The sequence below is a fragment of the Amblyomma americanum genome, chromosome 3 (genome assembly GCF_052857255.1).
Source record: "Amblyomma americanum isolate KBUSLIRL-KWMA chromosome 3, ASM5285725v1, whole genome shotgun sequence".
In the NCBI taxonomy this organism is placed as follows: Eukaryota; Metazoa; Arthropoda; class Arachnida; order Ixodida; family Ixodidae; genus Amblyomma; species Amblyomma americanum.
In genome coordinates this window covers 79,109,715-79,181,803 of record NC_135499.1, presented here as the reverse complement: position 1 = coordinate 79,181,803, position 72,089 = coordinate 79,109,715, and positions in this window count along the sequence as shown.

Below are 72,089 nucleotides of genomic sequence, written 5' to 3'. Positions count from 1 at the left end.
ATTGCAGCCGCATTTGTTCTCTTTTCACACAACGTTGTATGAATTAACGTGGCTGCTATATAGCCCTGGGTGGATCTTGCCTAGCATGTTTAGATTCGGGAAAGTTCCCGTTTGTAGCTGTCTCCAATAGACCGCTTCCTGCTGGAGGACATCTTTGTGAGGTGGGGGATATATAATTCTGACCCCCTTTAGTAATTCAGAATTTCTGAGTATCCTAAGGGCACTAGTTCGGCGTCAGGCTGCTCGAGGCTGGTTTGGTTGGAGGATCGGTTTGTAAGCTTTCGAGCTCTCCTATCCGCCTCGGCATTCCCCGCGATGCCTGTATGTCCCGGTACCCACATTATTATGTGTTTGCAATTGTTTTTCCTTCGGCGCTAATTTGGCTGTCTTTAGGATGCGAACGCTGCACCCCCCCCCCCCCCCCCCTGCACGCTGTTTGCGAGTCTGTTAGAATTATTAGGGACCTTTGAGCACGGTAGCCCTCTAACGCAGCCAGGGCAATGGCAGCCCTTTTCGGCCTGCTCAATCGTGCCATCCTTGATAGTTGCTCTGGCTATTTTTGTTTTAGGACTTCTAGCTTTTACTGATCACGTTTCGAGGCTTAGCGGGGTCTGCTAGAACCCTGAGATCACAGCGCCATCTGTGGCGGTTACTAGAGAGCAGCATATCTCGCATGAAAACTTGTAGCGCCATCTACAATCGGATTGTAGTTACAGCCACCTGCCGCGTGCCAATGATGATGTCTCGGTGCAATATGGTGGATAGAGGTGGATGTATGTGAGAATGACGTCAGGGGACGAAATGGCGGCATAGTTTCGGTTCCTCGAATTCAAGACGGCGGCCATTAAAATTGATTGCGCCCACACTTCTCTTTCCCCTCTCACCCCCCAAAACACCCCACAACGGGAGGAAGACTGTCACGTGGGTCTGCTATATGGGTATACAATCGTTCCGTTATATACAGTCGGACAACAAGGGGCACCCATCCGGGGACAGTTGTGTACCGAATTTGTTAGGCAAATAAAACCCTCGGGGTTGTGCTATAGAAAAAAACCGCAGTTAAATAATCGGTAAACATTGTATACATGCAATTGCTAATTGAAGCGTTACCATATCGCGCCGCAAGCCGAATTCTACGCCCACCTTCACCCCCCAAACGACACAAGTTCCGTTTGGGGCGTATCTTGAGGGGGTGTAAGTAGACAAAAGACGCGTCCTTCTTCACCTTCTTCGTCCAGTAAACCGAACAGCTAACGCTCGTTCCTTCAACGTCTTCCAGACGGGGGCAGCCTTTTTTAGCTTTTTGTTTAATTTCTTCAGGAGAGAGCGAGGGGACCGGTGATGAGTTAGAAGTGAGAAACATGCGGGAAACGGACGGAAGGCGCGCCCGAGGTAGGGCTAGGGTAGTTGCGTTGCGGTGACCGAACGAGACGGTGCGGTCCGGTCGTGACTTAGAGGCTGACAGGCATCCGGCTTGGTGCTGATTCCGGCCTCTTTGAGAACGGGATTCCAATACCTCGCTTGCTGAAGGTCTCTGGAAGGATTCCGCTGTGTTAAACTTGTGGTCCGCGTGTTGGATGCTTGAATCCGTGGAGGCTAGCGGAGATCCCGCTTGGTGTGGACTCTGACGTGCTTGAAGGTTTCTAGTTTATTTTTTGTGCGCACCTCCCGATCACTTTGCATTTTGAGTGAGTGTAATGTAACTGGGCAATAAACTAATGAGAGTGTGATATGTCTAGATAAAGTCCGCTTGTTCGAGCAGTTTGGCTGTGTAAGGCTCCACTTTTACCAGACTTGTTACTGTCAATTTGTCTCTTCGTTGCTGCTAATGCTATTAAGCGAATTTGACAAAAATCTCAATCTGATCTCCCAATTTGCCTCTGGTGTGGCTGGGGCATCAATGGACGAGTTGCTATGTTTGTTTCAACACAGAATCTACTGGACTTGCCAGTTCGAGAAATCGTAAGTATTAATCCGCAAATATACCACATAACACTTCGTTTACGCGTTGCGACTTGTCTTGTTCTAAAAGCAATCTGCCTCAATGACCCTGATGTGAGCGCGTTTACCACTTTTGCTATGTGGCAGCTGCAATTGTCTCACTATTGTAATTGCCATCACATGTCCTGCAGTAGTCATGAACTTTTCTTGTGTACCAAAAACAAATTTGTTTGGTGTGACACTTTACAGAAAGGCAGTCTATTTTTCCGCTCACTTGCTCCGAAATTTCGCTTGAGCTTCAAAATGAAATTGGCAGCAACGCATAGTATTTTATTCCTTAGAAACAGCTAATATTTCAGAGGGCATAAATTTTGTGCAATATCACTTTCTGTGCACTTAACTTCCCCCAAGATATTGAAATTTTCTCGGTCGCTTTATCATAGCTGATTTCTTTATTCAATAAAAGACACTAATTCCACTTACATCTATCTTGACCACCAGTTTATCCTCTACTTTACTCAGCACACGAGTATGGAAATAAACTAATTTTCTCCTTGTCTGTAGTGCCTGTAAGTTTACTATCATGTTTGTCCCCCTTCAGCTCTTTGGCTTATGGTGCCAGTTAGTGTGTCTTTAAACACTGCGTGCTAGACCAGCCGGAATGCCTGCCCCAAAACACGTGTTCAAGCTTTGTGTGACGTGTATTAGGGAATGAGTGTGTAGATATGAACATTAAATTAACACGTTCTTGCATCACACAAATAAAGCTGCCGCGGTGGCTCAGCGGTTATAGTTCTTGGCTGCTGACACGAAAGACGCAGGTTGAATCCCGGCCGTAGCGGTGGAGGCCCGTACTAGAGGTCCGTGTAGTGTGTCAAGTCAGTTCTCGGCAAAGAACGCGAGGTCGTCGAATTTATCCTGAGCTCTCTACTACGGCATCTCGCATAGCCTCAGTCGCTTTGGAATGATAAACCCCATAGAACCAAGCAAATAAATAAAGTATGTTGCACAGTGCGAGTGTCTCACTGTAATATGGCGTCAGCACCGACCTTCTCTATCTACCTATATGTTCCTTCCCTGCTCCACAGTGGAATAACAGGCGAAGGAACATTCCTGCATCTGACCTCTCCACCCTTCCTGGCTTTAAACATTTCTCACTTACACGGAAGCTTCCTCTTCTGTACTTGATCAGGCTTTGAAAGGAGCTGCTTGATATTAAGGTAGGTACATAACTGTTATCCTACAACGAAGAAACTGCACGATGCTGCCTGACTTGTGTTGCTTGTGTGTACAGCAAGGGAGGTGAGGCTTTCTGGGAGTGCTCAAGACAATGCAACAATTTTGCTCCACCACAAAGAATGTTGTACGCACTTCCATCGCACGTACAGTGTGGCTGCCTCTGTGCGGTTGTGGTAAACGATAAGCGTTAGTTCAACAAGCCTAAATATTTTGCATTTCCACGAATGGAAAAGCAGGCAAAATTACTGCTAGCATTCTTCATTTTTGTAGTGAAAGCTACATCGGCCACGAACTCACGGTTTCGCCGTTCTCGCATTCCCTCCATGGTCGCACCGCACCACGTGACAAAGCACGTGACTGGTCACGTGACCAATCGCGTGACGAACCACGAGAAACAAACTGATCATACAACCAGACTAACCTGGACCGGGAATCAAGAGTAACCAAGGCTAACCAAGCTATGTCTTAGCTTCGCTACATATATCTTGGCGTAGCCAAGCTAATCCATGCTAATATTTGTGAAGAAATGTATATACGACGTACACCACAAATGTGCATGCAGGCCCACGAAGCAAAATATGAGTAAATCACTGGATGATGTGAGGGTAGGCTCTATTCAAATTATGTAGGTGGGGGAGTTTTCGCGCTGCTTAATATTGTATTAATGCCAGAAAAAAATATTTTTTTCTGCTTTGCATATTGAAGTTGACAATAAGATATGCGTGGTAAAGGCGTTCTCCTTGACGAGATTCACTCCGATATTCCGCGTTCTGCAGCTTCCATGCGCTGCTGTGTGCAAGCTTGATCATCAACCGTTTTGTGCAACGCGTTGCCTAAAATTTACGCACCGGATTACGTTGCTAAGCACGCATTTCTGCCCGAAACACACTTCGTGGAGGCCTTCCACGCACACACATACTATTCCACTCCCCTTCCCCCCCCCCCCCCCCACCTCTCCGATAAATGTGAAAGGTAGCGATGAAAAGCTTTCGCATTCTTGCTGACCTGACGGTAGCCGACGGGGCGCTTAGGAAAAAGGGGTTTTCCACAGAGAGTTGACATTGCTAAGAAGAATGCGGGCGTTCTCCTCGGACAGGGACTCATGCCCTGCGAGGATTTAGACTCCACTTCCGGCGCCTCTCAAGTAGTGGCGGCTCCACTCCAAAAATATAGCTGTGGCTGCTTCCTTTCCTGTCACGGAGGGAATAGTTTTCGCCAAGAAAAACACCTTAAAAGCCTCAATTCCTGCATTCAACTGTGGCTGGTGAGTGCAAAGCTGTCCTCGATCCTTGTGATGAGCAATGACACAAAGCCATCATGCAAGCCAAAGCTTTCACTTCCCGCTCCCATTCACCACTTAGGCGATTACAAATATCCTACTCCTGTTTGTGATATTCGCCAGTGTCTCTGTGCAACTTTAGGCACGTGTTGTACGTTACTCATGCTTCGCGGGTGCACCATCACTTCTCGACCTAAAAGTGTACGTTGCACCCTCGCTCGCATCAACGCATCGAGCTCAATCAATCCTTTCACAACCGCCTTGCGAGTCTTTCGCATTAAGTAACCCCACTTGGTTTGTCCAAGGGTGCTGCCGAACGTCCGACCGTATCTACGTCATGATACGCAGCAGACCGCAACATATTTCACTACCTCGCACAGCCGCTCGACGCGTATGCGCCGAAGTCTGCAACGCAGAGGCTGAGAGCAAGCTCCTGGAGCGGCATTCTTTTTTGTACCTGGCGCCAATCGCAGGAGACGACGGTATTTGTTTCTGGAACAGTTTTTTCTTCTTTTTCCATTTCACTAATCAGATTCTGTGGGTACGTAATCTGGCGCCGCCTTTATGTACCCGGCACGCCTACGTTACAATTTTGAGCGAAATAAAAAAACGCTGTCGAGGACAGCAGCCTAGTAGCCATCTCCAAGGGCTTCGATTTAAAGTCATTTCGGTATGCTCGAGGTCATAAAGAATTGTGTATACAGGATGTCTAAAGTTTCGACCACAATCTGCACTACATCCTTCAGCAGATCTGCTGGTATCTGATCTTCACCATCAACTTTCTTCCCCCCCCCCCATCCATTGTTCCTAAGGTTTTCATTACTTGCTCTTCCTTTACTGGTGAGATGTACCATTGCTACGCGCAGCTATTATTTTTATTGACGTTCTGATTACGCTCCCTACTCTACAAATTTGCGTAGAGCTCTTCGGCTACATTAACTATCTTCTCGATATTGCTCGTGAATTTGGCCTCTTTATTTCATGACGCATACATCAGGTTTTACCTGTGCCTAGTTTCCACTTAGCCGCTTTCATGCTGGCTCCATACTTCCGACTATGCTCTTTTCTCCCCGCATTAAACTTTATTATGTTGGCTGCCTTCAAATATTTATAAACTTCGATAGCTCTACCAGTTCTATTTTGTCTGTAGGATTAGTCGTTTTGTGCTTTGGCGTTTCTGAATCAGGTCTTTCGTCTACGGATATAGCTTTTCCTGTGTTCTGTCGAACTATTCTGCCGGTTACTTCTACGGGGCATTCCGTAACGATAGCTGTGAGATTATCGTTCATTGTTTGAACATTAAGATCATTGTGCTCAGGTAAGGCCGAATGTCTGTTCTGCAGCGTTATCCTGAGTTCCTCTACTCTGCCTCTTACCGCTAACTCGTTAATGGGCTTCCGCTTCACTCGTTTCTGCAGTTCTCTCTTCAGGTCTAAGCTAATTCAAAAACCTTGTCGTCACTGCAACGTACCTTTTTGAAGACCTCCACTTCATGCACGATTCCAGGATAAGGGCATAATAGAAGTCTATTTCATCTTCACATCATTAGGGCCCTTCCAAGTTCACTTTCGATTGTTTCGTTCACGCATTTGCGGCGACGCTATTTCCTGCAATGGTGTCAATCCTTGGAGGTGTGGATGCTGCTGCATTTTTGAGTTGTATCCGACCGTATTGTCCACTGTTTATATATTGTATGAGTGCGTCGCGCCGATTTTTCCGTGTCCAATACCGTTATCGCACTTGAGGCGTTGGGCAGCCGTTCGTGACATTCCATATGACTTTCGTGATCGTCCTCCGACGCGAGGAAGCCTAAATTAAAAAAAAAATGCGGGGCTCCAACTAAGGTTAAACCGAGTGAGTCGTAGGAAAGCACGGCAAGACTTGATTTAGCTGTTGGTTAGTCTTTGCTTTTGTTGTAGGTCTAACTTTGGTGACGGTCTAGAATGCACACATTAGGCCACGAGTTAAAGCGCGGGCCGTCGTATCTGCCGTTAATTCCTAAATTCCTATTTGCGTCCAGTCACGTCTTCTGGATTGGCAGACAAAGGTTTACGATGTGGTCTCTACAGAGGACGATTGCGCGTTCCACAGAGAACTCGGCAGCCAGCCAAGATACTGCGCGCTTTAACGTCGGGCTTCCCTCCGCGCGTAGGAGAGCCCGCTCCCAACACCGGCGCTACGTGCCGCTTCAAGTTGCAATCGGTTGCGCGAGGATCACACTGATGCTCAAGCCAGGCACATCCTAAATACCCGGTCAGACCTCATGAAGTATTGATTACGCAGCAAAATCGAGCGACAGAGAGAAGAGAACTTTGAATTAAACCCCCCTAATAACGGACACCGCAAGAGGCCTGGGAATCTTGTTACCGCCGTTACCATTGTATCCGCTTGACTGCGAGTGGTCATCTGCCGCTACAGTGGCCCTTTACTTGTGTTAATCTTTTTTACTCACGCATCTACCTGAGCAAACGATGTTAAAAAGCAGGAGCTGTTGTAGTGCCCTTTGAGGGTGAAACGAAAGTTTGCACAAAAATTGGTTATTGTCCGCTCAGTTTGCGTTGGTCCTGCAGTTGCACCACCGGCAGCTCATGTTTCCTGAAGTCAGTAGGAAAGGACTTTTTTGAAGAAATAACTAAAGAAAGAAATAGCGAACCGAAGAACCACAAATTTAAAAAAAATGAGGAGCAAAAATAAAATGAAAGAACGCAGAAGCACATTATGATGCTTCTTTGAGCGTCGCTACATTTGACAGGACCTTGAACGTTTGCAAGCAATTTATTTCTCTACATTCGAATGTTCCCAAAAGCGAGAAAAAGGTTCATTTCGACAAACTTGTTCGGAAATGCTTCACAGAGCACTTCTTGGCCATTATGGCGATGCATGAATGTTACTTACTGCGGCTGTTGACACATCTTTATTTATTTAGACAAAAAGGGTGCAGCAAGCACAGTGCCCTCTTAGATAAATAATGGCCGCATAATTTCGTAGCAGAAGGCCCCCTGTGCTGGTTTTGTACTTCGATCTAAGTTTTTCTGTACATATTCAGAATTATCTTCAGAGCCGGTAGGAGGTCAGAGGATGGTTCTTCGGTTTGGTTTATAAGGGTTTAACGTCCGAAAGCGACTCAGACTATGAGGGACGCCGTAGTGAAGGGCTCCGGAAATTTCGACATCCTGGGGTTCTTTTGCGTGCACTGACATCGCACAGCACACGGGCCTGTAGAACTCCGCCTCGATCAAAATTCGACCGCCGCGGCCGGGATCGAACCCGCGTCTTTCGGGCCAGCAGCCGAGCGCCATAACCACTCAGCCACCGCGGCGGCATGAACGTTTCGTCTTTAATATAGAATATATTTATGCCCCAATGATAAGACGGGCCACAGAAGCTGGTTTAGACTCCACCCTCGTGATTGTATAATATATACATTGTATATATCGTATAATATATACATTAGTGAGCACGACGAACAGGTGGTTCGCTTTAACCTTCCAGGATATCAGTAATGCGGCGATTCCATAAGTCGTGAGCACCTGTGTAATACCCGAATGTAGCGCCTCGGCGGCTCAGTGGTTACGGCGCTCGGCTGCTGACCCGAAAGATGCGGGTTCGATCCCGGCCGTTGCGGTCGAAATTCGATGGAGGCGAACTTCTAGAGGCCCATGTATTGTGCGATGTCGACGCACGCTTAAGAACACCAGGTGGTCGATATTTCCGGCTCCCTTTACAAAGGCGTCCCTCATAGCGTGAGTCGTTTTGGGACGTTAAACATCCATATACCGCAATATCCCGTAGAGGGCAGCTTCGCTGATAAAATACTTTAGTTACATCAAGAAATGTTCCGGAGCAATAAAGTGAAATTTACGTGGGAAGCTCTGCATAACAGGCCGGTGATCGACATTTACAAATAATTCAGACAGGTCTGTTCGTTACCACCGTTGCTGATCGCGATTTCTATAACTGAAATTGAAGCAATGCTACGGAGAAAGATGGTTACAGTCTTGGTTATAAGCTAGCGGAGTCATCGGGGAATAACGGGTGCGTGGTTTGTTACATTCATATGTCACAGAAATAATAAAAATGAAGTAATTCGAGCGGTATTTTAAGATGCACCATGCAGTTTTCACAAAAACGCAGAGAAAGGTTTGAATTTTTTTATGAAAAACGATAAATTCTATTGCGATTTTTTTCTTCGACTTCTAGCGCTGAATTTCCATTTTATAGCCGACTGACACACCAAAGATGCACCTTTGCGTTGTAAACACGACAAATGTGACGATAAAAAATTTCTTTAATAAAAATGCCCTCGCTTTCCTTTCCATCTCTGTGAAAACCATATCGATCTAGTGTAACTAATTTTGAAAAAATTTATTTCTTACTTTTTCGGTTTTTATTTACACCTATTTTACAGAAACGTTTCACTCTGACCTGATAACCACATATTCCTTGAATATTTTTTGAGATGCAACTGATGCCCTTGAGAATGAATTCAGCGCCAATTAATTCGGCTTGATGACGTTCGAAGATACACCAGAATAGGTTCTCGTGATGAAAAGTTATCGAATACTGGGGGCAGAGAAGAACAAATTTCTCGCGTAAGGCTAAAAGAGGTTTTCGTAAACGTGGGAAAGCACGAAAAAGTAACCAGAACAAAAGCCAAAAGAAATGCCACCGTGATGAAGCCGAGAACAGTCTGTGGTGTATGTCATGATGCGGTGTGATATTACGAAGCAGTAATGGCCCTAGAGTACACTTTTGGGACGTTGGTTTTATTATGCGAAGCATATTAACGTAGGTTTCGGGCCTTCGCGCGACGCCCGGCGGTGGCCACCATTGACCCTGAAGTGTGGTCACGTGACATGACGTCACGTGATGACGTCACACAGGCTGCAGATGGGGCCTCATATCGCGCCGTCGGTCGCCTCCCGGCGGTGGCCTCCACGCTTCGGTTCGCGCCGTCGCGCGCGACGCGGCGGCGGCGCCACCATCGCTGCATCACGTGATATGTGACGTCACGCCAGGGATGAAGCGGCGCGCGCCCGCCGTCGCGTCAGTCTCTGTGCCCGCAACCGCGCCAGCGTCTTTGCGCCGGGTATAGTGAACTAGAATACCTATCTAGCGGCGCGAACGGAGGCGCGCGGCAGCGTAGCGGCTGAGGCAAAACGTCTCTCCTCGCCGCAAGGGGCGCTACTGCGCCTTTTACTAGCCACGTGCTGCCGCTGCCGGGTTGCTTCTCGCATTCGGAACGGCTCTCTGGGTGCTGAACTGGCTGAAACGAAGTGTTTTGTCTGCGTTCTACGTTTCGGCGTGGCTCCTCGAGCTGTAAACTGTGAGTGATCCGTAGAAAATCGTCTTGCGTGTGTGAAGTTCGTGCTATAAGGACGCTACAGAGAGGCACGATGCCGAAAAGGAAGACGGACTCCCAAGCTTTGCCCCGGGCTGTCGGAGCGGTTATCCAGGAGCTCCTAAGGCGTCTTTGTTCGCCGCTCCCACGGACGACGAACTTAAGAACTGGGAGCTCAATCTGCGAAGAGATGACAAACCTTTCACTGAGTCCTCTGCGGTCTGTGAGCGCCACTTTGAGCCCGAGTGCATATTGCGGGACGACATACACATGATAAATGGCTCCGAAGTGCAACTTCCCCGTGGGAAGCCATCAATGGCACATGGTGCGGTGCCTACCCGCCTGCCTGACTGTCCGTCTTACCTTTCTGCCCGAAGAGCGAAACGGAGGCCAGAAAGAAGGCCATGGAGCAACAGCAAGCGACAGGACGCACCGAATGAAAGTGCAGATGTCACGCAGGAAGCGCTTCGTCAGCCTGTAACCGATGTTTCGATTTCCGAGCTGAACGCTCTAAATGAAGCTGCAGGCCCCACCGAGTGCGAGCCCTTCAGAGTTAACATGCTTCGAGGAGTGATGCTTCCCTCAAAGACCTGGTGCCGGATAAATTGCGACAGTGACGCCAGCGTGCTCTTCGCAACAACATCGATACGAAGAGACAACAAACTTGACATTCTTCACGAGAAATCCGTGCTGTTCCCTTTTGGATGCAGATGCTGGCCAGCAAAGCTCCCATAGTAGCAGGCAGGAAATTGTTGATAAACTGCTAGATGCAGGCAACATAGATGCAGCAAATGCGGTGTTCCCGAAATTGCCCCCAGACCATTCCCTTTCACTGTGGCATCAAGTGACAGCCGGCTAATATTTTATATAGCTGGTTATGTGGCCGGGAAATGAGTCCTGAAGATGGGCTGTGAAAGCTGCCTCAATTTGGTTTTGTTGACCAAAGAGGCGGCTGGGCACTTAAACCTAGCCCAGTTCATTCGCATGAAAGGCAACGGGGGTCTTCTGTATCCCGCTGCCGCCTTGTACAAATTTGTAGCTGACCTAGAAAATGCTTTCACATGTTTTAGCCTCCTATAGAACTACATGCAGACAGTATCATTGATATTGTAGATGTGGTTAAGGCAAAAACAGAGCTTCGACATGGCTCTCCAGACCACTGTGAGAATGTTGCAGCCGAGCTCACTGCTTTTTACATAACAACCCGCCTTCACTTCTTTATGAAAAGCATCAATAGCAGCAACAACCGGAAATGCCAAGCTTCAAAGTCCCTGAAAATGAGTCTATGCACTTAGATTTGCGAAGCACCCTGTTAGGGTAGCTGCAATTAAGCCCAGCCTTGTTTCCACGGATGAAATTTCTATGTAACCTAATTTAGGCTGGTTACACCAATAATGGGCCTGCCATCAAACCAATATTTGCTTCAGTTTTTCTTTTACATGTCCGCACTTGCCACTAAATGTATAATGCTCGCCTCCCGTGTATTATTTATCAACCTGGCTTATGTCATGCCATAGCCTCCTTTATACTTTCTGTGCCTGTCAACTCCGCGCTCCGCGGCCGTCGTCGCCGCTCCTCCTCCTTTGAGAAGTTACGCCGCTGGCTGCCGAGAGATGGCGACAGCGACGTTGGGGCACCCACAGCCTGCCCACAGCAGCCCGGATAGCCGCGTGCCACGTGCTGTTGCTCTGTCGTCGTTACGTGGGCTTTTTTGCAGTGTGCAAGGTCTTACTTCCACTTTTCTGTGCCTTCCGATGCCGCAGGAATACAGCATTGCACCAAGTGGTGAGTGCCAGCTTTGATTTATCCTTCCGGCTATCGCTGCGTAGTGTTCAGCTGCATTAAGGCTTGTGAAAAATAGTGGCGGCACAAAAAACTGCGTTTATCACGCGTCAGTACTGCAATAGTAATTCGGGATGTGCACGTGTTTTTTTTTTTGGACTGCAAATGCTCCTTTTTGTATTATTTTTAATAAAAATTCCACTACCACCAATGCTAATTGCTTCTCTGCCTAGCTCGTCTGCGTAGTATGTTGGATGTACTCCTGCGCATTTTTTTTTACAACATACGCTAATTGTGAAATTTTGTGAAAAAATAGAAACAGAAGATTTACCTATTGTTATGGTGGCTACTTTAAAGTGAGCTTAACCGAACGATGGAAAGCTATATTAGTTTAAAATGTTCAATCGTTGTGTCCCTCTCTTGCATCGGAAACCGCCAAACTCGTATTCAGCCGCATTGAGGCCTGTGAAAAATAACGACAGCACCATAAACTGTTTATTACGCGCCAGTAAGGCAATAATATTAAATGTGCGCTAGTATTCTTTGGTCTGCGGTGCTAATTTCTTTCCTGGTTAGCTCGTCTGTGTGGTATGCTACATGTGCTCCAGGGCAGTATTTTTTTTGCAATGTATCGGCTAATTGTGAAATTCTTTGATAAAATAAAAACACAAGCTTTACCTATTATGACCATTGCTTTGGAGTGAGCGAAACCGAAAGATGCAACGCGTATGTTTGTTTTCCTTGTTTTTCAAGTTAGAAAAAAAAATTGTTTGCAGGACGCGATGAATCAATTAATGTAACAGCTGATACCGAAATTGTTCTTCTTACAGCTCCCAATGGCGTACTGCTGCGTACCATTGTGCCGGTCGGACAGTAAAAAGAAGGAGCCCGGCGTTTCTTTTCATGAGATCCCCGTCGAAGCTGCACAGCGTGAGCAATGGCTGAAAGCAATACGAAGAGATGACTGGGTACCTAACTGCACTTCCAACTATTCAAGGGTATGCAGCAAACATTTCAAAATCTCTGACTTCGCAGAGGGCAAACGGCGCCGTCTGAAAAAGGGAGTTGTACCATCAGTGTTCAGTGACTACCCGTCGTACTTGCAACCTCGAGTATTGAAGGAGAGGCACAGTGTAAGCGGAAGAAAAAGAGCAGCTTTTCAGCCCCACCATAGCCAAGATGAGCCAGCGAAAAAACTCATGAAGCATGACGAAAGCACGAACGTGGAAATGCCGGCGTCTGATGCTGACAGTGAGGTCTCTGAAGCCGCTCCAACTACAAGTGTCAACTATTTTGAAGTGACGCAACACCAATCAAGAGCCACTTGTACAAAGCATGAAGAAGAACTTGTCCGCGCCGACAAAACAACGCAAGCTGACATCAGATCTTCCTACTGGCTGGCAGTGGAAAGAATCAAGTGGAAGAGGAAGGAGAGAGACTTAAAAAAGCAAATAGAGAGGCTTCGCACCACGGTAGATAAATATAAAATGGAGCTGAAAAGGCTTAAAGAAGACAGTAATTTTGGAGATATAACATATATCCGGGAACAAGCGGAAGAAAAAAACATTGCTGCAGTTTTCCTGCTCAACCAAGTTGTCAATTTCAAGCGAAAAATGCCAACATGGTCTGAAGATGTAGTGCGACACTGCATTGTACTTAGGCATCTTTCTACAAAGGCCTATGAGCACGTCCGAAAGGAAAAATTGTTGAAGCTTCCAAGTAGGAACACACTACAAAACTTCATTGGAAGTACCTCTGGAGAGACAGGTTTTAGTCGCTTGGTACAAGCCCGGCTGAAAGCAGAGCTTGACAAGCTTGAATCGCCGCAGTCCAGAGTATGTTCTCTCATCGTCGACGAGATGCGAATAAAGCCAAGGTTGCAGTACAACAAGCAGCAAGATAGCTTCGTAGGCCATGTGGACATGGGTGTGGCCACCGATCTTGACAGTGCGCCGGTACTGGCAAATTCCTTGCTTTGTTTTGTAATTAACGGCCTGTCTACTTCATACAGAATACCAGCATCGTACTTTTTTACGAAAGGACTGAATGGCGCACAGCTGTCCAAATTGATGCGATATGTTCTCACTAAGGTTGAAGAGGCAGGCTTCAAGGTGGTGCGCCTTGTGAGCGACAACCATAAAGTAAACGTGAGTGCCATGAAGGACCTCTGCGGCGGATTCCTCACGTACAGGATACAGCATCCGTGTAATCCTGATCGGCTGCTTTTTTTAAGCTTTGATTATTGCCACGTCTTGAAAAACATCCGCTCTCAGTTCCTTGCAGGCGACCTTGGAAAGAAAGGCGAGGTTTCGTCATCTCACTTGAAGAAACTCTACGAGATGCAGAAAGATTGGATTGTAAAACCTGTGAGGAGCCTAACCAGAAAACATGTTTTTCCGAACAATATTGAAAAAATGAACGTCAAACGAGCTGTCGAAGTTTTTTCTCCAGGCGTTACATCTGCTCTGGAGTTTTTGAAAGAGCACGCAGGACAAAGCTGCCATTCATCATTTGCCTATGCGGGACCCACAATACTCTTTATGAAGAACATCCATCGGTGGTTCCTACTGCACGACACCAGCAACAAGTACCAACATATCGAGCAAAATTTCCCTGACGTCAGGCACTTTGACGACAAAAATGATTCTAGGCTGGAATGGCTGGAAGTTACATTTCCGCTATATATCGACCAACTGAAGAAAGATGCAACTTATCCTCGTGCCTTTTTCACAGCCGAAACGTACGAGGCCCTTCTGCTCACAACATACTCGACTGCTTGCTGCATTCGCTATCTGTTAGCTGAGGAGAAGTTCTGTTTTGTACTAACGCGGAAATTCAGCAGTGACCCGATTGAAGCGCTGTTTGGAACCCTGAGGCGGTCACTGGGATGCAACGACCAACTTGACGTGCGGTCAGTACTCTCAGGACTAGAAAAAGTCTTGAAGACGGGAATTGCCGCGACATCTGAACACAGCAACGTGCTATATCATGAGAGTCACCACAGCACTGGACTTAGGACTGCAGGGCTATGTGCACTTGGGAGGATCGATGAGCTTCCAAAGGCTGCTTTGGAAATCTTGGGACGCTTAGACGTGCAGCATGTCCCTGCTTCTCTACCTACATTGCAGCTGTCGGCCACGTTCTATGTAGGTGGCTACATTGCTCGTGTGATAAGTGAACATATGGAATGTGAGCAGTGCTGTTTACTCACAACCAAGCCACCTACTGGTAACCCACTCGAGCAGTTCACGCGAGAACAGGACCGTGGTGGGCTGCTTTACCCATCTGACGAATTACTCTGTCTTAGACACGCTGCGGCTGTTTGTGGAGACAAGCTTAAAATAAAACCCACGACTTGAAAATCCACTGAAGAACCTGACAGATGCAGCTGTTCCAGCCATCTGTAAATCAAGGCTGCTGAAGTGCCCTTTCAGTGACAGCAGTCACCGTGAACATTTTTCTCTACTTGTGGCAACTAGATTCATCAGACCGCTGCTGGTGAACTACGCCTGTTCGATAAAAGACAAGAATGATTTGTATAAGCCGCTGTTTCGGCAGAAGCCACTCTCACGAAAAGTAATGAAGCTGTAAAAGTAGCTACTCTTGTAGCACAGCGGCTGTTGTGAAATGTGTAAATAAATGTTGGTGCCTTTCTTCTTAAGTTTTGTTTTAGCGCAGCGTAGACTAGCATTGTAACTGTACTATAACCACTTACGCTAGCGGAGCAGTCATGTAGTTTTTCGAGCCATGCCCACGTATCTTGAAACTGCCTCACATAACATGTCATAGCGTTGGTGTTACTGGCTAACAACTAACGTGATCACTTGTTATGCTTAGAGGATGTCTGCTTTACGAGTAAATATAACGAGTTTGTACGATTCATGCTTAGTAGCAGTTATCCCGCGAGCGAATAACAGCGCTCCCATCCTCGCGCCGGCATTCGCACCAGTGCGCCTCGACACCTACGTCAGTGGCGCCCTCAGCAGCGGGAGCGGCAGCGCCGCGCAACTTTACCCGACGGCGCCGCTGTATGGTTCGCGCGGCGCGTTGACAGGCACAGAAAGTATAAAGGAGGCTATGGTCATGCATACACTGCAAGTAAAATTTTCCGAAAATTGGGTTGGAAATATTTTCAGTCATGGGTAAAATTTTCTGAACAAAATGCGTTTCTGAGGCCGCTTAACCGTCTCAGGAAAAAACTGATTTCCTTATAAGACTAGATCACACGTAGGCGCGCGCACAGAAATGATTGAGAGGTGTAGTTCTCTATAATTAAGTCGCCGCGGTGGCTCAGTGGTTATTGCGCTCGGATGCTGACTCAAAAGACACCGGTTCAATCCCGGCCGCGCCGATCGCATTTTGATGGAGGCGATATGCTAGAGGCCCGTGTACTGTACGCGATGTCAGTGCACGTTAAAGAACCCGGTTGGTCGAAATATCCAGAGCCCTCCACTACGGCGTCCCTAATAGCCTGATTTGCTTTAGGACGTTAAAGCCCATGGCACCAAACTATAATCGCAGGTAAACAATATCAGCCTGGCAAAAGATGCACCTAGACAACTAACATCCACCGGCAAATCTGTGAGCCTCTCTCATTGCCCGGCGCCCGTTCTCGGTAGCAGACGGCATACGACGACGCGATTTTTCATCATCGCCGAAATGCTCAAAAGGGAAAAAAAAAAAGGTGCCTATGAGGTTACGTTGAAGCTAGTTGAAGCAAATGGCATGCATGTTTATTAGCTACAGGCTTATTAGTACACCACACCGGAACAACGACTCGGAGAAACACACACTAACTCCAGCGACGACGCCGCTAGAAAAAGTTGCAGTGGCGCCACCCGGTGGTTTCTACGCCAAACGGCACGCCCGCGCCCTTCCGTTCGCGCCACTCGGATAGATTCTTGTTCACTGTAGCCCGGGGCAAAGCAATGGGAGTTCGTTTTCCTTTTCGGCATCGTGCCTCTCTGTAGTGTCTTTATAGCACGAACTTCACACACGCAAGACGATCTTCTCCGGATCACTCACAGTTTACAGCTCGAGGAGCCAAACCGAAACGTAGAACGCAGACAAAACACTTCGTTTCAGCCAGTTCAGCACCCAGAGAGCCGTTCCGAATGTAAGAAGCAGCCCGGCAGCAGCAGCGGGGGGCTAGTAAAAGGCGCAGTAGCGCCCCTTGCGGCGTGGAGAGGCCTTTTGCCTCAGCTGCTATGCTGCCTGCCGCGCGCCTCCGTTCGCGCCACTAGATAGGTATTCTAGCATCACTATACCCATGGTAAAAGACAGCGGTTGAAGCCCCTCATTTATAGGCGCAGTCCGCGTCTGTTTGTTCGCACCAGGGCTGGCGCGCACATACACGCAGCTTCAACTACACAAACTCCTTCTCCTTGCGCCGGGCGCGCGATCCCATTGGTCGAGCGCGGAAACCGCCTTCTAGAACAATCTAGGTCGTTCGCGGCACGTGAGTCATCAGTGTCGGAGCGAAGGGGGGAGAGTATCACTTTGGTGCGCACAAGTTCACCCCCTTTCCGTCGACACAAAGCAAAACTTTCCAACATTCGAGAAGAATCGACGCCGCGCGCGGCCATGCCCCCCCGCGGCGCCGCGCCGGCGAGCTGAGTTGCAGCAGTACGCAAAGCTACGCCCTCTGCGGAGGTCCTTCCCCGCTGTTTTTGTTTTATTTTACCGCGCGCGGACGCGATTGCTTAGGCGCAGCGCCGGTTTTTTTCGAAGACGCGACGAGTTTTGAGACAACCGGGCCTGTTTCGTGATATCGGCATCCGCGGAAGCGAGTATCGCTGAAACCACTCAAGCCCTCACGGTGGCCGTCATGGCATCTTGCGAAGAAAGCTTCCCCCTTCAGTCTCTGCCGACGGAGATAATCAGCTACATCTTGCGGTTGCTGGGGCCCGAAGACCTGATGGCCGTCGAAAAAACTTCGCGCAAGTTGTCAAGTCTGGCTGGAGACCCGTGCGTTGTGCGAACCACAAAGTTTCTCCCAAACTGCTCGGCACGCACTCTTCGAGACTACCTTGACGATAGCCGGGCGGTGGCGATATCGGAACTCGACGTGAATGACTTCCTGGCAGCCGACTCAAGAACGATGGAAAGGTGCGTCCACAGCTGCGTCAATTTGACCACTCTACGCTGCGCGAACACCCGTCTGTTGCCGACAGCTGTGCTTCGCCTCCTTCAAGATAGGCTCCGTTGTCTGCAGTTCCTCGAATGGTCTATCGTCTTAAGTGGAGTCGACCCGACGGACGAAGGTTTTTTATGGAAGCGTCAGAACGACGACATGCCGCCACAAATGCCTGAAACCCTGCGCGGCATGTACGTAGAGATGTCACAGAGTATGGACAACCACCTTACGTTGTGCTCCATTCTCGAGCGTTGTTCCAGTCTTCGCAAATTGCACTACCACGAAATGACGTTTGGGGGAACGGTTGGAACAAGCGCGTACAGTGTGCTCGAAAGCTACCACTACGGCACAGCAGGGAAGTTTGAAACATTCACCTTCACCGACGACCGTCGCACCGTGGTAGCCCACGAAACGGGCAGAACAGAGCCTGTGGACGCATACGGTCTAGCTCCCGCGCCCGAAAATGTTTTCAACCTCTTCAAGGCAAGCCTGCGCATTTGTCCGAGCGTAGTCGTGAGGAATAATCCAAGGCCATCCACGAACTGCGTGGTCCTGGACAGGAGGACGGCACACCTAGTACAGAGAGATTTTTCGAACATCTTTATTGTGATCAAAGACGACGTGCCTGCAACTCTCGAAGCCGCGGCTCGTTACCACTTGCACCCTAACACGCGAGCGTTGACGCTGAAATGTTCCCCACTAGAGACAGCGGCCCAGATGTGTTCCGCAAGTTCCAACGATGCCCTGATCTTCCTCCGCTTCCTCAGAGGATGCATCAATCTGAGAGAGCTGAATCTCGCTGGCTTTCATTTTGAAGCGAACTTCGAATGCTGCTCCGTTCTGGCTGACGCCGGCCTTATCCGCCTACGCGCACTGACCCTGCCGTCATGCGCCCTTCGTCACCGCGGCCACTTCGAACAGCTCGCCAGGGCGCCCTTCAGGCTGCAGGAGCTAGACGTGCGTGGTGCTCTCAATGCGCGGCCTCTGACTTGCGTCTTCTGCAACGAACCTTCCACGTGCACCGAAGAGGTGTTCGAGGGGCTGCGCCAACTGTGCCCTCTGAGGAGTCTTACCTTGTGCGATCTGCCGCACATCCGCAATCTGCACTTCCTCAGGGGCTGCGTGTTTCGGGAACTCAGACTCCGGAACCTTGGACTCGGGGTCTTCGCGACTCATGATACAATAGCGGCTGTTGCAGAGGTAAGGACTGTTGGAAACTTGTCCAGACTAGCACTGTAGTGTTTGTGCTGTGTCACTAGCGTAGTAAATCTACAGAATACCTCTCCTCCAATTTTTTTTTTTTGTTTTCGTTTCAACTGGTTTAAAATTCAAAAGCCACTCAGGCTATGAGGGACGCTAGAGTGGAGAGCTCCTGACAATTTCAACCACCCGCGGCTCTTAATCAAGTGCTGGCATCTCACAGCGCGCGGGCATTCTACGTTTTGCCTCCATCAAATCCACCCCTTTTTTATGCGCAGTCTAGACAGATGTACGTGTGTCAAAAATATAACAGCTAATGCTTGACGCATATATGTGTACACTATACCAAACAAATGTAAGCATGCAGCTGTATTTCCTAGCTTTCCGAGTGTTTAAAACGCGAGTAGCGCACGTTCTCTCGTTTTCATCAAACTGATCAGGTTTGATACGCTAAATTTCGAAATGACGCATTTTTGTGCCACTAATGAAGTATGGTAATAAAGATAGCGAAATTAATATGGAATATCTACTTGCAAGTACTCAAACGCAGTTGATTTAAATTGGTGCGTAAAAATATCAGAGATAAAAAAAGGTTGCGCAAAAAAATACAAGTTCTGAGCTAGATGGGCACAAACAGCGTTCTTGGTCCTTGCTTTTAATTTAGCGCTACGTTTATCCCCTGAATAATGATCCAAAATCTCGAGAATTTACCCCCAATTATATGAGCGTGCAAGCATCTGAAAATGAATTGTATTTGGCCGTGGCATTTCCAGAGGCCACCAGAATATAGCCATATTAACATGACCTGACAGAATCCTGAGCTTTATGTGATATAAATATTTTGCCTCAAATTAGAGCGTTATCTCTTACACAATGTTTCTTGGCAATGCGTAGTGGCGGCTGTCATCAAGCGTTGGGCGCACACTTCAACCACTCTAAGAAAAGGAAAACTGATTGTCAGAAAACGTAAAATTCATTTACCGCTTCACATCTTTGTGGGCACGTGAACTGCGCAGGGGGAGTGAAAGAGAATTTTTGAAAGGGGAGCCTTAACGGAGGACTTTGGATAAATATCGGACCTCAGAGATTTTTAACTTGCACTGATATCGTAAAGCACACGGGGGACTCTGCGGCTGGCGTGCATCAAACGAGGTCGCCTTTCGCTGAGGGCGACACGCAAAAGGCACCCTTGGACTGTCCGATTTCAGTACGCGTTAATAAACCCCAGGTCACCGAAACGTCTCCAAGCCCTCCATTACGGAACCTCTTTCTTTCATGTTTCTCTCCCTCCTTCGTCCATTCCGTTAACGCACTGTCGAGGTGTCAATTAAGAAGTGAGTTACTGCGACGTCTCCTATCCTAAAAAATCACAAACTTGTCGTTTTAGGAAGCGTCTCTGTTTGTAAGACGTGCTATGCCTTCCGCAGCTTTTCCTCTTCGAACAGCGTTGACGCCAAACCTTCGCTTACCACGCGCGACAGCTCCCGCAGTACTCCCCACTGGAATTCTTGCAATGCCCGTTACAGGTGATGCAGCAGCTGGAGAGCCTGAAATTGGAGAGCAGGGCCATTCCCTTGGATCTATCCTTGCTCACCCGAGGACCGAGGAACGCACCACGCCTGCGGCGGCTCTGCGTCGCGTCGGCGGGGATAGCGGCAGGACAATCGCCACGCTTGATGCTCGACCTGTGCCGACTGTTCCCGGCCACAGAGTCAGTCCATGTGCATAGCTGGATACCTGGCGTCGCATCGGAGCCCTTGAGTGTCATCGGGCCCCCATTGTTCAGCCCTGACGATGGTTGCTTGAAAATGTACACGGAATCCGCATATTCCGCCGACCGCAGTGTCCTCTGTGAGACGCATGACCATGTTTCCGTTCCGAGGCCGCACAACTGCGGCCCACGCCGCTTCTGAACCCGTTGGCCAACAAGCAGACATCAACACCATGTCTTCAGACTTGCTCGCATTGGCGCTAGCAGGAAAAGTTCGCCTAGAATTCAAAGCTTGTATAATACATTCGCCTCCCTACGAACTGTATGCGGCAAGACACGCTTCCGAGCATTAAATCCCAGAAAATGGTGGACGTCTTTAACGGTCGCGGTGTTTTCGCCTTGTTTGATTGGGAAAGCTGTGACCAGGCTCTGAAAGCATCATTCCTCGCTCTCTCCAATATTGAGACAACGAATTTAAATGATTTGTTCTGCTGTTTTTTATTATTCAAGCCTCATTGGAATGAGGTGATTGTGAATTTCGTGGAAGGTTTATGCTAACTGATAGTAGTCATTTTATGGGTATTGCTTCTGTCTTTCGCACTTTTTTTCTGACCACGAGAAGCGAAGTTGCTTTTTTGGCTTTAAATCCTACGGCGATCCGGCGAAGGCATTTCTTTTCTTTCGGTGGCTCGAAGCGATAACACCGTTTTTTTTTTGCCGTTCTTTTGAGTGCTGTGGCACAAAATTCTCATTTCAGTGCTCCAGCAACAAAACAATGTATCCCTCTTCTGCCAGCCAGGCGCAAAAAAAAGAGCGGCATTTATTTTTTTCGTTCACACTGAGGCCTCTCATATGCTTTTCTAGAAAAAAGTTATTTCGGTATGTCGCCTGTCACGCGTGCCTTCATGTGGCGTTCGTTGTCACGATAAGGTGATCAAATGTGAGCAAATCAATGTGCAGGTTTCGCAAGGCGACTCAACGCATCTCAAGAGCGGTGGAAAGTGTTCTTTGTCCAAGATATGTAGTCAAAATAAAATAATTGTTCTAGCATTTCTATTGTCTGTGCATGTTCCACAAACCCGCGGCGGCGTGAACAGAACAGCCTCGCAGGCCGCTCGTTTAGACCATTGGGCTGTGCGTAGGCGCAGCCTTCAAAACCGCAGCTAATGCTGCAAGCGTATCCTGCCGTGCTTTAGATATCGTCTTCACCAGAATTTGCCCGCTTCCAAACGCACCACACATAATGACAGACGGCATTTTAAGAGATGTGAAATCACCTGCGTTATATGAGCAGCAAGGGCCGAGTCACACAAAACGAAGGAAAATTAGAACCACAGCGGGAGAGCAAAAATTCAGAATGACTTATTCCCTTCGCCACAATCGCTTCTATCACCCCGCAAGTTTTGAATTCATTTTCAGTGTCCTGAGCATTCTTTGATTGGGTTAGGCGACTGCAACACGGGCACAGAGCTTGGTAGTTCCTTTCGAGTTCACCGGTGACGGAGCCGTGCCGTTCATATCCCACGTCATGCAGCACGTCTCCGCATCGTTCTCACGCCATAGCTTTACAGGTCCCATTGTGGCAAAAATCCTGGGCCCAGCAGTGCGACGGTAATTATCATTGATCGGGAGAAGGGAGGGGGTCACTGAAGAAATGCAGTTGCACTGAGAATAAAAATGGTCGAGCCGCGACTCGAAAAGCGTCCCCTTCCGTGGTGTGGCGGGCATGCTACACCTCGGCCGCGAAGCAGCTTTGGTTGAGTGCGATTAAATGACTCCTTTTATGATAGCTTCGCAGCGCAGAGTAGGCTGCTGAACGGACGACATCGACTGAGTTAAAATGACCAATTAGCATCACCGGTTAATGTCGCCGGTTAACACAGCCTATGCGTAAGAGCAACCGAAGCTGGTTGACGAGTCGCAGGGGCCCTGACATCAGGCGGCAGCCTCAAGAAATACGAGCGCGCGGCGAGGTGCGCCGCAGCGCCAAGAGATGGGGCGAGAGATGCATCGTATGCCGCGTGTGCACTTGCCTCAGGTTCTCAAGGCAACTTAACCGTTTTGAAAGACTGGGACTCATGATCGACTCTCAACAGCCGGCAAATACGGCAAGCGGATAGCTCTGCACCGGTGCACAATGTTTTTGGGTGCTGAAAAATATCGAATAATAAAACAAACCATGCAGCGTATTTTTCTGCTCCGCTCTTATGTCTACTTCCCGTTCTGAGTTTTAACAAGCATTGGTGTAAAGACTAACACAACCGATAATAAGCAAAAATAAAATTCGAAAACTTGTTTACCTTTTGAGCCTTTTTTTCCTTTCCACTGCCTCATTATGGTTCTTGAATTACTTTTCAAATCTGTCCCAGTCATGGTGAAACGATTTAGAGGAATTCGCTAAGAAGGAGTAAAATTATAATGAGGGGGTAATATCTCTATGGCATCTACCCAAGCGCCGCCACTCGGCTACGAAGGAAAGATTTACAACATTCTTTGAAAGATCGTAAAAAAAATCGTCCTAATGCGGTGTTCGAACCCGGAACCACTGCTTCACCGAAACCAGTCGCTCTCACCCTACTCAACTATGTTATTCCCGTTGTTAGAGTGACTGCTCCGTTAAAGCGGTGGTTAGGGTTCGAAACCCGGATCAGGATGATCTTTTTTTACCTGCGATGTTTCTGAGAAAGCTGTCTCGCTTCCTTCTGTACATGGACGGCTGCGCTTGCGTACATGTCAATGAATGATTACTGCCTTATTTTAATTGTATTGCAAGCTTGTAATACGTATTTTAGACTGAGGCCCTGATACTTGCCACATTTAAGGCGCGTTTAAGAAGTCATTAGTACAAATGTGTTTCACTTTTTCTACAAAAGAAGGGTCCAAAACGGCGTGTAATTGACGTCATTCGGTTTATAGAGGAGCAGTGATTTTAATAAATACAGACGAGGTTTGCCTGGTTGTTAGCCAAGCATGCTACTTCAGTCAGTTTATAGAGTCAGTGCGAGTGTAATTGTGCCCTTTGTATGCATTTGAAACACGCACACATCTTGCGCCTTATAAAGCATTACGCGTCGTGACGTTTCTTCATGCCGAGCGCAGGACATGTGGGCTGGCCCCTACAAGAATTGAGCTTTCTCTCTTTTGTATGACAGCCTCGGATCGGGAAAAGCCCCTCGTGCCACGACGGCAATCTCCCGATTCATCCCCTAATCTTGAACAGGCAAAGGTCCGCATAGCCAACAATCTCTGCTACAAAAGTGTCGCTGACATATTCCTCCTTTAGTAGGCGGGGCGTCAGCGGCAAGGGCAGAGTGCTTTTCAGATGTTTCTTCACCCATCAGGTATGTTACGTTGTCAACGATGCATTTCTTCTGACGACCAATGTATTCTGCGGCTTCCTCCTTCACACGAATGCTGCCATGGTATTCTGTATGTTTCAATTTACTTTGCAGTTTTAAATACTGCCAGCAGGCTTCTCAATTTTGATGCGAAAACAAATCTGGGTGCACTAAAAACATATGGTGTCTCAGTCTGAAATCCGCAGTATCTGTTCCCAGTGCGCTACCACCCATCCTATTCAGTCGATTGCTATTCAATACAACCCACTGTAGCACAGATGTTTAATGATGTTTTGGATGAACCTTTTTTATGTTACTGCTGCATTTAAAGCTGTTACATTTTCTGTTAATTACAGGCTTAGAGCTTCTGAGGCGTGTGTATCCAGCTTGCACTCGTGCATGTCAAGTAACGTTCGAGATTCTAATGATAGGCTCCATATTGAAATTCAGAAATTAAGGAACGCAGTCTCGGATAATTATTAATGAATATTCGCCGCCAATCCTAGCATATTTCGACGAAGATGCCAACACGGAGGTACACACGTATGCGAGCAACGTCGGTCTTGGAGCCGTTCTAGTCCTGCGGCAAGACGATGTCGACAAAGTAATTGCCTACGCCAGCCGCGCACTGTGCCGCGCTGAGTTGTACTCTGCCACCAGAAAAGAATGTTTAGCGGTAGTCTGGGCCGCCGCTAAGTTCCGCCTATACCTGTATGGCTGACCGTTTTATGCCGTCACCGACCACCACTCATGGTGATGGCCGGTAAATTAAAAGGGTCCTTTCGGCCGCGTCGCACGTTGGGCATTACGGCTGCAGGAATTCGATTTCACCGTCACCTATAAGTCCGGCCGGAAAAACACCGAAGCTGATCGCCTGTCACGCACTCCCGTCGAACCTCCTCCACAAGACAACATCGACGACGATAGCTTCCTTGGAGCGGTCAGCACATCTGAGCTCGTTTCCAGACAGCGTGCCGACGCCAAGCTGCGTATGCTCATAGAACATCTAGAAGGTGGGCACCCTGAGATACCACGGTACCTGGCTCGTGGGCTATGATCGTTCTGCCTCCGCAGCGGGGTGCTTATATTATTATAATTGTTCTTTTTTTTGCTAAGGAAATGGCGCAGTATCGGTCTCATATATCGTTGGACACCTAAAACGCGCCGTAAGGCAAGGGATAAAGGAGAGAGTGGAAGAAGAAAGGAAGAAAGAGGTGCCGTAGTGGAGGGCTCCGGAATAATTTCGACCACCTGGGGATCTTTAATGTGCACGGACATCGCACAGCACACGGGCGATTTAGCCTTTTTCTTGCATAAAAGGCAGCCGCCGTGGTCGGGTTCGAACCCGGGAACTCCGGATCAGTAGCCGAGTTGCAGCGCGGTGGTTTATAAAAAGAATTCTACTTCCAGTCCCACAACTTACCTGCTCGTCATACCGTCTGCTTTACGGGATGGCGTCCTCCTTGCCTGCCATGATGAACTGACTTCCGGCCACCTTTGTGTTACGCGCGCTTTATCCTGAATCCGAGGCAACTATTACTAGCCGCAGCTCACTTCAGCCGTCAAGCGTTATGTACAGACATGCTGGCAATGCGAGCGGCGGTAAAAACCGGCGCTTAAGGCTCCTGGACTGCTTCACAATCAGTGCATCGAGCCGCCTCAAATACCATTCGACCGAGTCGGCATGGACATTCTGGGGCCATTCCCTATCTCGTCGACCGGCCACAAGTGGATCGTAGTCGCCACAGACTACCTGACCCGTTACGCTGAAACGGTGGCCCTTGCGCGAGGTACTTCGTGCTCAGACACGGCGCCCCATCGACCATTATTACTAACTGAGGCAAGGCACATACAGCCCGGCTCTTACGTGATGGCTTAACGCTTAGCCATGCTGCTCATCGACCAACAGCGTATCATCCCCAAACCAATGGTCTAACGGAACGGCTGAACTAAAACTTAGCGGATATGATGTCGATTTACGTTGATGTTGAACATTAAACATGGGATGAGATCTTGCCGTACGTCACCTTCGCAGATAATGCAGCGACGCAGGAAACCACCAGGTTACCCCGTTCCGTATCGGCTATGGCAACGAGGTCCGCATCATGTTGGACGCGATGCTGCTGTACGGCGATGCAAAGGCACCCCCTGAAGCAGGCAACATCATGGAACAAGCAGAGCAAGCCCGTCAGTTGCCAGCTTGCATATCAATGACCAGCAGTCTGTCGATGCTTGGCACTATAACCTTCGGCAACGGAAATTCACTACGAGCCGGGTGACCAGGCATGGGTGTGCACACCTGTGCGCCGCAACGGGCTGTGCGAAACGCTTATCCATAGATATTTCGGCTCGTGCAAACTCCTGCGCCGCCTGAACAGAGCCAACTACGAAGTTGTTCCCCATGGAACTGTGGTCATCGGCCCTAAGCGTCAAAGGCCTGAAGTCGTCCACGTAGTGCACCTAAAACCATTATTTTCGCGTGACTGAGAGCTGTGTGCACGATGTGTTTCGTGTCTTTACCTCCTTACCCCACGTGCGAACATGTCTCTCCTCAGCTGTCAACTAGCGCGGATGTGTCGTTCACCTCACCCCAATTTTTCGCTTTTTAAAGCAAAAGGTTTACTACGCCAGCCAACGAGCCATTTCGGCTCGTCGCGCACTTCAGCCGTATGGAGCGTGCTGTCGGCGAAGAACGACATTGCGCCGCCGTTGCCTAGCAACACCGCAGCCGCGCTCCAACAGATGGCGCCGCCGTCGACACTGCTGTCGTCGCCGCTAGCTACACCAGATATGCTCCACTGCGGTAGAGGGAGAGGAGGTCTCGCCTCTCGCGGGGTACACACACACACACACACACACACACACACACACACACACACACACACACACACACACACACACACATACATATATATATATATATATATATATATATATATATATATATATATATATATATATATATATATATATATATATATATATATATATATATATATGCGCTTCGCCTCAGGTTATTGTAGAAGCTATGCAGAGCGCGGAAGTGTCGCAACAACGACAGAACCAAGCGAGGAAGAGAACGCGCTCAAAAGACGCCAGAAGATCGCACCGCACGACTCGAGAAGCGTCGTAACGAAGAAGCGTCGTAACGAAGAAGTCCTGACACGTCCCGTAGTGACTCTTCAACTCCAGAAGAGACCGGTTTGAGTTCTCGAGAGCGTCGGAATGAGACGCTTTGTAGACGACGGGCCGAGGAAACGAAGCTCTCGCAATTCAACTAGTGTTTAGCAGAGCTACACCGCAGCCAATTTTTTTCTTTCTTCCCTCCATGTACATAACCCATTCCACATTGAGACGATTTTTGCTTTCGCGGTAAGGGGGGGGGGGGGGGGGGTCAATGCCACATGCACAGAGGTTTGATAAACTTTTGGACGAACATTTTTCCATGTTATTGCTGCCGTTAAATGTTTTAAATTTTCTGTTAATCAAAGGCTTAACACTATTCAGGAGTGTGTATCCTAATTCTACTCATGCATGTCGTCAAGTAACATGCGAGCTTCTAATTAGATCCCAGCAGGGGGACTCTGCAGCTTGCAGGCGTTGGTGAGTGGCGACACCACGGGTTCCCGAGCATCCTCAGGGGCATCACCACGGGCCCGAGCACCCGCGCTTAGTCATCCGTGGCATCGCCGTGTCCGAGGAAAAGGGGTTCCTGGTGGTGCCAAAAGCTCGTGCCGAGCGTTTGGACATTTAAGGCCCCTCGGCGGAGGCAACATACCACTTTGGCCCCAGCTTCCTGTAGACGGCACCTGCGGCATGACTCAATCGGGGGCAATCGGCATTCGCCTTTTCCTGTCCTCCCCTTCATCTTTCTCTTTGCTATCCCTTCATAACTCTCCTGTCGTCTCCTCTCTTAATTACTTTTCCTCCTTCCTGGCGGCGAGGGTTAACCCTTGTTGTGCCCAGACAACCAGCCCGTACTCAACATTTACCAGATGCACAATTTCTCCTGCGAACGCCCTAGAACAAGCCCGGTGCTGCGCCGCAAGGCAAAAGCGCCCTAACGCTCCTTTGGCAAGCTATGATGCTGCGCCGCCAGACAGCGGCGCCCTATGGAGAAGCATCGGCAAGCGACATGTCCAAACGTGTTGCAACATTGCTAGACAGCCAGGCGCCGCTTCCCTTTCCCCCTGGGAGTCACCGCGCGCGGAAAACTTGAAGCGGGTGGCCAGCGCGGTCGCCGGTTGGACCTCTCGGACGGCTGTCAAGTGCTCGCTTATTATTGGTTCGTTTGCGTGACGACTGTTTCTCGGGCTATATAAGCCCCAACGCTGCCGCCTGGACAGACTCCGGACTCCGATCTTCCGAGCTCGTGATGAGTGTGATGTGTGACGCGTTGGAGCCTCGCCGGACGTCGCCGTGCGAGAACAGTCGCGTTTGCTGTTAGTTCTCGGCCTCCGTGCCGATCTCGTCCTGTATAATTCTCTGTACATAATATATAAAATCCCTTTTGTTGTTCTCATCGACGCCTGACTCGGAGTCTTCGCTACCGACTAGAGAGCTGGCGACGCTCTGTCACAAAACGGGTGGCGAGGGTTACGGGAAAACCTCAAAGTCCCAACACCCTGCGTGAGTAACTAGTCTGAGTTACTTCAGATTAGGTTATAGCGGCGGTGTACATCTGGCGTGGGCAGGACTTGCTCCCAAGTTCTTGTCCCGTCCCCTTGTTGGGCTCCATGGTGGGCGGTTGGCCCCGCGGCCGAACAACAACCACACTTTATAGCTCCTTCCCCATCACAAAATGATCGCCATCTTAAATAAAAAGGCGGACCGAAGATGTGACATCACAATTTCTGAACAAAAAGAAATAACCTCTTGCCAAATTCCACATAGTGCACAGGAGATCAAACGAAAAAAACAGCACTAATGATGTCTCTTTTTCTCGTTGAACAGAGACTCACAGAAACTTTGAGCCCTGGCTACAAGGCGACGAAGTTAGCCACTCGTGACCTATTACTTGAGATACACGATAAAGTTCAACTGCCCAAACTCTCAAACATTACCGCGTTTGGAGAAACACCAGTCACTGTAAGACCCCACAGGTCGCCTAATACTGTGCGCGGCGTAATAAAGACAATGACCTCATCTACCTGACAGGGGAAGAAATATTAGAAGGGCAAAGGGAACAGCATGTACCAAATGTCCACAGAATGAAAAACCGAAAAAAAAACAAGGAAATCTCTGCTAAGCACCTAGTTCTCATCTTTGCCTCCCGCACACTGCCTGACTCAATAGACGCAGGCTACACATAGATATCAGTCTGAACAATCATCCCTAACCCACGCCGCTGCTTCAGGTGCTAACGATTAGGCCATGGCTCAGAGAGCTGCCGTGGTCAAGGAAAATGTGCAAGATGCTCCTCAAGCGATCACATCCCTGATTAATGCACTGCTCCTACACACTGTGCAAACTGTTACGAGGATCACCCAGTCTACTCACGATCTTGCTCAAAATTGAAAGTAGAAAAGGAAATAATAACTCTCAAAACAAATCATAACATCACATTCAAAGAAGCAAGGCGACGCGTCACAGCCAGCAAATTTTTCCTAGCTCCCAATTTGAACTTCGCCGATGCGCTGGGTTCGGGTGGTGCACCACACCGGTTTTCAACGCCTGCCCAGGCCTCACCGTGTGCGAACGTGGCAGAGCTATCCACCCACCTGGCAAAGGCAGCGAAAGCTGCCCCGCCAACTCCGAGAGAGCGCCTGCCGACTTCCGAGTCGGGAGCCAACAAGGCTTTTTCCAACCGGGTGAGGCCTACCACTCGTACACACGTAGATTCACGGGAGTCCAGCGCCTCCAGGGAGGCGATGGATACCACCCACAGCACTTCTGTGTTGCAGGGGCGGCGTAACTCTCTGGAGAGATAAGGAAAACCGAGAATAATGCCCCCTGAAAGCTAATCTTCTCCAACACCCAACACACTAAAATATGGCATTTTTGGTTCAATGGAAGTGTAGAGGAATGTTGAAGAACTACACAGACATTACAGACATACTAAAGTCAACGTCACCTATAGGTCTAGGTATTCAGGAAACAAACCTAGCGCCAAAACACAAGAACATCTTGAAAAATTCCAAATTTTTCTACGAGATAGAGAACAGGCGAACAGGCTCTCAGGTGGCGTCGCAATTATAACGCAAAGCGGCGTCCCTACATGAGAAATACCATTGAAAACAAACTTTGAGGTTGTGGCACTCAGTGTAGTTACACACAGAAAATTAACAATACGCTCTGTATATATACCACCACACCTCACAGTTACTATTCACGATTTGGAAAGCCTTTTCCATCCACTAGATGAACCATAAGTGGTAGTTGGGGATTTTATTGCGCACTCCTTCTTTTGGGCTAGAGAGCGCACAGACATCAGTGGCCGAATAATTGATGACCTGATACTTACAAACCACATATGTCAAATTAACACCGGAGAAACCACATATTGCTTTCATAGCTCGGGGAAATTGAGCTTACTTGGTTTAGCTCTTGTATCACCGTCAGTTCGTATCGATATTACTTGTGATGGTTTAAATTATCCCCGAGGAAGTGACGCAAAGTTTTAAAATTATCACCCTCAATCCAAGTCATTTCAGCACGACCCCAGCGCTGGAAACTCCAGCTAGCTGACTGGTCGGTGTTTACCGCAAATGAACCATTACATAAAGAATCCGATTTAGACTTAGCATTGATGAAATAAATGAAAAATTTACCACCTGTGTAATTTCTGCTGCAAAAATAGCGATGCCGCCAACATCAGGACAAATCAGAAAAAATTACAAGGCTTGGAGGACATAGGAGCGGGGACTGGCAAAAAAAAGCACAAAACAAAGCATGGGGAGTATTTCGGAGGTACCTCAAAGCAAAGAACCTGTTATTATATAAAAAGACCCGCGCCAGTGCACATCGTATTCGCAGAAATTCCGCAAAAACGTCCTGGAGGAAATATGTATCTAAAATAAATAGTTCACTACCGGCCAAGAAGTTGTGGGATGAGTTCCGCAGATTCAGTGGTGACTATTCTCCTTATACTTTTCCACTTTTGTACACCTCAGGTACACAAACAACATTACAAGAATAGGCAATCATATTAGGTGAGCACTTCGTTGCTGTTTCCAGTTCTTCCAACTACGCAGCAACTTTTAAAAAATACAAAACCATAGCAGAAAAACAAAACATTCCCATAAGAGCAGGCATGAATGAACATTGTAGCACGAAAATTACAATAGAGGAACTAAATAGAGTATTGTCTGTAGGAAAACAGAGAGCAGTCGGCCCAGAAAATATACACTACACCATGCTTGCCCATCTATCTGAAGCCGCCGTTGAGGCGCTTCTAAAATTCTTCAACAAAGTCTGGATTTCAGGGAAAATACCCGACGCTTGGAAGAAAGCTATCGTAGTACATTTCTGGGAGCCTGGCAAACCATCATCATGTCCTGGCAGTTACAGGCCAATTGTCCTCACCAGCTGCCTAGCAAAATGATTTGAAAGTGTGGTGAACATCCGACTAACATTTGTTCTTGAACCTCGTCACCTTCTTGACGATCAACGCAACGGCTGGATCGAAGGACGGACCAACACAACGGCTGGCCATCAACGACGCAGACGGCCTGTGCCTTTTAGTCACCGTGACGCCAGTGCGTCCTACTGCGCATCCTCATCTCTGCCTGCGCTGACGGAGCAGCGTCCCCGGCTGCCTACATAAGCCTGGAATCCCTGCTTCGCTCTTCAGTCCGGCAGCAGTGCACGCAGCGAGCAGGGCGACTAAGTGATCCTGTATATCGTTACAGGTAACAACAAACGACCTTGACACGTTATAGTAATTACCTTACTTGTTGCCCTGCTGCCGGACTAGCATATATATATATATATATATATATATATATATATATATATATATATATATATATATATATATATATATATTGACTACTTTTTCACGCGGGCACATGATGACAAAGAAAGAAGAAAGGGAACTCGCAAGTGTGTTTTCTGACTTCCGCAGGGAAATGCGGGTTGTAATGAGGGAAATCAAATATAGCCTGCGCTTCTGTACCGTTACCTGTGCTGAAGGTAAGGCGATTACTGGCGACATCCAGGCGTTAGCTGAAGAAATAAAAGTGTTAACGGCTCAGAATCAACATCTCAAAGCAGAAAGCGAGAGACTTGAAAAGAAAGTCGACGAGCTCGAACGATATCAGCGAAGTAATAACCAGGAAATTAGGAGTGCGCCTGAGGATCTCGACTCGACCACAGTGATAAAAAAGATCGGTGAACTTGTGGGTGATTCGGTAACTGATACTGATATCGACATCTCCCATCGGGTGCCGACGGCCCGCAGAGAGGTTAAGAACGTTATTGTACGGTTCATAACGCTAACCAAGCGCGACACGTTCCTTGCCAATCAAAAAAAAAAAGAAGCTGTCATCTGAAGATGTGGAATTTGAGGGAACGGGCAACACTACCATTTACGTGAATGAACACTTAACACGACAGAACAAGCAACTTCTTGGTGCTACCCTTGCGGAAAAGACAAAGCCCTGATGGAAATTATTATTCAATCCCTCTCTTTATTATTATTCTTATAATTTTGAAATCAAAACTCTCATCCCTTTTCTGTTCATGACGAAGAATTCACCGGTGTTGCGCTACCACGTGCTTTTCCTTTTTGTTAACTGCGTTCAGGTGAATAGCCACCCGATTCTTGGCCGATCCCCCAGTGTGGGTATGTGCCATCTTTTGATAGGCTAACAACAACAAAGTCTGATTCAGCTCGGGTAAAATTTTGGCACGGAAAGATGAACAGACCGATGCTATTTGAATTGCAAACAAAGATGATATCGCCCGCATCAAATAATCTTAGACATCATTATGTTGGTCCGGGCTTTTCATTTAATCAGTATGATGCTCAACTCAGCCACTTTTATTACTGAATCGTCCGCACTAAAATCAAGTCTTCGTCATTTACACCAATGTTTTTCCTCATTACACTTTAATGTACGTAGCGTGAGGAACAAACAAGATGAGCTGGACATTTGGCTAAAATCCCTGCAAGTTAATTTTGATGCTTTCATATTCACAGAAACATGGTTAAGCAAAGATGAGCCTTTCCCTTCTTTTGCTGATTACATGACAATACGATTAGACAGAACTGGTAGAGGTGGTGGCCTGATTATTTATCTACTATGAAAGTACGAATATCATATTGTTGATGAGTGCACAGTTATGAATAGGGATACAGAGTGCCTAACGGAGAAAACCAGCACGTTTTTAGTTGCTGACCTGTACAGAGCACCGACTGGATACAAGCGGCATTTAATAGAGCATTTAGAAAATGTAATAACCTATTGTATTAATGCTAATAAGCAGTTCTCTCTCTTGGAAGATGTAAACATCGACACGTTGGCTGACGACTCTTCTGCGCGCGACTTGATGAATCTGTTATCCCCTTATGGCTGCGAAAATGATATTACCAAGTCAACCCGAATTACGTCACAAAGTTCTACTTCTGTAGATATATGTGTTTCAAATCTGAATGCGTCAGATTATAAAGCTGGGGCAATATCATGCGACATCAGTGACCATCGACCCATATTATTTGCCACACAACTCACCCTAACGACGAACTATAAACGCAGCAGGCTTTAAGATAGTGTAGTGAATGACTCCTCCTTAAGCTATTTTTATTCTTTAGTTGAGCGGGCTGACTGTTGAAATGTGTACCTATAGCAGGATGCAAATTCTACGTACGAGGTTTTTCTTAGGGTCTTTCTTAGTTGCTACAATGATGCATTTCCGCTGAGAGAGTGTAAAAAAAATGGAATCGGAAAATTAAAAAGCCCTGGATTGACTCCGCCTTATTAAAACTCATCTAGAAGAAAAATTGTATGTTCCACCAATTCATAAAATGCAAAGACGGCGACTTGTTCAAAGAATTTAAACAATATCGCAATAATTTAAACGCTAATATCAAGAAAGCCAAACTTGCATAATATGAAACAATGTTTTCCAGGTTAAGAACGGGTCCGTCAAGGTTCTTGAGGCAGGTAAATTACCTTACTGGCAAAAACCCATCACCGGTTAAGGCTGACCCATGACTCCATAGTAGGCAAGACGCCAGCAGATGAAATTAATGAGGATTTCATTAATGCAGCCGTACCCCAGCCGTCTGTTCAACAAAGAGGGAACTACTGGCCATCTCGTCGAGTGAATTCATTCATTTTGGAAGCCGTTACTGAATGAGAAATCAATGGTCCTATAATACACTTAAAAGCGAGTGTCATTAATAATCAGCCCTGTCCTAGCCTATCTCATTTGTCTCAAGTTTTTTACTGGAGTCTTCCCGGATAAAATAACGCTGGCCAAAGTTATTCCAATACACAAAGGAGGTAGAACTGACGATATTACGAAATTACCGACCAATCTCAGTGCTACCGGTGTTTGCAAAGATTTACGAATTGTCAATCAATAACCGGTTGTCAAAATATCCAACCAAGAATGATATAATATCACCCTCGTAGTACGGTTTTCAGAAGAATAAGGCAACTCAAGACGCTCTTCATGTTGTCAAGCAGCAAATAATCAGAAATTTTGGATATCAGCTCAACACCTTAGGAATATTTATCGATCTACGCAAAGCTTTAAATGCCGTTGACCACGAAATCCTAGCTATAAATTTAGATTGCCATGGGATTCGAGGCCATCATACTCGACTTTATCAAGAGCTACTTATCGTTTCGGCGTGAGTTTGTTAAAGTAGACTGTACATCTTACAAACAACTTGACATTCAACTAGGTGTCCTGTAAGGTTCGATGTTAGGCCCGTTACTTTTCCTTTTGTACGTGAATGACATTACGGAGCTACAAAGAACACCCGCAACAACCATGATTTGCAGACGAAAATAGTTTATTCATTTCAGGTAGAACACTGCATGACAATGAACAGTCGGCCAATCTGCATTTAAATTATTTATCCACATGATTGCAACAAAACAAACTTCAGTTGAATGCAATAAAAACGAAGTGTATGATATTAAAGACAATCAGTAAGCATATAAAATAATTAACTTACAGTACAGAGGACACATCGTACAACAAATAGGTTTGCAAAATTTCCTTGGGGTATGGTTTTGTGAACAGTTGCAACAAATAGGTTTGCAAAATTTCCTTGGGGTATGGTTTTGTGAACAGTTGCCTTGGACGCCTCATGTTAATCATCTGCTCTCCGTACTCGCGAGTCTGTTGGATGTATTAGAATAACAGCTTCTCTTTTTCCTTTCTGGCTAAAGCAATCACTATATTACTCCCTGTTCTATTCTAAACCTTTATATGTCATTTTGGTCTGGGGAACAACGATAAAAGGGAACTATGATAGGCTACAACTGCTGCAAAAACGTGCCCCCCGAAATTTTGTGAACCACACCGGCCCAATTATATCGTTGTCGACGCAACCTGTTTTACCAGCAAGTAAGGACTATTTATGAGTACTGGGACAGTGAGTATATAAAAAGAAACTCCATTGTGTTTAAACACCTGTTTTGGCTCATGATATCCGTAACCCCAAACGCAAAAACAAAAAAGTCAGAACAAAATGTGGAAAACAAGAGCTGGAATACCAGGTAATAGACATGTTAAATAACTCTGCTTCTATTTTAGCTTTCTGCTTACACAGAAAAAGGTTCAAACGTGAACTGCGGGAAATCTTCTTTTCCGTGGAGATTGTTAAGTAACAATGATAAATGTAAATTTTGTTTTCAATTGTTGACTTCTTTTTACGCGTTTTTGTGATATTTGAGCGAATCTTCAATGTGATTTAAAAAAAACTGACCATAGTGCTTAAGTACAGCCATGTTGTATAGGATGTATGCGTGTACTATCTGTAACGATGCTTCTCTTTTTGTACCAGCTCTCAGCTGTACTGCTGTAGGTTGCTCATTTTGTTACGGGGGCAGAGACCTCGTCAGGCAACCATGTATTTAGTGTCTGCAACCCGCAGGATGATGTGATTTTCCTGCAAATAAAAACTGACTGACTGACTGACTGCCTGACATACATCAGTGAGGTTTTATAAAAGCATGCTTCACTATAGATCATACGGTCCGTCTGGAAAACACCGTGCGGGAGGCATTCGTACACAAACAGCATTGTCTTGCGGTCTTCTTTGACATGGAGAAATCGTACGACACGACTTGGAGGTTCGGCATACTTCGTGACCTAGCAGATCTAAACATCCGGGGCAGGATTCTGAACTGTTTGAGTGATTTTCTAGCAGACCGTTCATTCCAAGTACGTCTAGGTACTACCCTGTCAGTGAATTTCATCCAGGAGAACGGTGTACTTCAGGGGTGTCTTCTGAGTATTACACTTTTCTTAGTAAAAATGAAATCAATAGCAAAAATAATCCCCAAGTCGATTATGTGTTCAGTATACGTAGACGACCTGCAAATCGCATGTACATCCTGGAGCGTACGAACACTTGGGAGACGGTTACAAACGACTATAAATAAATTGGCTAATTGGGCAGATAGACATAGATTCAAATTTTCCCCGCTTTTCTCGCTCAAACGAGGATTACAGAGCGACCCTACCCTATACCTGAATGACGTTGTGTTACCCGTAAAACAGGAAAACATGTTCTTGGGCATAACTTTTGATAAAAAGTTCACATTCATACCTCACATAAACAACTTAAAGAAAAAAGCATCTCGAAACCTGAACATACTGAACGTACTTTCACAAAAACGCTGTGGTTTTGATAGAACTTGTCTTTTGCATGTTTATCGCTCTCTAGTGCACTCCCGTTTAGATTATGAATTCATGGCTTATTGTTCAGCCAGGCCGTCATACTTGAAACGACTGGACCCAATTCACAACTTGTGTCTTCGTTTTTCAACCGGAGCATACAGGACATCTCTAGCAGACACATGACCATCTCCAGCTGGCAGCAGAAGAATGCTCACAGGCGCATATGCACTAAAAATAAGATCTCTACCGAAACTTATTTGATATGCAATTGTTAAAAGTGCACTTCCAGAACCCTGTTCAACATTAAACCGCAATCATACGACCTCTGCTTCTCCGTTTCGAGGATAGTTGCCAAAACATGGAAATACTGAACCGCCTTCCTGATATCACCTCAAGACACGACCCACTGTCCGCCCTGGTACAGCCTTCCCAATGTGTGTGACCTCACGTTAACACACTTCAAAAAAAAAAAACGAACAGCACACGACCACAAGTTACAGGAATACCGCGTACTACAAGCAAAATATGCCAACTGGACAGAATTTTACACTGACGGCTCAAATACAGCAGAATATGTCGGAAGCGTCGTTGTTGAAAGAAACTGGCAAAAAAAAATAGTTAGGCTCCCTAACTGCGCATCCAGTTTTACTGCCGAATATTATGCGGTCTCTATAGCTGTAGGCAGAATAATAAATAATAGCTGGGAAGAAGATGATGACGGAGACAAAGCAGATGACTCGTGAAAACGAAGAAGATGGCCTTGCGCGTCAGCCGTATTGCTATCGCCACGTGCGTCTCTGCCCGACCTGGTTGCCCTCGGATTGTTCTCGCCGCTGCTCCCTCCCTCCCAGCTCTTTTAAATAAACCCCCGCCTTACATTTGGTGGAGGAGCCGGGTAATAGCCCTGGAATTGCGCAACCGTACTCTCCCGCCACCTGCGATGCCTCACGACGTTGAACATCAAGCCGTGCAAGTGGGCCGAGCTGTTACCTGCTCCGGCTTCCTTCGCCAACGGGACCCGGCCATCATCAGTGGGACTGATGAGCAGGATGTCGAAGATTGGCTCACTTCTTACGAGAGGGTGAGGCTCAACAAATGGGACGATGCCACCAAACTAAATAACGTATTTTTTTATCTCACCGGCGTGGCTAACCTGTGGTATCGGAACCACGAGGTGGACATTCGCACCTGGTCTGCTTTCAAGACAACCTTCTGTTGTTCGGAAACTCCCCGCCGAACAACGCTTGCGTGAACGGTCTCAGCAGGTCGGCGAAAGCTTTACCAGTTACATCGAAGACGTCATTGACCTATGCAAGCGTGTCAACCTTAACATGTCAGAAGCTGACAAGATTAAACACATTTTGAAGGGTGTTGACGACGACGCCTTTCAGATGCTGGTAGCGCGCGACTTGCGCACCGTTGCTGAAGTCGTCACCCTCTGCCAAAGCTTCGAGGAGCTGCGGAAGCAGAGGCTCCTGACTCGACAGCACCCTCGACAGGTTGAGTCGCTTGCTGGACTGACACCAGCACCTGACACCTCATCGCTGCTGCAACAAATCAAAGACTTTGTTTGGGAAGAAGTGGCGCGTCAGCTTTCTCTTCGGCCGAACCCGACAGGGCAAGCTCCAGATTTGGCTCCGGCCCTTCGACACGCCATCCAAGAGCAGGTTGCCGAGGCTCTTCCGCCCGCCCGTCCGCCACCACTCGTCGCCGCTCAGCTGACATACGCGGACGTTGTCGCCCAGACGCCGCCCCCTATATCCGCTCCACTGACATACGCGGACGTCGTCGCCAGACCTCGACCGCCTACCTATGCTTTGCCTCCAACACCGCCGCCTTAATAAGATAACGCGCAAGGATGTGTATCCGCTCCCCCGCATAGATGACGCTCTGGACTGTTTGCAAGGGGCGGAGCTCTTTTCCTCCCTAGATTTACGTTCTGGGTACTGGCAGGTACCCATAGAAGCGGCCGATCGTCCCAAAACTGCTTTTGTGACACCCGACGGATTGTATGAATTTACTGTGATGCCATTCGGCCTTTGTAATGCCCCTGCAACCTCCGAACGGATGATGGACACCATTGTGCGTGGACTCAAGTGGAAAATGTGTCTATGCTATCTCGACGACATTGTCGTCTTTTCCCCCGACTTTGAAACCCATCTATCCCGCCTGAAGCACGTTTTGACCTGCCTTTCTGACGCTGGCCTGCAGCTCAACTTGAAGAAATGCCGTTTTGCTGCGCGTCAGCTGACAATTTTAGGACACGTTGTCTCTAAGCAAGGCTTTCGTCCCGACCCAGGTAAGCTTCGCGCTGTCGCAGACTTTCCGAAACCCACTTCCATCAAAGACTTGCCCAGCTTCTTAGGTCTGTGCTCTTACTTTCGGAGGTTTATTCGGAACTTTGCTTCGGTTGCTGTGCCTTCAACACAACTGTCCGGCAGTTCCGACTTATCGATGTGGTCTCCGGCGTGCGACGATGCGTATAACGCCTTGCGCCGCCTCCTCACAGCGTCGCCCATACTGCACCATTGCGACTCGACCGCTCTTACCGAGGTCCCCACGGACGCCAGTGGTGTCGGCCTCGGCGCCGTACTCGCCCAGCGCATCTGTAGTTTTGATGAATACGTTGTTGCCTACGCAAGCCGCACACTTACGAAGGCTGAAACTAATTACTCCGTAATTGAAAAAGAGCGTCCATCGTATGGGCCCTTGCCAAATTCGCCCGTACCTCTATGGCCGCTCTTTTGAAGTTGTGACGGACCATCATGCGCTTTGTTGGCTTTCTTCCTTGAAAGACCCATCCGGCCGCCTTGCCAGGTGGGCTCTTCGTCTGCAAGAATATGACATCTTCGTGGTCTATCGTTTCGGCCGCAAGCATCAAGACGCTGATGCCCTGTCCCGCTGCCCACTTCCAGCCTCTGACGTCTCTCCGTCGTCCCTTCACATTAGCGACATGCCCTCAGCGCAACGTACTGACCCCTGGATCGCTTCTCTTCTCGACTTTCTCTCCAACCCCACGGCTGCTTCTCCATCCCGTGCTCTCCGCCGCTATGCTTCCCACGTCGTGATTCGCGATAACCTCCTCAATCGCCGGAACTACAGCACCGACGGCCGCAAGTGGTTACTCGTTTTTCCTCACCACCTGCGCACGAACATTTGCGCCTATTTCCTCACTGACCCACAATCCGGTCACGCGGGAGTTTTCAAGACATACACCCGCATCCGGCTGCGCTATTACTGGCGCTGCATGTACACCTTCGTACTTAAATACGTACGCACCTGTCTCGCCTGTCAACGTCGCAAGCCATCTCCTCATCGTTCTGCTGGAGTGTTGCAGCCACTCTCTTGCCCGCCACGCCCTTTCGACCGTATCGGATTTGATTTCTACGACCCGCTTCCGTACACAGCGGCCGGCAACCGTTGGGCCATCGTTGCGGTTGATCATCTCACGAGATATGCCGAAACCGCCGCTCTTCCGTCTGCCACAGCGACAGACGTTGCCTCCTTCCTTTTGCAACGTTTCGCCCTTCGTCACGGTGCACCTCGTGAACCGCTTAGCGACCGCGGACGCGCCTTTTTGTCCGATGTCGTCACCGCCCTGCTCCGCCAGTGCAACATAATCCATCGTACCACCTCCGCCTATCATCCGCAGACCAGCGGCCTCACCGAGCTATTTAACCGCACCCTCGGGTACATGCTCTCTATCTACGTCGCATCCAACCACTAGAATTGGTATCTCATCCTCCATTATGTGACTTCCGCCTACAACACCGCCCAGCAGTCTACTACTGGCTTCTCTCCCTTCTTTCTTCTTTACGGCCGTCATCCATCTGCTACCATAGACACCATTCTGCCTTACCAACCTGACGCCTCCGAATATACCCCTGTTTCCGAAGCCGCGCAACACGCAGAAGATTGTCGCCAAATCGCCCGGTCACTCACAACTGACACCCAGTCTCGCCAGAAATTCCGCCACGACAACGCTCACACCACATCGCACTTCTCTCCTGGTGCGCTTGTGTGGCTCTGGATACATCAAGTACTCCTGGACTCTCCTCGAAATTTCTCGCCAAGTATCACGGCCCCTACCGTGTCCTGGAGCGCACATCTCCCGTTAATTACGTCGTCGAACCCCTCACGCCATCTCCCGATTTCCGCCGCCGCGGCCGCGAGACAGTTCACATCTAGCGCCTCAAGCCTTACTACAACCCCTCCATATTGCAGTCGCCGTAAGTCGCCAGGATGGCTCCTCTTCGCCCCGGGGGTGATTGTGAAGAAGATGATGACCCAGACAAAGCATCAAGATGACTCGTGAAAACGAAGAAGATGGCCCTGCGCGTCAGCCGTATTGCTATCGCCACGTGTGTCTGTGCCCGACCTGGTTGCCCTCGGATTGTTCTCGCCGCTGCTCCCTTCCTCCCAGCTGTTTTAAATAAACCCCCGCCTTACATAGCATTCAAAAGAGCATAATATACACAGATTCACTTAGCGTGCTCACGGCATTACAATGCAGAAATGCAGCCAAGCACTTACTGGGAAACTTATTACGCAACATAGAAAAAGTCAGAGCACAGGAACATATAATAAAATTCTCCTGGATGTCGAACAATGTTGGAGCACATGGTGAAGAAAAAGCCGACCAATGTGCTGCACAAGCTCGCAGTCAAGAAATCAAGAAATCAGCATACCCCATTGAGATTGCATGCAAATATTGCACAGAAATCTCAAGGCTAATTAGCAGGAAATCTGCAACCATAAAGTAAATATTAAACTGCGTTTGGTAAATTCCGTATTGGGAGAATTGAAAACTTGTGTTCACCAGGAACGTTTTATAGAGGTAATATTATGTCGTCTCCGTATTGGACATACGCCCTTTAAACGCAATTTCCTACTAGCAAAAGAAGACAAACCTATTTGTGAAAAATGCGAAGATGAAATCACAGTACACCACATCTTATTCTCATGCACAGAAATTGTATCACTGAGCAAAAATATTTTACTCTATGCAACAAAAAACAAATTCCTCTTCACCCAACACTGATTTTAGATTAAGGTGCACGTATTGATATAAGAAGTATTTTTAGCTGCTTAAGCGAAGCAGGCCTCCTTGAAAAACTCTGAATTCCAACCATGCGCCCAGCTACGTATGGCGATACACCACAGCCACCTTCTCATTCTGAAAATATGATTGAGGTTTTATTGTTTTTGATTGATGGCCGCCTCGAGATCTTTGCCGCGGGAAGAATGGTTGCTGAGGTTACCAGACTATCTTTAAAGCCTTCGCTAATAGCCATTTTTAAAGATTTTTCTCATTAACAACAAGTACGAACTGAAGTTTTAGGCCTGTACAGCACTCAGTCTTTCACGTTTGTAGAATTCCGCAGAAAACAATTTTCATACACCTTGAGCTTGGCGCATGATAGCCTTAGATGCTTATGCACCATTAAACCCAACACAACAAACACAACAAAGCTTCATATTAGAGCCTCCATATTCAAGTCCAGGAATTTAGGAATGCATTCAAAAATCTTTTTAAATACACGTTAAATCAGAAAACCGGCTACGCAGAATACTGATCTCACTGAACCGACTGGATAGAGTAGGGAGTAAAGGTCTTCGACCACAGTCTAGTGTTTCGCAGATAATGTTTATATCGAAAGTCCACGCATTGGCAGCTGCCCTAGACTGGGTAGTATAGTAGCCAGAGGCACGCTATTACAGTGAAGCTCTTATTTGCGCAATATAGTGGAAATGTATAACTGCCATTAACTAAATGTATCTATACCGTGGCACTTAAGAAATCTCACGTCAGGTGCGCAATATTTCCAAGAAAGACTTGGATCCACCTGCGTGTTTTATTAATAACAGCTGAAGTTTCTTCATGTATACACCGACAAAGGTACGGTAGAATGGCGGCCGTATATTAAAATCATTCCTCAGATCGTCCTCCGGATTATCTGAGTCATCTGTAACTTACTACCCGGTCGATTCTCATCACTCCGGTGTTCGGGTAGTAATGGTGTTTTCAAAGCGAGTCGTATTGAAGTCGGCGTGATATATATCATCTTACGGCAGGTAGTGGCTACCGATCAAGGCAACGAGGAGGACCTAACTAGAACAATAATTAAAATATAGAGTGCATTGTATGGCACCCTCACATGAAGAATAGAATTTTACCTATATTCTTCAAGTCAAAAGGATACATAATCTCTATCTAACCCGTTATAATCTGGAGGAAATAAACCTACAGATTAACGAAAAAGATTGAACTTAAATTTACAACAGCTCTGCAAGCCATAAAAAACAAGACAATAGGTGTAACATTACGAAACAGGAACAAATAACAGCAGTCATGGAAGAAACATGTGATAATGATGTCCTAGTACATAAAAAGAAAACAATTTGCATGCGTCAAGTAAGGCTAGCAACGCGGAGGTAAGCTAACCGATAGTAAATAAGCTTAATGGCGTGTATTGTAAGGGAGAACAAACGTAGCAGCGAGAGGAGAAGGCCAGATGGGCTGATGAACTTCGGATATTTGTGGAATAAGGTGGGCGCTGCTGGCACAGGACGGTGTAAGTGAAGGGTTAAGGCATTTGCTCTGAAGCGGGCTTAATAGGCTGGCGATGACTATCAAAAGCAAAGTTGGCTGCTCATTTTCGACGTATTGCTGCGCTTTGCACACTACCGTCCTAGATAACTGTCCTCGCCAAAGAGCGTCTGGACATAGAAAGGATGCTTTTCTGACAGCGGCCATGTCGAAAGGAAGCTAATACGAAGCGAACTGAAAGCCGGGAAAGTGCTGACCGCAGTGCAATAATAACGATCCACCCTCGTATTCTCGTCTGCATGAGTTAGGCCAAAGTAAAGAGCTTGCCACCTACAACGCCCAAAGCACCACCACTCACGATGCGGTCCCGTACAAGTATTATCTCAAAAAGCACCGATATAGAATGCAAATGTAGCAATACTGAGTGAAGAACCGAAGGACGGTGGGGTCATCGCCCCATTAATAAGGTAAATCTAATATCAGGGAATGTTTTAGCTTAGCAAAATTTTTCCGCATCTCTTAAACGGTGGCAACGCGTTTGCGAGTGACTGAGTATTCATAGTGAACTTTTTGGTATTGGAAAGCGTAAAATGTGCACGGGAACTCTACACACACACACACACACACACACACACACACACACACACACACACACACACACACACACACACACACACACACACACACACACACACACACACACACACACACACACACACACACACACACACACACACACACACACACACACACACACACACACACACACACACACACACACACACACACACACACACACACACACACACACACACACACACACACACACACACACACACACACACACACACACACACACACACACACACACACACACACACACACACACACACACACACACACACACACACACACACACACACACACACACACACACACACACACACACACACACACACACACACACACACACACACACACACACACACACACACACACACACACACACACACACACACACACACACACACACACACACACACACACACACACACACGCGCGCGCGCGCGCACGCACGCACGCACGCACGCACTCACACACACACACACACACACACACACACGCACACACGCGCGCACACACACACACACACACACACACACACGCATGCATATATATATATATATATATATATATATATATATATATATATATATATATATATATATATATATATATATATATATATATATATATATATATATATATATATATATATATATACATATATATGCAGGGACCACACGCACAACACGACGAAGTCGTAACAACTTTTTAATTTTCGGAAGAGACATGGACATAAAAGGCCGCAATGTCATACAATGCGCAACAAACCATAGCCAAACGAAACTAACCGTAACAAACAAACCGCAACGACGGAATACAAACTAGCTGCAGTAGTAGCTCTTGTGTCATATTTAAGCTGGTAAACCGTAGGCTTCCCCGCAGGGGGGCGTCTGGAAGGTTAAAGAAACAGAGAGAGCTTTGTGGAAAACAGGGATGCTGACCAAATCAGCACTGGGAACATACAGAATTTTGAAGCAGGAAATTGCCAAAGAAAATATCTATGATAATTGTAGGGGAAACTCTTTGTTGTTTGAGGCCAGGACGGGAGTTTTGCGGACTAAGACATATAGAGTCAGGTACCTCGAGATAGACACGTTGTGCGTTGCGTGCGGAGAGGATGAAGAAAGGCTGCCCACTTGATACTTTTCGGTAAAGGGCTTCACCCTACAGTGGAAAGCAGCGGGACTGATTTATCCAAGGCATTGGGGTTTAAGGACAGTGAAGGGAAAGTAGATTTTAAGCGGTTAGAAGTAACCAAGGGACGGTTATCTGATTAGTGGCTAAAATCAAGATAAGAGTAAAATATCATGTCATGGCTAGGTGGCTTGAGCTTCCGCCCGATTTAAAGGTTCTGTTGTGTTGTTTTGGGTTTAATGGCGCATAAGCAGCTAAGACTATCATGCGCCAAGCTGAAGGTATAGGAAATATTTTCGCCAGAATTTACAGATTAGAAAAAAAGCGGTGTAGAAAGTTTCAAAAGTTATTTACTTGTACCTAGTATAGAGAGCGAAGACTAGATTGATAAATGGCTAGTATTAAAAGCTTGAAAGGAGGTCGGATAACCTCACCAACCGTCCTTAAGAGGTCAAGGATCTGGAGGCTACCAACCAATAAAATAGACACCTCGGCCTTCTTCTCAGGAGAGATAAAGTGGCCGAGATGTGTCAACGACAAGTGGGAAATTCACAGTTTATCAAGAAAACCCGCTTCTCTTAAAAAGTTAAAAACAGAAGATATATCAACAATTGCATAATCACTTAAGAGCAGCGCAGGGTGAAATGGGATGCACTGGTTGTAAAACTGAATAAAATACTTCTTTCTTAGTTTTTCGAGTTTTGGGCATGATAATAAAATATGGTGTTTTGTGAGCTCGTCTCCACACCTTTCAAAAAGAGGCTTGTCCTGATTGGTTAGTAAGTAAATATGCGTCAGGTGTGTGTGTCCGATGCGGAGACGACATAAAATTACTTCTGTAAAACGTTTCTGGTGTGTACATGTCTTCCCGTCGCCGAGGACAGGCTTTACGAAATGCAGCTTCTTGGTTATCTCATTATCCCAAGCTGTCTGCCATTTAGCCTTCAGATTTCTGTGTATTAATTTCATGTAGTCTTTGTGGGGCACGCTGACTTTTCCAATTTCACGCCCGCGAGCTTGTGCAGCACTTTTGTCGGCTCGTTCATTGCCGTCTATTCCAACATGGCTCGGCACCCAGCAGAATTTTATGATACGTCCCTGTGTTGTAACTTTTTCTATGTTATGTACTATGTTTCCTACTAATGGTACGACTGCATTTCTGGAATGTAATGCTGTTAGCAGACTAAGCGAATCTGTGTAGATTATGCTCTTTTCCAAACTGTTATTTATTATTCTCCTTACAGCTACAGAAACAGCATAACACTCCGCAGTAAAAATGGATGCACAGTTTGGTAGCCTTACTATCTTTTGCCAGTGTCCTTGCACTACCGCACTTCCGACGTAATCTGCCGTTTTTGAGCCGTCAGTGGAAAACTCTGTGTAGTTCGCATATTTTTCTTGTATTGCCCGGTATTCATGTAATATGTGCTCGTGTGGCGTTTGTTTCTTTCGGTATTGTGTTAACGTGAAGTCACACACAGTGGGAAGGCTGTACCATGGGGGCAGTGGGTCATACCCTGAGGCGACATTTGGAAGGGTATCTAGTATTCCTAAAGTTTGGCAACAATCATCGAAGCGGAGCAGCAGAGGTTTAACTGACTGGGGTTTGTTGTTGAATAGTGTTCTGGAGGTGCAGTTTGTAACTATGGAATAACAGAGGTGTTTCGGCAAGGAACGGATTTTCAGGACATATTGTAACGAATAGTACACCAAAAGCACTCGGGGACCAAGGAGCTACACAGCCGGTAGAGCGACCACGAGCAGGAAGAAGATTTTCTTCGTCCTCTGCTTCTATCGCCTGAGTTCCCTTCGTTCTCCTCTTCTATCACCTGTGTCATTGCTCCCTCCCCTGCAGCATCGCCCCGATGCGGCCATCGTGCGCTAGAGTGACGAGCAGAAAGCGAGCGTGGTAGGGTGAGGCACGAGGATCACAACATAGAACAGGGCACAGCGGTCAGCCTCAAGTTCAATCGGGTGGTCGGTCGTGGTACGGCTTCATACGAACGACGTGCACAACGTCGGTAAGCTTGCGTCTGTGGGATGAGCTGGCTTGGGTGGCGGGTTGAACTTCGTAGGTGACGTCGCTAATGCGGCGGAGGACACGGTATGGGCCGAAGTATCGACGGAGTAATTTTTCAGACAGCCCGCGGTGACGAACGGGCGTCCAAATCCACACATAGTCGCCTGGCTCGTAGGCAACGAAGCGCCGTCCCTGGTTGTAGCGGCCAGCGTCTAGTTGCTGTTGACGGTGTATGCGCTGCCTTGCCAGTTGCCGCGCTTCTTCCGCACGCTGCACAAAAGTGGCGATGTCGAGGTCAGGGTCACTCTCGCAGTGGGGGTCAACAGGCAGCATAGCATCCAGCGTAGTAGTAACTCGACGGCCGAAGACAAGCTGGAAGGGAGTGAGCCGCGTTGTCTCCTGCAGTGCCGTATTGTAAGCGAATGTAGCGTATGGCAGAATTTGGTCCCAGGTTTTATGCTCTATATCCACGTACATGGAAAGCATGTCGGCCAGAGTTCTGTTGAGCCGTTCCACCAAGCCATTGGTCTGCGGGTGGTACGCCGTCGCACGTCTATAGCTGGTGTGCGTCAGTTTCAGCACAGCCTGGGTTAGGCGGGCTGTGAAAGCTGCCCCACGGTCAGTAATAATGACCGCAGGGGCGCCATGACGCAGGACGATGCTGTGGACAAAAAACTCGGCTACTTCGGCAGCAGTTCCGCTCGCAAGCGACGTGGTCTCAGCATAACGTGTCACGTAGTCCGTCGCAACAGCGATCCACCATTTTCCAGTGGATGACTTCGGGAAGGGGCCAAGGAGATCCATTCCAACTTGTTGAAAAGGGATCTTCGGTGGCGCTATTGGCTGAAGAAATCCGGCTGGTTTCATGGGTGGAGACTTCCGGCGTTGGCAGTCGCGGCAGGTTCGCACGTAGGTCTGCACTGATGGAAGTAATTTGGGCCAATAGTACTTCTCCCGAATCCTTGACAGCGTGCGACTGACTCCCAAGTGGCCGGCGGACGGCTCGTCGTGACAAGCGCTCAAGATGTCAGGTCGTAACTGGGTGGGCACCACGAGCAAAAATGTTTCGGTGGACTTTCCAAAGTTGCGCTTGTAGAGAACGCCATTTCGCATGGTGAAGGATTGCAGGCCACGACGAAAAACACGCGGAACCCGACCACTGTGACCTTCCAGGTGCTCGATGAGCGGCGCTAGCTCCGGGTCCGTTCGTTGAAGCTGAGCCACATGGCATAGGCTAAGAGCACAAATGAAAGGAAGATCTTCGGTGATTTCTTGCGGAGCGTGGTCCACGGGCGCGCGTGATAAGCAATCCGCATCTTGGTGCTGCCGGCCCGACTTGTAAACGACAGTCACGTCGTACTCTTGCAAACGGAGGCTCCACCTAGCCAACCGGCCGGACGGATCTTTAAGGCTTGCCAGCCAGCATAACGAGTGATGGTCGCTGACAACACGGAAGGGTCGTCCGTACAGGTATGGACGAAACTTGCTGATGGCCCAGATCACCGCAAGGCATTCTTACTCTGTCGTCGAATAGTTCGCCTCCGATCGCGAAAGTGTTCGGCTCGCGTAAGCGATAACGCGTTCCATGCCGTCCTGCCACTGGATAAGTACCGCCCCGAGGCCAACATTGCTGGCATCGGTGTGTATGTCGGTGGCGGCGTCTTCATCGAAATGGGCGAGTATCGGGGGGCTGTGTAGGCGGTTGCGGAGCTCCTGAAAAGCTTCTTCTTGGTCGCTTCCCCACAGAAAGGGTATTTCTTCTCTAGTCAGTGCTGTCAACGGGTCAGCTATTCTGGAGAAATCGGGCACAAAGCGTCGGTAGTAAGAACAGAGGCCCAGAAAACGTCGAAGTGCCTTCTTGTCGGTTGGACGCGGAAAACTGGAGACGGCAGCAGTCTTGTCGGGGTCCGGGAGAACGCCTTGTGCGCTGACAACATGGCCAAGGAAGCGAAGTTCCTTGAAACCAAAATGACATTTCTCGGTCTTGATCGTTAGTTGCGCACATTTAAGGGCTCGAAGCACGATGCGCAGCCGGTCCAAGTGTTGATCGAAGGTAGGCGAGAAAATGACGACGTCGTCCAAGTACACCAAGCAAGACTGCCACTTCAGACCGGATAAAACGGTGTCCATCATACGCTGGAACGTGGCCGGCGCCGAGCAAAGACCAAACGGGAGCACCTTGAACTCGTATAAATCGTCTGGAGTCACGAAAGCCGTCTTATCTCGGTCTCTCTGGTCCACCTCTATCTGCCAGTATCCGCTTTTGAGATCTAATGAGGAGAAGAACCTGGCGTCACGAAATCGGTCGAGGGCATCGTCAATCCTGGGAAGCGGATATACGTCCTTTTTGGTCACGTTGTTTAGTTTCCGGTAATCAACACAGAATCTCAAGGTGCCGTCTTTCTTTTTAACGAGGACCACGGGCGACGCCCATGGGCTTGTTGACGGCTGAATAACGTCGTCTGCAAGCATTTCATCGACTTGCGTTTTAATGGCTTCACGTTCCTTAGGAGAAACACGGTATGGGCGCTGGCATACAGGCGGCGTGGCCTCGTCTGTGATGATGCGATGCTTGGCGACAGGTGTACGACCGACCCTGGAGCTGGTGGCGAAGCAATCTGCAAAATCTGCTAGAAGAGCAGACAGAAGATTCTTCTGCTCAGGTGCCAAGTCCGTGTTGATTTTCGCGGTCTGCAGGGCGTGGCATGGTGCGGCCTCGTCTTGAGGGCTGGCCCCGACGGCGCATAAATCAGGCAACACAGTAACTTCGTGAAGTAAGGCAACAGCCGTGTCCCTGGCGAGGTGCTGAACCTCGTTGGCGAAGTTCGTGAGTAGGACACTAGTACAACCGTTATGCAACTGGACGAGGCCTCGAGCGACGGCTATTCCCTTCGCGAGCAGCAGCGGGAGGTGGCTATCCGCGATACCCTCGTAATCGTGGAACAAGTCATGTCTCACGAGAACCAGGACGCTAGACCGTGGTGGCACCATCACGTCATCGTCGACTTTACGCAGAGCGTTGATTCCCGGATCTCTGTCGGTATGCGCCACGGCCTGTTTCGTCGAGAACGTGATCCGGGCTTCGTTCAGATCAATGACAGCGCCGTTCGTCTGCAGAAAGTCGAGGCCCAGGATCAAGTCCCTCGAACACTCGGACAGTACCACGAATTCACAGACGTACAGAAAACCACGGATGCCGACCCTTGCAGTACACTTGCCAGCAGGGGTAATCAGGTGACTCCCAGCAGTACGAATGCTCGGCCCAGACCATCGCGTCAAAACTTTCTTTAATTCTTGGGCGAGGGCACGGCTCATTACGGAGTAATCGGCACCGGTGTCGAGTAAGGCGGAGACGTCGACTCCATCAGTTGTTACGTACAAATCTGAGGTAGCGTGTCGGATGCTGTCACTACCTGCCCCCAGCGAAATGGCGTATCGGCGTGATGGTGGCGGAGGATCTTCACATTTCCCTACAGCAGCGGCCTTGCCTCCGGAGGCCGCCGGCATTAGTTTTCCCGTCGTGGGCTGGGCGAACGGCGTCCGGAATAGCTTTGCGCTCCGTGGGGACTTGGAGAACGGTAGCGCCTTGGGGACTGTGATCGAGTCCCGCGGCGACCGGATGTGACGAGATTCTGCCGCTCCAATAGGTGAGAGGCTATCTCAAGTGGCCTTTCGCCATTGCGAGGGCAGGGGTCGTCCGGGGCGAAACCCCGCAGGCCCACGCGGCGGTACGGGCACGCCCTATAGAGGTGACGCGCCTCGCCACAATGATAACAGAGGGGCCGACAGTCTGGGGCCCGCCACACTTGACTCTTACGCGTCCGCTCGTAGGCTGGCAGAGCGGGGTCACGAGGGGGACCCGGTGGCCGCACTGATGGAGCCGCGGCATTGATGGTGTAGCCCGACGTCGGAGCTTGACGGAGTACAGACGCGTACGTGGGTCTTGCGTCAACCTGGAGGGGTACCTCAGATGCTTGTTGTTGGGCTGCGAGGCGCACCTCGTCGCGGACGACGTCAGTCAGCAACGCGAAGGATGGCATGTTAGAAGGCGTCCGAAGGGCTTGGAGTTCCTCCCGGACGACGGAACGGATGAGTTCGCGTAAGTCGTCCGGGGCGCTTCCGAGATGCATAGAACAGGTGTCTGGCCCGAAGGCGTTGACGTCACGATTGTATTGGCGGGCTCGTTGCTGTAGAGTCTTCTCCATGGTGGCCGCCTCGCTGAGAAACTCGGCCACAGTGCGCGGTGGGCTGCGCACGAGTCCCGCGAATAGCTCCTGCTTGACACCACGCATTAAATGGCGAAGCTTCTTGTCTTCCGACATAGAGGGGTCCGCGCGCTTGAAAAGGTGGGTCATGTCCTCAAAGAACATGCGGACACTCGTTCGGGTGCTGGTTGCGCGAGTGTAGCGCAGCTTCAGCGCGCTCCCGGCGGTCGGCGTTTGGAAAAGTGGCGAGCAGGTTGCGGCAGAAGGCCTCCCAGGATGGAAACGAAGCCTCATGGTTTTCGAACCATGTCCGCGCCGACTCTTCGAGAGCGAAATACACGTTGTGGAGCTTCCGCTCATCGCTCCACCCGTTGTAACGGGCGACACGCTCGAATGTCTCGAGCCAGTCCTCGGCGTCCTCGAACACGTCGCCATGAAAAGACGGGGGTGTTCGTGGCTGCTGGCACAGGATGTGAGCTGGGAGCCTACTCTCAGTTGACATGGCAGCTGGCTCCTCCGACGTCCGAGGCTGTGTCGTCCTGGTGGCTTCCGGAAGGGGTCCGAACTCTGAGGACTCTCCTCGCAGGCGGCGGCCGCGGCGCTGGTGGACCGGGGTGAGATCCGTGATCACAGGTGGGCTGCGCGGGTCTGGAAGCGTACCCAGCACTGCCTCCACCAGATTTGTAACGAATAGTAGACCAAAAGCACTCGGGGACCAAGGAGCTACACAGCCGGTAGAGCGAGCACGAGCAGGAAGAAGATTTTCTTCGTCCTCTGCTTCTATCGCCTGAGTTCCCTTCGTCCTCCTCTTCTATCACCTGTGTCAATATGTGCATGTGAGCATAGTTCTTCTCTCTGTAAGGGAGGGTTCATTGATTTCGACATAGAGACTGTTTATGGGGGATGTTCTGTATGCACCAGTTGAAAGTCGTAAACCAAGGTTATGCGCTGGGTCCAGTCGTTTTAGATATGATGGCCTCGCGGACCCATACAAAACGCATCCATAGTCAAGAGTAGAGCGTACTTCAGACCTATAGATTTGTAAAAGACATGTTCTATAAGATCCCCAGCGTTTTCGTGACAGTACTTTTATTATATTCAGGGATTTGGAGGCTTTCTTTTTGATGGTGTTTATATGTGGCAGGAATGTGAGTTTCTTGTCAAATATTATGCCCAAAAATTTATGTTCTTGCTTAACTGAAAGTGTAATTTCATTTAAGCACAAGGTGGGGTCAATCTGCAAACCTCTTCTTAGTGAAAAAAGAACAGCAACTGTTTTTTTTGTGTTGAGAACTTAAACCCGTTTCTTTCAGCCCAAATCGCAAGTTTGTTTAATGTCAGTTGAATCTGTCGCTCAAAGGTTGATAGGCTGGAAGACGTGCATGCTTTTTGAAGGTCATTGACATATAACGAAAACATAATTGACTTTGGAACTATTTTAGCTATAGAATTTATTTTTACGACAAAAAGGGTAGTACTTAAAATACATCCCTGGGGTACACCGTTCTCTAGAATGAATTTTTTGGAAAGGGTGGAGCCTAAGTGTACCTGGAATGAACGGTCGGAAAGAAAATCTTTTAGGCAGTTCAGCATCCTTCTACGGATCCCTAGGTCCGCGAGGTCGCGGAGGATCCCAAACCTCCAGGTGGTATCAAAAGCCTTCTCCATATCAAAGAATACTGCAAGGCAGTGTTGACTATGTATGAATGCTTCTCTGACTGTATTTTCAAGGCGGATCAGATGGTTAGTTGCTGAACAAGATTTTTAAATCCACACTGGTGGATATCAAGAAGTTCACGAGATCTAAGGACTAACATCAGCCTAATATTTACAACACTTTCAAAGAATTTAGCGAGACAGCTAGTAAGGGCTATGGGTCTGTAACTGCTAGGGGAGGTTGGTAGTTTTGCCGGTTTAAAGAATGGTACAACAACGGCCTTTTTCCAGGCTTGGGGTATTTTTCCTGAAATCCATATTTTGTTAAAAAATCTCAAAAGTGCTTCTACAGATTGCTGAGAAAGATGTGCCAGCATTTCATAATGAATTTGATCAGGACCAGGCGGAGTCTGTTTGCCTGCAGACAGAACTTTTCTTATTTCATGAATTGTGATTAGACTGTTGTATGCTTCGTTTGTGCATGCGCTTGTAGGAAGTCTTGCTTTCTCCATAGTTTTTTTTTGTATTTTATGAATTGTTGTGTATAGTGTGAAGAGCTGGAAATACTTGAGACGTGTTCGCCTAGGACGTCTGCTTGTTCTTCTATACTTGTCTGTGCACCAGGGGCTGTTAGAAAGGGAATTGTGAAAGGGCAGAATCCGCCCTTCAATTTACGAACCTGCTCCCACATTTTTTTGGATGTAATGGAACTGTTTATAGATGATACGTAGCTTTGCCATGAAGTTTTCCCCGCATTGCGGAGGGTATGCCGGGTTTTTGCTCGTGCTTTTTTAAAGTTTATAAAATTATCGGCTGTTGGATACCTGCGAAAAATACCCCAGGCTTTATTCTGCTGTTTTTTGGCTTTTCTGCAGTCTTGGTTATACCCAACCTTGTGGTTTTGACGTACCACTCCTGAAGACTGAGGAATGGCTAGACGTGCTGTAGCAATTATGCAAGACGTAAACATTTCATTTAGTTCATCTACTCTAACATCTTCTGAAAAAACTGTCTCCAGTGTAGCATTTTCCTGGAAAAAATCCCAGTCAACTATGTGGAGCTTCCAATGACGTGGTTTATTTGGAATGATTGATGGTGGTGATGACAAGTTAATTACTATAGGAAGATGATCGCTTCCGTACGGATTGTCAAGAACATTCCAACTAAAATCAGTAAAAACGGAGGGTGAACTAAAGGACAGGTCTATGCAACTCATTTTTCCTGAGGCTGGGGAGCAATATGTGGGTTTACCTGTATTTAACAGGCAAACGTCGTTGTGAAAAATAAAATCTTCTAGAACACGATCTCTATTGTCAGTCTGTTCGCTTCCCCCAAAATCAGAGTGGGCATTAAAATCCCCAACTACCAGATACGGCTCTGGTAGCTGCTTAAAATGTATTTCTTGGTCATTTAGTGTAACTGTTTGCTGTGGCCCGAGATATATAGAACATATTGTAATTGTTTTGAAATGTAGGACAGTTACTGCAACAGCTTCATAGTTAGTTTTAGGTTTGATTTCTCTGGTTGCAACACCGCCTTGAATTACAATAGCAACACCTCCAGAGAGTTTACTAGTTTGCTCTTTGTCGCAACTAAAGACTTTGTATTTCCTTAAAAAGTTATTGTGTTTTGGACCTAGGTTTGTTTCTTGAAGGCATAAAGCCACAGGGGAAAAAGTGTCTAACAGATCTTTTATGTCACTGTAGTTATTTAATAGTCCACGGCAGTTCCATTGTATTAGGAATGCCATTTTTTTTAAGGAAAAAGTGGGAGCCTAGGTTTCTTTTACAGGAGGACCCGTGATTCGGGTCCTTCCTTTGTTTTGACGGTCAAGTGACCTGTGCCGCCCGTGCGGGACGGGCGTGCCAGATGATATATCCATCGCCTCGGTGGAAGCGCTGGAGGCCTGCGGGGATACCGCGCGTGTACGTACTTCAGGCCTCCTCCGAGAAGGAGGGGTCTGATCGTCCGCCTACTCAAGGGACGGCGAGACCGTTTGGGGCGGTGGCAGGGCAGCATTTGCTGACCCTGCTAGGGGTCTAGGTGGCCCTGTGTGAGGTTTTGCCTGGGCAGAATCCGGAACGCGGTGTGGTGCAGCGCCCCCGCGCACCACATCGGCGAAGCTTGTTCTTGCTGTGAAACTGAATGTGTATTTTGCATAAAAGAGTTGTCGTGCTTCCTTGAAAGTTATATTTTGCTTTGTCTTCATTGTTATGATTTCTTTCTCATTCTTCCATGAGGGGCATGATCTTGAGTAGGAGGGATGGTTACCTTGACAGTTTGCGCAGTGTAGGTTTGCAGCTTCACAGCTTTCAGAGACGTGCTCTTGCGAGGCGCATTTCGCACATGTTTTCCGACCACGACAGCTCTGTGCGCCATGGCCGTATCGCTGGCAGTTAAAACACCGTCGCGGGTTTGGGATGTAGTGTCGGACATTTATATTTAGGTAACCAACTTCGATTGACTCGGGCAGTGTGCTTGAGCTGAATGCGAGGACAAGATGTTTTGATGCGATTTCTTTGTTTTCCTTTCGGAAGCTGGGGCCAAAGTGGTGTGTTGCCTCCGCCGAGGGGCCTTAAAGGTCCAAACGCTTGGCATCGGCTCAACCACCAGGATCCCCTTTTCCCTGGACACGGCGATGCCACGCACGGCGAGGCGCGGGTGCTCAGGTCCGTGGTGATGCACAGTTCACCATCATCCCCTTGCGGGGATGACCCTGCGGATGCTCGGGAACCCGCGGTGTCGCCACTCACCGTCGCGACGCCTGCAAGCTGCAGGCGCCCCACTGCGGGGCGATTTAAAGGGTTCAGCCGTATCCATCCATTTATCCATCCATCCATCGTTGGTGAGTGGCGACACCACGGGTTCCCGAGCTTCGGCAGGGACATCTCCGCGGGGTGATGATGGTGAACAGTGCATCATCATGGACCCGAGCACCCACGCTTCGCCGTGCGTGGCATTGCCATGTCCGGGGAAAAGGGGTTCCTGGTGGTTGCGCCGATGCCGAGCGTTTGGACCTTAAAGGCCCCTCGGCGGAGGCAACACACCACTTTGGCCCCAGCTTCCTGTAGAAGGCACCTTCGGCCAGACCCGACCGGACGAAACCGGCAGTCGCCTTTTCCTATTCTCCCCTCCATCTTTCACTTTCGTATCTTCTTTCATACAACTCTCCTGTATCTTCCTCTTTTCTCGTTTTTTTTCTTGCACATTTCATAGGCGGCAAGGGTTAACTTTTTGAGGCGTAACTACCCTGAGTTGCCCGTATTTGATTATAGCAGTGGTGTACAGCTGGCGTGGGCACCACATACTTTCAATCTCCTATCCCGTCCCCTTGCTGGGCTCTATGGTGCGTGGCTGGCACCATGGCCGCAGACCACACATTTTTATGGCTGCCTCGCTCCTTTCAAATGATCGCCTTCTGAAGAGAGGGTGGAAAGATGTTACCTCTCAGTTTTTCACTAAAAAGAAAACTACGTCCCCAAAATATCACATCATCCATAGCGAAAAAAAAAGACAGCGAGACATACATACCGTTTCTAGCATCAAAAGTTCTCAATGATTCCCTGAGCCCTATGTATAAATTGACAAAACTATCTTGTGGTGATCTTTTGCTCGTACTGCTCGATATTATTAAGATTTCAAAGCTGGCAAGCATCGAAGATTTTGGTGATATCTCTGTCTCCGTAACCCCACATAGATCTCTAAACACAGTGCGCGGTGTCATTTCTGACAATGACTTCTTGCAACTAACCGAAGAAGAAATGCTCCAAGGATTGTCAGATCAAAATGTGACTAATGTACACATAATGAAAATCCGTAAAGAAGACAAAGAAATTCCGACAAAGCACATGGTTCTGACCTTCGCCTCCTGCACCTTGCCCGAGTTAATCGAGGTAAGATGAACAAAAGTCTCCTTCCGTCCATATTGCCACACTGCTCACATTCTGCGAGCGCCGCCATGCGGCCGAGCGGCATTACTGGGCTCGTCTGGGAGCGAAGAAGAGGACGTTCCCGTTCAAACGCGCGCTGCTGGGTTTCTGGCCTTCGGATTAAAAAAAGCCCTTTTTTTCGTGCCGCCCTACGTTTGTCGGCGACATTTTGGTGGAGCCGCTGGGTATCGTTCCATGAACGCTCACCCCGAGGGCAACTCTGACGCTGATCAGCGACGCTTGGACACAACACCCGTCCACAAAGCGAGCCGCCGCCTGCGAGGCCTACAACCCGAGTTCGGCCAACTGACAGCGCCGGTAAGGGCCATGACATCCACCGCGGCTAGCCAGACAAGTCAGCACTCCGGGAGTGCCCCGCCATTTGTCCTTCACGCACCTCGATCGCCGCCACCGTTCCACGGGGACAGGTTCGAGGACGTCGAAGACTGGTTGGCCAGCTTTGACCGAGTGGCGGGTTTCAATGAGTGGGACGGCGAGCGCAAGCTGCGCAACGTCTACTTTGCGCTGCAGGACTCGGCCAAAACGTGGTTTGAGAACCACGAAGCTTCCTGTACCACCTGGGAGGCTTTTCGTCGAGAGCTGCTAGCGACATTTACCAGCAGCGAAAGAAAAGAGAAAGCGGAAATCGCCCTGCGCTCGAGATCACAGCAGCCGAACGAGGGCGTCGCGATGTTCATCGAGGACATGACGCGACTGTTCAACCGGGCCGACCCTGCTATGCCCGAAGCCCAGAAGGTACGACACTTAATGCGTGGCGTAAAAGAGCAGCTGTTTGCCGGACTGGTCCGTGACCCGCCACGAACAGTGTCCGACTTCACCAAGGAGGCAATGGGTATCGAGCGCTCTTTACAGGAACGGGGCACCCACTACGGACGTCAGGCTACTGTAGCAGCCTCTTCCCAGTCCCAGTACACGCCTACGTCGCTGCCCGCCGAGGACCTTCGGGAACTTGTAAGAAGCCTGGTGAGCGAGGAACTGGCGAAACTTCGCTTTGAAGCAATCCGACGAGTTGTGCAGCCACCCCCAGCTCCACACCCGGCGCCCTCCGTTATGACGTACAGCGAGGCGCTACGAAGTCCCGGGCCAGCGATGCGAGCCTTTTCCCCCATCGCTCCTGTGCAATACCTGCAGGAGCCAATTGCAACAGCACCCTCCGTGCCGCAGGAGTTCAGGCCCCCCGTGAGCAAAGCGCACGTTTGGCGTACGCCAAACAATCGGCCGCTCTGTTACCACTGCGGAGAGCCTGGCCATATCCTCCGCCACTGCCCCTACCGGAGGATGCGTTTAAGGGGGTTTTCACCTGACTCACCTCGACCACGCTACGGTGAAAGACCACGGGATATCGAACAGTACTTGGCTGAAAACGTGCAATCTTCGACCTCGCAGCGACGCCAGTCCCGATCGCCATCCCCAAGGTGGTTCTCTTCGCCCGGCCGCCCGTCATCCTCTGGCCAGTTCAGAGGTACGTACCCACGTCGTGAAAACTGAAGACGGCGTCCTCTGGGGGTAGGACCGCCGCTGCCGCAGACAGTGAACAGCCTCCATCCGACGATTTTATGCGACGACCCCACCCGCCGACCTTAAAGACGATCCCACCGCCGACCTCACCGATGACCTCAGCGACGACCCCATCGACGACGGCACCAAAAACCTCGCCCACAAATTTTCAAACAATTGTTTCCGCCGCCGAAATTCTTGTTGCCGCCGATGGCTATGACGTATCTGCACTCGTCGATACCGGAGCCGACTTTTCTGTCATGAGTAGTAACCTAGCCGCAACCCTCAGAAAGGTTCTAACACCTTGGCATGGGCCGCAGATACGCACAGCTGGTTGCCATGTGGTAACGCCGGTTGGCGTCTGCACCAGCCGTATAAAGATCCGCGGTGCAACTTTCACTGGCTCCTTCGCCGTGCTACGAGAGTGCTCTAAAGAATTGATTCTCGGCATGGACTTCCTAAAGAGTATGGGGCGGTCATCAACCTGCATGAGCAATTGGTATCGTTTTCGACACAGCGAGCCGTTGATACCGACCCCGAGCCGCACAGAGCACCATTACGCATCTCTGATGACCACACAACGATACCGCCGAGAGCAAGCAAGTTTGTCACAGTCCAGTGTGATACCAGCTCCGGTACTCGGGGCATTGCCGAAGCGAATATGTCGCTGCTACTGTCTCGGCAAGTATGCGTTGCTCGCGCCCTTGTCGACCTTGTTCACGCGCGTACCACGCTCTTAGCGACCAACATTAGTTGTGAACCCCAACATCTGACGAAAAACACAGTGATTGCCCATTTTGAAGAACTTGGCGAACATGCCGGCCAATCTGCCTTATCAACAACGGCTCCCGAAATAGCTGAACAGGACACTGCAACAGCCATTAGGACCGACGTGAACCCTGACCTTCTGACCAATCAGAAACGCCGCGTGGAAAGCCTTATTGACTCTTTCCGCGACTGTTTTGCATCAACATCCAAGGTTCGCCAGACGCCAATAACTAAGCACCGTATTATCGTCGACAGTGACCAGAGACCGCTATGCCAGCGTCCTTATCGTGCTTCGTCGAAGGAACGCGATGCTATCCGCCGCCAAGTTGCCGAAATGCTCCACGACGACGTCATCAACCATCGACGAGCCCCTGGGCGTCACCTGTTGTCCTCGTCGCAAAGAAGGACGGCAGCCTACGGTTCTGTGTAGATTATAGACGCCTCAATAACGTTACCAAAAAAGATGTCTATCCACTGCCGCGCATTGATGACTCATTAGACCGCCTCCGCCATGCTACCTACTTTTCGTCACTCGACCTTCGTAGCGGTTATTGGCAAATCGAGGTCGACGAACGTGACCGAGAAAAGACCGCCTTCGTTACTCCTGACGGACTGTACGAATTTAAGGTGCTTCCTTTCGGCTTGTGTTCAGCCCCTGTGACGTTCCAACGTATGATGGACACCGTACTAACTGACCTGAAGTGGCAGTCCTGCCTTGTCTATCTCGACGACGTCGTGATTTTCTCCGACACGTTCGATGAGCACCTGAAACGTTTGCGTGCCGTCTTCGAAGCAATTCGTTCTGCGGGTCTGTCTGTCAAGCCTGAAAAGTGCCACTTCGCATTTCGGGAGCTCAAGTTTCTTGGCCACATTGTGAGCGCTCAGGGCGTTAGCCCCGACCCAGAAAAGACCGCCGCCGTTGCTGCATTTCCCCAGCCAACAGATAAACGAAGCTTGCGGCGTTTCCTGGGGCTTTGCGCCTATTATCGGAGGTTCGTTCAAAACTTCTCCAAGCTCGCAGAGCGGCTGACTCGCCTGACAAAACACTCCGAACCCTTTGTCTGGGGCCAAGATCAGGAAAAAGCTTTCAGAGAGCTTAAGGCCCGCCTCCAATCTACGCCTATCCTTGCCCACTTCGACGAGCAGGCCGACACGGAACTGCACACAGATGCCAGCAATGTGGGCCTCGGTGCGGTGATTGTGCAGTGGCAAGACGGTGTGGAGCGCGTGATCGCATACGCAAGTCGCACTTTGTCCCGTTCCGAAGCGAATTATTCCACAACGGAAAAAGAGTGTCTCGCTGTTGTGTGGGCAATCACAAAATTTCGTCCATACCTGTACGGCCGCCCGTTTCGAGTCGTCAGCGATCATCACTCCTTGTGCTGGCTTGCGAACCTCAAAGATCCATCGGGGCGACTTGCACGGTGGAGCCTTCGGTTGCAAGAGTTTGACGTCACCATCGTGTATAAGTCGGGTCGGCAACATAGCGATGCGGACTGTCTCTCCCGAGCTCCTTTTCCGTGCCCACCAGATGAGTCCGACGACGATTCTGCTTTCCTCGGCGCTGTCACCACATCCGACCTTGCCCACCACCAGAGGGACGACTGCGAACTGCTGCCTCTAATCGAGTACCTCGAAGGAACCGCTCCGTCTCCGTTCAGACTCTTCTTGCTTCCTAACCCTCGATGCTCCTTCAAATGCCAGATGTTTCGCCACGGGTCCAAAGCTGCCGCGCCCGCGATACCTGCGCCAAATGTGCTTCCAATGATCACCAATCAAACGACTGCGATCCTGCGCCGCGCTGCGCAAACTGCGAAGGCGACCACGCCGCTTATTCAAGGTCGTGCCCTGCAGGGAAAAAAGAAAAGGAAATATTTATCAACAACACCAAAGAGAATATAATATTTAAAGACGCAAGAAAGCGTTACGCTATGATTCAGGGCCCATTATCTTTCGCTGTACATACAAACTTCGCCGATGTGGTGCGTAGGCACGCCACACCACAGCGGCCTTCAGCAGCTGCCCAGCTCACACCTAGTGAGGCTGAGGCAGGGCCATCCGCGACTCTGGCAGAGGCAGCGAAAGATGCTATGCCATCCCCGAAAAGGGGCCCGCCGGCCACAAAGTCGACAGCCCGCAAGGCTTCCCCGTTCGGGAGAAGCCCACAACCTCACTGCCCGCGGGCTCCCCGCGGTACACCAACGCCTACCTTGTGCCAATGGACACAAGTCAGAGCTCACCTCCGCCGCTGCGGAGGCGGAACTCTCTTGATCAGGAAAAACAAAAAATCTTTATAAAAGGCCATCAACAAGGAGGGCCCTAAGGTCTCAATGTCATCCCCCCAAAATCATCATAGCGTTCCTTATCCACTGGAACTGCCGTGGAATTCTATATAAGTACATAGATGCAACAGATATCGTAAATTCTCTATCTCCTGTAGCGCTCTGTCTGCAGGAGACCAACTTGGGACCTTTTCATAAAAATATTTTTAAAAAGTACAGTCTTTCGCCGTGACCATGAGCAGGCAAATAAGGTCTCTGGAGGAGCTGGTGTTGTAGTTGGGAGCGGTGTTGCAACCCATGAAATAAAGTTCCGGACAGTGTTAAGGCGTTGCAGTCACCGTCCTTAGCTTTAAAACAATCACCGTATGATCTATATATCTCCGACCACATCTCACTGAAGCACAACAAGATTTAGAGAAACTTTTTAGGCAGCTACTAGAGCCGTTTCTGGAATTCGGTGATTTTAATGCGCACTGCTCTTTTTGGGAGAGTGAACAGAAAGACACTAGAGGTCGGGTTTTAGACGATTTTATTCTGTGCAAGAACGTCTGCTTGCTCAGTTCAGGCAAACCATTATATTGCTCTTCACACTCAGGTAAGGTGAGTTGTAGAGACTTGCCTTTTAGCTCCCCATCCCTTTTTACTGATTTTTAGTGGGATGTTTTTGCTAACCCGTACGGATGTGATCATTTTCCAGAAGTAATTCACTTTTCATCACCACCCTAATCATTCCACCTAAACCATGCTGGTGGAAGCTGAAAATAGCGGACTGGCCACTATTTCAAGAAAAAGCCTTTCTGGAGAAAATATTTTCTGATAATCTTAGCGTGGACGAACAATATGAAATTTTTACAACATGTATCATTGCGGCTGTACGGCTAGCTATTCCTCAATCGTCAAGAGTTGAACGAGAAAATAACAACGTCTGGTGCACACAACAATGCAAGGAAGCAAAAAAGAAAGAAAACAAAACCTGGGCACTTTCCGAAGATATCCCACACAGGACAACCTCATAACTTTTAAAAAGGCTAGAACAAAAGCACGGTACATTCGTCTAAATGCGGAAAAAAACTTCATGGAAAAACTGTGTGTTGTCCATAAATAGTGCAGTTAAATCAAAACAAATGTGGGAACAAGTGCGCAAGCTTAATGGCAGCTTTACTCCTTTTACAATTCCTTTCGTAACAGCTCCTGATACACAAACAGGCATTAGCGAACAGGCTGACAAACTAGGGGAACACTCCGCCACAGTTTCTAGTTCCTCACACTACACAGTCATTTATAAAGTACAAGAGCACAACTGAGAAACAACGACTGCCGACAAGAGGCAGTGCAAATGAACATTAAAATAAATTAATTACACCGCAAGAAATCCCTACAATACTGTCAGCGGGCAAACAGACACCACCAGGACCAGGCTAAATTCATAATGAAATGCTTGCTCACATCTGAAAATGCCGCAGAAGCTCTTCTGAAATTCTTCACTAAAATATGGCAGTCTGGAAAAATACAAGAGGCGTGGAAAAACGCCGTTGTTGTACCATTCCTAAAATCTGAAAAACCGCCAACATCGGCTTGTAGTTACAGGACAATAGCACTTGCGAGTTGTCTTGCTAAAAGTTTTGAAAGTGTGCTAAATATTAGGTTAATGTTCATCCTTGAATCGCGAAAACTTCTTGATATCCAGCAATGTGGATTTGAAAAGCATGCTGTGCAAATGACCATTTCGTCCGTCCTGAAAACACAGTCCGTGAAGCATTCATACACAACCAGCACTGTCTGGCAGTATTTTTTGACTTGGAAAAAGCTTATACCACTTGGAGGTTTGGGATTCTTCATGACCTCGCAGATTTAAGTATCCGTGGCAGGATGGTGAACTGCTTAAAAGACTTTCTTTCTGACCGTTCCTTTCGTGTACGTCTAGGTTGCACGCTTTCGAAAAAATTCATCCAAGAAAATGGCGTACCGAAGGGTTGCATTCTAAGTACCACACTCTTTATTGTAAAAATGAACTCAATATCGCAAATAATTACAAAGTCCGTCATGTATTCCGTATATCTTGACGACCTTCAAATTTCATGCACATTCTCCAGCTTATCAACATGCGAAAGACAGATACAACTGACACTGAACAAAACAGTGACCTTGGCAGACCAAAATGAATTTAAATTCTTCCCCCCCAAAAAAAGTTGCTGTCCTTTTCTGGCTGAAAAGAGGAATGCAGCTTGATTCCACACTGGACTTGAATGAAAGTATTCTACAAGTAAAACAAGACCATAAATTCCTAGGCATAACTTTGACAGAAAGCTCACATTACCCCACATGAGCACCCTCAAAACGAAAGCTTCTCTATCTCTAAATATACTGAAGGTACTCTCCCGAAAACACTAGGTGTCCTACAGGTTATGCATTTTACAGATCTACCGCTCTGTAGTACAGTCTACTTTGGACTATGTATCCATTGTGTATGTGTCTGCAAGACCATCATACCTCAAAAAACTGGATCCCGTACATGCGTGGGTCTTCGTCTATTAACTGGTGTATACACAACATCCCCCATAGACAGCCTATTTGCAAACAGAAGAGCTATACTTACCTGCGCATATGTACCAAAAATAAGATCCTTAACAAAACACCTTTGTCGCCCCGTAGTTACCAAGTGCACATCTAGAAGGCTTTTCAATAATAAACCACAATCGATCAAACCTTTGTTATTATGCTGTGAAGGTGCATGTCATGAACTCGGAATACTAGATGCTCTACCTAAAATGGCCCCCAGGCGCCATGCATTGCCACCATGGTACTGCTTTCCCGCTGCTTGCGACTTCACGCTAACACAGTTTCGCAAAAAGACAAACACCACATCAACACCTACTACAGTAATACTTGGCTCTGAAAGAGAAATATTCAAGCTACATTGGACTTTTACACAGATGGCTCTAGAACAGCAATGCGCGTTGGAAGTGCCGTAGTGCAGGGGAAATAGAAAAAAATAGTAAGATTGCCAAGTTATGTATCAATCTTTACTGCTGAATGTTATGCAGTGTGTATGGCTGTGGACAAAATAGTACTTGAGAACAACAAAAACTGTATACTAAACACAGATTCCCTCAGCCTACTCACAGCGCTGCAGTCAAGATATGCAGTTAAACCCTTAGTAAGCCACGTCACACACAACACAAAAAATATCACAACGCAATAACATATGATAAGGTTCTGCTGGGTCCCGAGCCACGTCGGCATAGAGGGTAACATGAGAGAAGACTAATCAGGAGTAAAAGCTCAAAATGTTAAAATAAAAAATGGGAACATACCTTTTTATAGACTGCGTAAAGTTGATATATAAATTAAAGAACAATTGCCAGAAAGAGTGGGATAATGAACTGAACAACAAACTCCACTTCATAAAGCCCACCTTGAGGGATTGGAAGTCATGCACACACGAGGAATGTTACACTGAAGTAATCTTATGTCGCCTTCGCATATGACACACACACCTGATGCAAAACTACTTTTTTACTAAAGAAGACAAACTTGTTTGTGAAAGATGCGAAGACGAGCTCACACTAAACCATATGTTATTTCCATGTTTACACATCGAAAATCTAAGAACTTCTTTAATGAATTTTATAATCACTGCATTCATTTTAACCCAGCACTACTCTTGAGCGATATTGCAATTGTTGACATTTCTTATGTTTTAAACTTTTTACGAGAGATTTGTTGCCTTTTTGAACTGTGAATGCCTCACTTTTATTTGATACATCTCAGCCACTTTCTCATTCATGAGAAGAAGACTGAGGTCTATATTTAATTGGTTGGGGGCCTCGTCATCCTTCCTTTGGATAGGATGGCCGCTGAGGTTACCTGACCTTTTTAAAGCCTTTACTATTAGGCATTTCGAAAACATTCTGCCTTTTACCTTCACTAGATGGTATGAAATAACATATGAGGTTAGTTCACTAGATGGTATGAAATAACATATGAGGTCCTTTACATCACCGTTTCATTTTTGTCATAAAAAATCCGGCACAAGACAATTTACTACACCTTGCGTTTGGCGCATGATGGTATTAGCCACCTATGTGCCACAAAACCCAACACAACACAACACAAACCTCTAGGCTGAGCTGTGTGAGCCTTCAATGATTTATTACGTTATATGCCTCTGTTTCCATAGTGCGTCAAGATCGCTGCCAAAGAACGAGTTAATGAGAAGTAAAAGAAATGAGGCACGACGTCTGATGCATAAATTCTGAGAAAGCAGTGGGATCTGCGCACAATTTATACCTTGGTGTTTTTACTGCAGCAAGTGCTTTTACTCCAATCCAAATGCGAGATATTTTATCCGGATGGTGAAGGTCGGCGAAGGTATGTCCAGAGTGCCGGTTGGCGAGCGGACAAATTGATACCATCATCAGCAAGGTGACAAAGCGAGCACTAGACCTCTCGGTGGATGCCTCCAACGCCAAACTGGGGGCATTGGGAATGCTCAAAATCCTATCAGTAATTGCGGGAAGCCCACCTCATGAACTAATATACGCGAGAAGGGAGCGCGCGCGCCCCTGCGCGCGCGTTCTTCCTTCTTCTTCTGAAACCCTACCTATCCTTCTCTCCATCTGCACGCCGGCAGTGGTTGTGGTGTTTTAACACCAGTCACAGGCCCGTGCATTTTCCTTTCCTCTTCCCCTTTCATCCACTTACTAATATACGCGGCTTCGTAGAGGGCTCCTGGGCGCCGCCTGCTAGACTCGTTACACATTCAACACAGATGCATAGCAGAGGGGACGGATAACGTCCCGTTTGCTGCTGCGCCATATACTCTTGGTCGCTCCGCTCCCGCTTTACATAAATACGACTTCACACGAATGCAGACAACAAGCGCGGGCTGGCGCGGATGAGAGGCAATATGAGCCTAAAAAGGTCGTCTACTACGCGGACATCACACGGCCCTCGCCCATGAGATTCTACACGGCAACCGTAGTCCATAAGGAATGATTGTCGATGGCCTATCTTTTCGGGCCCCAAATGCAACGCAAGCGGTAGAAGTCGCAATAGCTCTCGCTGCCGCGGATACAAAGTCGAGAACAGTTATCACACTTTCGTCAGGCCTGTGAACACTATCTTGTTAGGGAAATGGCACCTCCTGCCTCCCAGATTTTAAGACGGGCTGCCAATGATCCAACTCCGACCAACATAATCTGGGCACTTTGCCACCTGGGTCTACGATGCAATGAGGCCGCTGATGGAGCCGTCCGAGCGCTTACACACCACGCGAAATCTTAATCCATTACTGGGACAGCCAACGCCTCTACCGGGCCCCTGCCAAGGGGCTGCTTAAGGCGAAGGAGCGAACTCTGCGGCGTCTGCAGACATGAACTCCTCTCTTTCTTGCCATGGTCAAACACTTTGATTCCAATATGAATGGGCGCTGACCACACTGTGGAGATCTCTGCAATATCTTTCATATGGTGTGGGCATGTACTCAGAGTCCTCGCCCCTTTCCCTACCCCTATCCGAAAGGCATGGGAGAATGCCCTCCTCAACTGTTCACACTGAAGTCCTAAAGTGATTTGGTGAAGTGGGCGCGAGACGGGGCCTCGTCATGCGGAGTTCTGAACTAAGTATAACAACCATGGAGCGGGGTCGTCTTACTAACAAACTCTAATTTTGAACATTAAAATTTTTTCGCCCTTACCCCCTAGTTCGGTATGTGGGGTAGAGCGAGAAGGCGGCTGTGGCTTCTGGAAGGCAGCATGGTTTCGCACCGCATCTTTGAATTCTATTTACTCATATCTTTTAATGCGATAGCATTTGGAGGGCCATGACGGTGGAAACTGTCCGGTGGCCTCGGCATCGGCATCGGCGCGTGTGTGAACCATCCACCAGATAGGTGGGTTCACCTGTCAAGGGCTCTCCTCTACCTCTCTCCACTTGTAGAGACACTCGTTCGATTTCCATCCAAACCCAATTTTCCTTTTATTACAGTTAACTTAGTCTTACATTTCATAATAAGCTTTTCTTTATGTTGCTACCTTATATTTACAATTAAGGTGATGTTTTATCTTCATCTAGATGTGAAGAAAATTTAAGAGCGAAAAAGAGAAGGGCAATAAGAATTATTATTATTGATATTAACTTCATGACTACGTCCACTGCAGGATAACTGCCTCCCCTCCAATTATATCCATTTTCTGTGCCAGACGGGGCCACCTTTTCTCCTCAAGCTTCTTTATCTCAACCGCCCGCCTAATTTTCTGCCACCCCTGCAAAATGTGCCTTTTTCTGGTGGCCATTCCGTCACGCTTAATGGATGTCGGTTACCTTGCCTTCGAATTACATGCCCAGCCCAAGCCCATTTCTTCGTCTTGATTTCGCCTACAACGACATTAACCGGCGTTTCTTTTCTGACCCACTCTGCCCAGATACGGTCCCTTAAAGTTAAACATATCATTGTCCTTTTCCTAGCACACTGTGTTGTTCATAATTTAACCTGAGCCCTTTTCGTTATCTTGCAAGTTTCCGCCTCATAGGTGAGCACCGGTAAGGTAGAGCTTTTAGTTTTTCTTAAGAGGTATTGGCAAACTGCCGCTTACAAGGCTTTTTATTATTACTTCTTTTCAGTTATTTCGTACACCGTCACGGTTATTGAGGCATTATAAAGAGGTGCAATAAAGAAACCTGATAAATTCAACAAAGTGGAGTGTTTCAGACAAGCCAGTATCTGGCAGTCTTGATGCCATAGGTAGCATAAGAGGGCTCTCGCACAGTTTCCGCCCTCACCGTTATATGACGTTCTACGTCACGCTCGCGGTATTACAGGACGTGCTACGTCCGCCGCTATGGTCGAGGGTGGCGCTGGTGAACACTCTCAAGGCTCGCTTACACCCAGTAAACATAAATACCCACGAGAGCAGCAGATTGGACAGCCGTCGCCGTAGCTCAGTTGGTAAGAGCACCGGACGCGATATTCGGAGGTCGTGGGTTCGGATCCCACCGGCGGCATGGTTGTTTTTTCTGCTGCTTTATAATTTTCTTTAAGCGATTTATTAATCTAAGTAATATTATCCCACTGATAAGCATAACACATTAATAATAATAAAAAAAATAATAATAACGTTCCCCTATGCACCTTGGTTTCGGTGACTGTTGGCTCCCTTCATAAATTTGTCTAACGGGCCCCTCATTTCCTTTAACTTGTCTGCTAATAGCTTAACGAGGGTCTCGGTTCTGGCAGTCTTGATGCCATAGGTAGCATAAGAGGGCTCTCGCACAGTTTCCGCCCTCACCGTTATATGACGTTCTACGTCACGCTCGCGGTATTACAGGACGTGCTACGTCCGCCGCTATGGTCGAGGGTGGCGCTGGTGAACACTCTCAAGGGTCGCTTACACCCAGTAAACATAAATACCCACGAGAGCAGCAGATTGGACAGCCGTCGCCGTAGCTCAGTTGGTAAGAGCACCGGACGCGATATTCGGAGGTCGTGGGTTCGGATCCCACCGGCGGCATGGTTGTTTTTTCTGCTGCTTTATAAGTAATTTTCTTTAAGCGATTTATTAATCTAAGTAATATCCCACTGATAAGCATAACACATTAATAATAATAAAAAAATAATAATAACGTTCCCCTATGCACCTTGGTTTCGGTGACTGTTGGCTCCTTTCATATATATATATATATATATATATATATATATATATATATATATATATATATATATATATAATATATATATATATATATATATAAGACATGACACCTATATACACAATTTAATATGCGATAATCAGCTGTGGTGACTGTCGAGGCATCAAGGTGATTCCTGTCATTCATAATCTCAGAGATTCTAGTTATTTCCCCCTCGTGATCGGGATCTGCAATCACTACATGCCCTTAGTAGAAGCAGTCTCTAGCCAAATCCAGAGCATAGCTGCAAATAGTAAACTCATATTCCTGTGCGAGACTGCTGAACATCACTTCTGGATAATAACTGTTAGACCCACCGTTCTTCTTGGCCTGTCTAAGTCATCCTCATGCTTTGCAGTTCATCGCCTGAGTGACCTAGCCAGGCAGTGTCGTCTGCGAATAGCAGATATGAGGTATCCTCGAAAGGCGCTTATCTCCAACTGTTTAAAATTCCAGTACCTGAATACCTCTTTCAAACAGGCGCTCAATAGGATTTACGTGATAATGTCTCCCTGCGTGGCACTCTTGCTTACCTTAATTTTATTGCTAATTTTGGCGGACAATGGTCGCGGTGCCGCCATTATAGATATCTTCCAGTAGTTCTTCATAATCCTCCTCTACACTCTGCTGACACAATTCCTGCATGACTGCTAAGGTTTCGACTGAGTCAAATGCTTTCTAGTAATCTATGAGGTCTGTAAACCATGCGTTATAGGGAAGACATGAAGTAAATTTAAATTTTTTTCAAAAATCTTGTTTTTGCGGTAAAATTATGGCTCTTGTCACACAGTATTACCTTTATAGTGAATTGTCTTAATAAGTATGACGGGTAACTAATTAAAGATAATCATATTCTAATTATTAAGGTGAGGCACCTAGTTGCGATTAGACATTTCTAGCTTGTCGTCAGTAATATCCATATCAGTTTTTAGAGTTTAGAAAGCGCGATTACTCGCGGTGCTGTGACGGGACAAAATTTTTCTGCATTGTGAGAAAATATATGTGGTTTCGAAAGCATGGCTTTCGAAACCACCTTCTTTTCTCACAACTGCTGAAAAAACTTTTGTTCCGTCACAGGCCACGCGGTAATCGACGTTTCTAAACTCTAAAAACTGATATCGGCTGTTACCAGACGACCAGCTACGAAATGCTCTAACTGCAACTACGACCTGAAAGCTAATAGTTGAAAACTTAATTACCTTGCAACTGTAAACGATTCACTACGGTTTTGTGGTGTCCGCCAACACTGGTAATACTGGGCTGAAAAACCATATATTTTGCCACAAATAGCCTATTTTCGAAAATGGCTTTGTCTACCCAGTCAGACCTGGTGCAGGGTTATTATATTCTGGCCATTTCTATCATCTTATTGTGAGCGTCAATATCGTCTACTTTCAAGTATCCTCTACTAAGGCCTTTTGAGAATTTGGTTGATCGAAGTCCAAGGTTGTCCTAACTTTATTAGCGATTACCTTATTAAATACCTCGTATGCAAAGGACCACAAGCTGATCAGTCTGTAATTTTTCTAGTCCATGAAGTCTCTTATCTTGTGGATTAATATATTGCTACGGTGGTGCTTGTGCTTGGAACGCTCGTGCTTGGTGCGCTCGCGCTTGGAACGCGAAGAGGACGAAGTGCGTTTCTGCTGCTGGGCTTCGCGTGCCCGGTTGTTCGGCTGCGTGGCTGTAAGCTGTTTCCCTGTAAATATATTTTTCCCTTTTGGTGTGCACATCTTCACGTTACATTATTGGTGTGAGGTGCGGGGTACAGCCACAGCAAGCACGGAACTTCGCAGCGGTCGTCAGCTCGCCGGCTCTTCAACCATGACCAGCGAAGGGGCCGCTCCGTCGGCGTCCGCCAACCCGGCGTTCATCATTGCCCATCCGAGAGATCCTGGGACCTTCAACGGAACGGACGGCGTCGACGTGGAGGACTGGCTCGCAATGTACGAGCGCGTGAGCACACACAACAGGTGGGACCCGACCCTAAAGTTGGCCAACGTCATCTTCTACCTGACGGGCACTGCCAGGGTATGTTTCGAGACCCACGAGGATGAACTCACCAGCTGGGATCTCTGCAAGCGCAAGCTTTGTGACCTGTTTGGTAAGCCATTCGGGCGTCAGCTCGCTGCGAAGAAGGAGCTCGCATGCCGTGCACAAACGTCCACAGAGTCCTATGTATCATACATTCAGGACATATTAGCTCTCTGCATGAAAGTCGACGCCACTATGTCAGAGTGCGACAAAGTAGGTCACGTGCTCAAAGGCATCGCAGATGACGCCTTTAACCTTCTTGTATACAAGGACTGCGGAACGGTTGACGCAATCATCAAGGAATGCCGCCGGTTCGAACAAGCGAAGAGCCGCCGAATTTCTCCGCAGTTCACGCGGTTGCCGAATACGACTGCGACGTCGTCCTGTGTAGACTCGACTCCACCGAGCCGTCTGCCGACATCTGAGAGCCTGACACGACTTGTGCGCCAAGAAGTAGAGGCAATGTCCCCCGTTGCGTTTCATCCACCCGCAACAGACAGTACTCCAGCAGTATCCCTTATACAGGCTGTCGTTCGCAAAGAATTTGCCAATCTTGGGATTCAACCTGTTTGCTCAGTTAGTGCCCCATATGCTCGCCGCATGTCCCCGGAGCTCGGTTCTGAACGTGCATACTACCCTCGACGCAGCCGCAATCCAGATGAATGGAGAACACCTGATGACAGGCCCATCTGCTTTAACTGCTCCCGAGTTGGCCACATATCTCGACACTGCCGAAGCCGTCCGTCCTCGACCTACAGCCGCTACCCGCCGGGTTCTGCATATTCCCGCCGCTCTCCCTCGCCCTCGGAAACGACCTCTTCTGGCCACAACGCTCAGACCCCGCTTACCAACCGTTCGTCGTCACCTCAGCGCCGTCGATCTCCATCGCCCCGACCTCGCCGCCCT